Source organism: Gekko japonicus, unplaced genomic scaffold (assembly GCF_001447785.1).
Source record: "Gekko japonicus isolate JY-2015 unplaced genomic scaffold, Gekko_japonicus_V1.1 scaffold37, whole genome shotgun sequence".
Lineage (NCBI taxonomy): Eukaryota > Metazoa > Chordata > Lepidosauria > Squamata > Gekkonidae > Gekko > Gekko japonicus.
This window is the reverse complement of record NW_015171503.1, coordinates 385,410-457,498: the sequence shown is the minus strand read 5'-3', so window position 1 is coordinate 457,498 and position 72,089 is coordinate 385,410. Positions and strand designations below refer to the sequence as shown.

General features: G+C 44.2%; 2 protein-coding genes across 4 annotated transcripts in view; both read left to right on the top strand.

Annotated features, from left to right (window-relative positions):
• The window catches only part of ZC3H7B (zinc finger CCCH-type containing 7B), a 58,665-nt gene extending 53,709 nt beyond the window's left edge, over positions 1-4,956 (top strand). For both annotated transcript variants that reach the window (XM_015419228.1, XM_015419227.1), the window contains exon 23: positions 452-4,956. In XM_015419228.1, coding sequence (XP_015274714.1) covers positions 452-644 — 193 coding nt within the window. In that variant the 3' untranslated portion in view covers positions 645-4,956. The remainder of the gene's footprint in view (positions 1-451) is intronic.
• A 24,439-nt stretch (positions 4,957-29,395) lies between these two features.
• TEF (thyrotrophic embryonic factor) lies at positions 29,396-64,924 on the top strand. 2 transcript variants are annotated; one of them, XM_015419183.1, is made up of 5 exons: positions 29,396-29,507; positions 52,109-52,432; positions 60,731-60,951; positions 61,779-61,990; positions 64,006-64,924. In XM_015419183.1, the coding sequence occupies exons 1-5, from the start codon at positions 29,402-29,404 to the stop codon at positions 64,025-64,027; spliced, it is 885 nt and encodes a 294-aa protein (XP_015274669.1). In that variant the 5' UTR covers positions 29,396-29,401; the 3' UTR covers positions 64,028-64,924. The 2 variants fall into 2 exon arrangements, with proteins under 2 accessions (XP_015274669.1, XP_015274668.1); XM_015419182.1 differs by lacking the exon at positions 29,396-29,507 and adding an exon at positions 40,295-41,219.
• Positions 64,925-72,089: the final 7,165 nt, after the last annotated feature.

Genomic DNA, 72,089 nt, shown 5'->3' with positions numbered 1-72,089 from the left:
CTGGACTTAGAAAGGTATAATTCTCCTGCTTAGAATTGCACTGTTAGAGGCTTTTCCATTTTGCCCAACAACATCTCTTTCTCTCCCTTCCACCGCTTGCTTGTTTGAACATCAAGCATAAAGAAGAGTTCTGATAAATTGTATTTTGTGTCATTTTAAACTTTAATTAAAAATTGGGATTGGTTATTTTCAGGTTGTTAGTTTAGAATCAGTTGCATCATTGGCTGCATATTGCTGTTCCATGTCTGAAGCTATTATGTACTGATAAACGGCCTGGGTTGTTGTACTAAAAAGAAATCTGTTTTTCCCCTTGCCCTGGCATCTAGTGAAAAATCCCTAAGCATTCTGAGTTTATAGTTCTCTGTCTCCAAATGCAGCAGAATTGAACAGATAGCAGAAAGAGATTGTTTAATCTGTAGTCCTTTTAAGCCATGTGTTGTCCTCCTGGCAGATTCCAGAAGACAAAATCCTGCCCTGAAGGGGAGAAATGTCGCTTTGCTCATGGCCAGGATGAGTTGACAGAGTGGCTGGACCGGAGGGAAGTAATGAAGCAGAAGCTGGCCAAAGCCCGCAAGGATATGCTGCTGTGCCCCAGAGATGACGACTTTGGCAAATACAACTTTCTGTTGCGGGATAGCATATAACCACTGGGGGAGGAAGAACAGGCAGATTTACAGAGCTGAGGAGGGAGGGAGCAGGGCAGTGACAGAGAGGCTAACAACTGTTCCACAAGAACCTTACTTCTGTTGTAAAATAATCAAGACAATTTCGTGGGTTCCATGGAATTATAAATTGATTCATCTATAGCCAGTGAGCATCATGCTCTTAGAATGTTGTTGTTTTCTACATTTTTCCTTTTAATTCCCCCCCCCCATCTGCCACCACTAGTCTCTTTATTTTTCCCCTCCTTAAAAATATTGTTTGCAGTGATGTATATGAGAGGAAGAGGGTGGGGGAGAGATTTTTCATTCTGAATCTCTCCATCCTGAATCCTTACTATGGACTGCCTAGTTTTGTTGGGATATTGCAGTGTCATGGAAACAAGCATAGAAGAACCACTGGACAATTGAAGAGGAAGTGGGATTTTATTTGGGGGAGGGGTGTCCCTCATCTTCACAGGCACCCAATCGCTGTGTAAATAGTTTCTGAAAAGAAAAAAACAGTTAAAATACCAATGAGGTCTTATAAATCAGTGTGGTTTTCAAACTTTGAAAATGACTCTGGTAGTCCGTAGATTACAGTGAGAGAAATTCTCCTTCTCTTCCAGCATCAATGTTGTCCATTCCCTATCAAGTGAGGGAGGATACTGGATTCCTATCCTGGCCTTTGTGTAGCTAGTGTGTTGTATTTGGCAGAGGCAGTGGTTGAGTTTTTTTCCAAATTACATACTGTATATTATGCAAAAAGTAAATCAATAATGGTTTGTTGAATTAAAGCAGGTTATTGTTTGGTTTAAGCATAGCTTGGGAGATCTCTCCCTATGACACAAACACAAAGAAGAAGCCACTTAAAATCAAGATGCTCTTACCATTATGCTAGGGTGCACAAACTTGGCTTAAGAAAAGTGAATGATAGGGGCTTGGAGCCTTGGGGGGGGGGCTGTTCAGTCATTATGAAAGGTCTGTGCCTTCCACCTTCAATGATGCCCTCTGTGCGTAAAAGTATGCACTTGATTACTTGGACACAATTTGTGTGCCCAAGCCCAAACATGTTGATAGTGGAAATGGGCAGAAATCATTTAAAGGGATTTAAAATTACCATGCAGAAGTTTAGGCTAGAAGATTTGCCCCTGAGAAAACAGCATTTGATTAAATCCAGTGCTAAGGGTAACAAGGCCTGGAACTTTATTTTGTCACATAATAACCCAGCACCAGATTATGAGAAATGTAACCTCATTTGAAATCAAAAGTAGAACTGAACAAGGAGTAGAACCAAACCAACAAATAACAGAAAAACAATGTTTCCTGAAAAGAAAACTAACTTAAAAGTTAGTATAATTTAATAGAAATTTCAAGGAAGGGAAGAAAAATGACTTAACTGTGATGTTTGCAAAACTAACAATCTAATACCTAAAAATAGCCACTAACAAGAACATCAACTTTCTGTCCCCTTTCTCAGACTGGAAGATAATAAGACCTTTTATGTATCAGTGGTATTTAATATGACTCTGAAGTGAACATTCAGAAGCCATAATGAAAAGCATCCCTACAAAGAAGGAAGTCCCCATGAACTCAATGGGACTTCCAGTTGTTCAAGATTCGGCTGTAAAGTCTGAAAAAATCAAAGTGATAGGAACCTTTGGTGGAGTGATCATTCTGTGAGGGATGGTAGGAAGCAAAACTTTGTCGTTCTAGCATCATGGCACTTCTTTGAGTGGTGACAACGTGTAGTGTGGGTAAGGGAGTAGATGATCCAAAAGAAGCGCATTCTGAATGAAGATGCATTAGCAAGCTAAAAGGCTCAGTGTTTCTGTTAAGCATCATGACTAGCTGAGCTAGTGTGATCCTCCTCGAGTTCTAGGAAGGGATGCATTTATGTATAGTGTAAATGCTTCATCCACAGAACAGCTAAGATAAAATTTATGTTCTGCAAGCCGAAGTATGACACTGTAGGATTTAAGTGGTGAGATTTCATTCAAAGATCTTTCAGGGATCTGCAGTATTGGTTAGATACTATTCATTTTTCGTATCTCTCCAACTGAGATGTATTGATATTTTAGTTATTTGTATCCCCCTTCCACTGATGAGTTGATATGAAAGTATAAAATGGGCTACCACCACTCCTTCATATGGAGAGACCCAAATAATTGTGGAGAAGATAGGAAATAGAATGAGTAGGGGAGGGGGGAAGTCAGTGGGTCAGGACTTTCTGAAAGCTCCCTTTTGTATTTCATCCCGTCTGCTTTTCACTGATGATCAGATGCCCTGTCGCTGTCCTGCTTGTGTCGGGAAATGCCTGACCCTTGCACCGTAACTTTTGTAGATCATAAAATCAGTCTGAGGTTCCATGTATAAACATGGCTACCTTGGTTTATTTCTGTGATATTAAAAATTGTGTTCCTCTGCTTCTTCACAATCTTCTAAGGAGAGGAAAGGGGTGTTTTTTGTTTTTTTACTATGTCGCGGAATATACCCTGAATATTGCCATTCAGTGGAATCCACACATACACTTCATTTGGGAGCTGCGTTGATGTAAGCAGGCACCATATATCCATCCTGTTGAGTTGATTGTTTTGGAATTTGAAACGAGACCTTTTAGATCATGTTAGGTGCTTTCCATTGTCCTTGCTTTGATAAAAAGGGAGTGTGTACTTGTCTCCTGTCTTACTATTTTAATAATGTTAATTAATACGACATTAGAGTAAGCAAAGCCACAGGAATCCAACTGCAGTGAAATGAGCCAAATTATCCCCTTCCCTATACACCAGACGTTTCAAGTAGTTGCCTGTTGCCTGCTTTAACCATTATGCCTTCAACCTGTTGGTCTTACTTCGGAAAGTATCAACAAGAGTGACTGACATTAGCTTTTGGGGTTGAGCTGTTTGGAAAAACATATATAAGAAATGGATGTTTAAATTCTTAAACTATCTGTATCTAGATATGTAACTGTATATGCTCTGCCATTACTTTATGATATGTGAATTTATTTTAGATTATGGGGTGGGCAGTGTTTCCTTTCCTCTTTAATTCAAAACTGCTTTGTGACCCGTCTTACCCTGGTCAATACGATTTGATGCAGGGAGAAATGGATGTGGTTTAATGGAGGCAGGGCAGTGGGTGGGGAGCACGTATTCTGGGGCATTGCAATGAGAATCAACTTTTGGGGTTTTTTTCCTGGTATGATAACCTGATATGTGGTGTTGCAGTATCTTGTCACCAGACTTGTTTTAGTGTGTATATATGTAACTCTTCCATAAAGCATATATACACAGGTATTAAATATATCACTCTATATAATATTATATATGTATGTGGTATTGAAGGCATCTTTTGTTGAGGGTTAAGGAAAAGGACTCTAGCTGGGGAACACAGCATCTCTCATTGATATAAAGCTGATGTTGGGAAGGGAAGAATATTTCTACTAGGGTTTTTTTTGATCATTGAGGAGGTGATCATTATTCTGATCAGAATGAACTTACTCTTCATAAAGGCCTGTCAACCTGAATCCGTAGGTGAAGTCTAATTAATAAGGAGTTTGTTAGAAGAGAGTCTTTTATTTAATTTATTGCGGGGGAAAGAGGCATTGCTAAGGTCAGGAAGCTCCATTTTGTCTTCCTGATTTCTCTCCCCCCACCCAAGTCTGCATGGGATAGATAAGCTTATTTCATTTTGCCACTCCATCTTGCTGCATCCATGGTACTATCACTTCTGCAGTAATTGCTGAGAAAACCCCAGTACTGCGGAGCAACTGAATGAAACCAATAACAGAAAGGTTTTCAGGAAGCACACACATCTGAGAATAATAACAAAATTGGGTCACTGTTCTGTTTTTTAATACTGCAGCTATGTTCCAAAAAAAACACCAGTCTTGGCAATGTCCCTTTCTTTACCTGAAAGAAAGTTATTAATTCAATCATCATATAAGATGCTGGAAAGAAGCAAGCCAGACTCCTTTCCCAGGCCTTTAGAGTCCAGGAAAGGATATATGCAAATGAGATGCTGGTTAGCCAGGCCATCCTTAAGAAATTTGGCGACTGAAGCATACAGAAGAAAGCCAGCAACGAGGGATGCTTTATTTCTAAGCTGGACTTGTAATAAGTTGGAGAGTCCTTCAAAAATGTCTTTGTATTAATATATTTTAAGAATACCACGCTTTACTATTACAAAGAATTTAATAGTACCTTCACAAGGTCTAGAATCCAAGGTAATAATGTAGATGTTCTAACAACTTTCTTGTTCTTAATAAGACAGATTTGCTTCTTTTAGCCTTTGTAATAGAAAATAAAAGTGTGCACTTTAAACCCTCTCCATGTGGTTTGTGTGTCTGTATTCTCTACAGTAAGAACTCTAAGATGGCTCTTGTGTCTTTCATACAAACAATTTTGATAGATCCAGATGACTGCTATGAAGTGTAAGCAAAGGGGACTAAACTGGCTCAAGAGTGGATAGAACTTCCAATTAAACATTTTGCTACTCCAGGTCTCAGCCACACAATAGCTGTGGTGTTGCTGTTCTTGCAGCTTGTACATACATTCATTCATTGCTCCTGATCAAATGGCTTTTGATTGTTTCTACTTCCATGCACTAAAATTATTTTGGTTTTGTCATTGCTTTGAAAACCAGGTCTTGCCACTGTGCGGAAGCATTAAATGTACAGACGTATCTAGTAACTAATATGAGGATCATGCTTGGGGAAAATGAAGCTGGAAGTCCAAAGGTGTGATGGATTTACTTCAGATAGTGTCTGATGTGTGCATTGGGAGTGGGGAAGAAAGTGACAATGGAAAGCCTGCTGGAACTGCATCTGATTACATGGTATAAATTGTATGCAGTCATGTATACGGTGTGTAAGGGAGAGAAAGGAGATGCTGTTCATTCATATGTGCTGTGGACGTCACTTGCATGTAAATACCTCCTGTTGTAAGGGGTACTGGCCATGCAGTGTAAGTAGCCTGCAGTATGTTTTTGTTTTCTGTTCTTATTATAGAATGTAAGCATATGATCCATAAACCAACAGTGCCTGAGGCCACCATGTTCAGAGTTTATTCATATGACTCAGTTGTCAGGCCATCACTGTAGTGTAGGTACAGTTTATTATGCTTAACTAGCTCTTCAGCCTTGGAAACTTCTGCATAAGGACATCATCCAAAAGCACTCCTCTATAGGTATGTAAGTACCAATAAGAATATCCAGAAATATGGGTCATATCCAGTAGTTAAGGATAATAGTCTTGAATGCAGGGAGAACATGAGATAAACATGGTCCTGTTTCCCTGCTTTCTATAGAAGGAAGAATTTGTTCGAAGTGCCAAGCTGGCTATGCATTTTTATAGGAACTCTATTACTCAGGCATGCTGTTTTCAGACATTTATTTATTAAATTATATATATATATATATTTTACCACCCTTCCCTGCTGGTGTGGGGCTCAGAGTGTTCACAACAATTTGGTTCAATACATGCTAGTCAAATTACTTCCTCAGAGGCAGATTTTTTATTTAGAGTCTCTTGCTATCATTGTGCTCATGTGAAAGGCAGCACTGCAGTTTTAAATGTGCCCACATTAGCTTTTTAAAATAATGATCCTAGCAGAAGGTGAATTTACAATGGTGTTTCAATCTTCATGTGTGTTTTGTGTCTCCTGTGAGTGTGTTCATTTTCTCTAAAGTGTAGTTTTAGTTTTTCTACTGACCACTTTTTCTTCACATACTTGTTTAACAGTGGCTTTTATCTTTTCTCTGAATGGAAACCTCTCTTTAATCACTGTTAACAAGCAGGGCTCCCACACTTCATTCCTCCCCTATTTATTATTGTTATTTTCCTGTGTAGCCTAGCTTTCTTACTGAAACTCAATGCAGATTACAAAATATGAAAAACAAAATATGAAAAACAATCAGACAGCAAAGGCCTCCAATGTACAATGCAGTAAGACTAGGAGTCCCAAACTGGAAAACAATGCAACTGTCTGCAACAAAAACAATCTTAAGACCTAACATACATAATGAAGAAAAATGGGGAGAGGACATGGCAGCAAAGAAAAGGATGGGACAATGGGTATCTTTGGCTGCGTGGCCATTTCCTTCACCACCTCTAGTGAAACAAGCAGTCTCAAGGAAAGTTTGGTCAACTTCCTGTGAGAGGTTTTTTTAAACCTGCTATAATACCAGATTACTAGAGTCATCCATCAAGGTTTCATTCAAAGATGCCAGGTCTGTCTGCTCGTCCATTCATGCAGCATGGCACTCTGCAATCTTAATTTGTTACAGATTAGATTTAAAACCATGTCAAGGGTGAAGGGGGAATGAATCCTGTCTGGAGGCCTTGGGGTAAGGATCAGACAGCAGGTTAATCTGTCTCCTGACATACACATGCTCTCCTCCCACTGGTGTGCCCCCCAAGCTTTGAGTGACCAAACTGATCTTCGACGTGGTCTCTGTGCTTCACACCCATGGGATCTAGTGCGCACGCGCTGGATTGATTGGCATTGTAGCAAGCTCTTTAACGGATTTTTGCACCCAGACCTCGGGCATGCGCAAGAACCCCACCGCGCATGCCCAGAGGGGAGGGCACGGACATCCCGCCAGTTCCTTTCTTACCGCCGCGTTGGAAAGACCTCTTTCTCGTCGGTCTTATCAGTTCACTTTTTGGGCTTTTGCCTCACGGCTCTTCGGATTTTTCCTCACATTATCCTTTTTTCTTCAGTGTTTCTTTGTTTGTTCATTAAAAAACTTTTTAAAAAAACCAAAAACTTTATTTTCAACTGAGGGGGAAGTTGCCGGTTTACCTCAGTGTGGCCTTCGGGCTACCCCACCCCCCACCCTTTCTTTCTTCTTCACTGTTTATTTTTATGGAGAAGAAGTGGGGCTTTTTCAACCGGTGCAAGAGGTGCAGCAGTAAACTTGCTCCACCTGACCATCACACCCTGTGTATTTTTTGTCTGGGAGAGTCTCATCGACCTGTCCTGTCTCCACTGCGCTCGCTTTTCCAACCAGACATGAAAAAATAGAGCTGCGCGCCTTAAAGTGGTGCTTCTTGAGTCGGCGTTGCATCTTCCCACAATGATGGAGTCCGAGAGGCCTTCGACAGCTCCAGCATTGAGGCCCTCTTCCGCTATCGCTCAACCGAAGTCTTCTTCCGATATCGCTCAACCGAAGTCGAAACCACCAGCCTCGAAGGTGCAATCCTCCGCTTCCACGCCGGTGAAAAAGAAGGCCAAACCAAGTAAGGAGCACAAGTCCACAAAGAAGGGCTCCTCTAAGTCCCTTAAGGGGGCAAATAAGGGGAAGGTAGTGGTGTCTGCACTGGGTGATGCCCCTAAAGTGCCTCCCACTCCAATGGCAGTATTGATACCGGAGGCCCAAGCCTCTCCACCGATACCGACCATTCAACTATTTGACTCCCCTATACACCAATTGGAGTGTCCTTACTCTGATATCGAGACGTTCTCTGGTTCTATGGTTGTAACCTCCTCCTCCAAATCTAAAAGAACTCACTCTGCACCTTCTGACAGGGAAAGTAAGAAATTGGATGCCTTTGGCAGACGCTTCTACTCCACGGGAGCGTTGGGAGTGAAAACCACTAACTACCTAGCCCTCATGAGCAGATATCAATACACTCTGTGGGAAAGGTTTTCTGAAATCCTAACTCATCTTCCTGAAGATAAACTACAGGCAGCCAGAATTATTCAAAAGGAAGGCATGGTGTTGGCAAAACAGCAGATCAACACTTCAAAACATGCCCTAGATGGGTCCTCAAGAACGATGGCCTCTGCATTAGCTCTGAGGAGACATTCCTGGCTCCGTAATACCAGTCTATCTATAGATACTAGGTCTTACGTTGAAGAGCTTTTGTTTGATGGCCTCGGTCTCTTTAACAGCAGTACCGATTCCATACTCCAGGATATGGATCAGAGTATAAAGGCTTCTCAGGCTCTGGGAGTGTCATCCTCTGCGAGACAACAATACCGTCCTCACACCTGGTCAAGGCCCTGACAAAGGCATACCCCAAGTCGTCAGTCTCCTGACAGACAATGGAGACCGCGGACTTCTTCAGGAGACCAAAAACCCACCTTCCAAAAACCACACTTTGGATCTGGGAAAACTCTTCTCGCACCAAACAGGCAAAACCCTCCAAACAGGGTTTTTTACTTCCCTCTCACCGAGTCAGTGCAAACCCGTCTATCACCCTTCCTTCACACCTGGCGTCATATCACCTCAGACAAATTGGTGCTGTCCATCTTGACCCGAGGCTACCGTATCCAATTCTACCAGAACCCCATTACTCCTGTTGTCGTCTCCACACCCCCTTCTCCACCTCTCCTGGAAGAGGTTTCCATCCTTCTGCACAAGGGAACCATCAAGAGGAAGGGATTCTATTCCCGCTATTTTACAGTTCCAAAGCGGGATGGAGGCGTTCGACCCATATTAGATCTAAGGGCACTGAACTGTTTTGTGACCTACCACCGTTTTCGCATGGTGTCCCTGCAACAGATTATGCTGCTCCTCCGAAAACATGTCTGGATGGCCACCCTCGACCTCCAAGACGCGTACTTCCACCTCACCATCCACCCCTCCTACCGCCAATACCTACGCTTCGCAATTGGTCAACAGCATTACCAATATGCAGCCCTGCCATTCGGCCTGTCAAGAGCCCCAAGGGACTTTACAAAGACTATGATTGTCGTTGCAGCTTTTCTCCGTCTCAGGGGTATCTCCATCTACCCCTATATCGATGATTGGCTCCTGGTAGTACCTTCAAAGAACGCCCTGGTCTCAAATATCACCAAGACGTTGGCACTATTAGAAAATTTAGGACTCCAGGTCAATCACGAGAAGTCTCATTTGTGTCCAGTCCAAAGAATACAGTACATCGGTGCTATACTGGATTCCAAGACATGCATGGCTTACCTGCCACAAGACAGAGCGGCAGACATCATTTCCCTAACCAATGTCGTCCGTACCCAGCCTTCAGTCACTGCTTTCCAAATTCAGAGGCTTCTCAGCCTTATGGCCATAACTACATTGGTTCTTGTCTTTGCCAGACTAAAAATGTGTCGACTACAACTGTGGTTTATCCGCAAGTATGTCCCAACGAAAAACGCACATACCGTCATCCTAACCCCCCCTCCCAATATACGAGACTCGTTACTTTGGTGGACTGTCCCAATCTCTTCCATGGAGCACCTTTCCATCTTCCATCACCCCAAATCACCCTGACCACGGATGCTTCCCTGTCGGGCTGGGGTGCACACATGATGGGCATGTGTATCGGAGGCAAGTGGAACACCCACGAACAAGGTGGGCACATAAACCTCTTGGAACTGCTTGCAATACAGTTCGCTGTCAAGAGTTTCTTACCACTGATCAAGGGGAAATGTGACCACTGCACTCGCTTATGTCAACAAGCAAGGAGGCACGGTCTCCCTACGTCTCTGCAACCTTGCTATCCAGTTATGGGACTTTTGCATCACCCACGACATCTTCTTGATAGCCACGCACATCCCAGGACACATGAATGTGCAGGCAGACCATCTAAGTCGAGCAGGGCTCAGTCTCCACGAGTGGGAAATGAACCCGACCTACCTCCTCCCACTCTTCCGCAGGTGGGGAGCTCCCCAAGTCGATGTTTTTGCCACCAGAGCCAACAAAAAGTGTCCTCTGTTTTGCAGCCGAGGAGGCAGGGACTCACATTCTCTAGGAGACGGTCTCCTTTTTCCTTGGTCCAAGAACCTCCTTTACCTGTTCCCTCCCTTACCCAAGCTTCTGAGAGTGGTCTGCAAAATCGTCAGAGACGGCGCGGACTGCATATTGATAACCCCATGGTGGCCGAGACAACCATGGTTCTCGACCATCCTCGAATTGTCAACAGGGATATACCACCAATTCCCTCCAGCACAGGACCTCCTCTTCCTGTCTGACTGGTCTCGAGAAAGTTTTCCAATTCCTTCTGTCCCTCACTGACTTGGGACTTTCTCACTCCTCGTTAAGAGTTTATTTGGCCGCACTTTTGGCCTACCATGTTCAAGTTGACGGATGCACACTGTTTTCCCATCCGCTTTCAAAACATTTTTAAAAAGGTTTATTGCATCTCTACCCTCCTGTCAAAACTCCTGTCGTTCCCTGGGACCTTCCTCTAGTTCTTTGCCAGCTCACGAGGAAATCCATTGAGCCACTCGCAACTTGCAATATGAAATGTCTGTCATGGATTACGGCCTTTCTGGTTGCTGTCACCTCTGCAAGGCGAGTTGGAGAAATACTGGCTTTCAGGCATGACACGCCATACTTGTCCTTTTTGTCAGACGGCGTCCGCCTCATACCTGACATCTCGTTCCTGCCAAAGGTAGTGTCAGTATTCCACCTACAGGCAGAGGTCTTCCTCCCGGATTTCTTCCCAGCTCCAACATCCTCAGAGGACAGACTGTTACACACCTTGGATGTGAAGCGTGCGCTCCTACCTGAACAGAACCCGCCCAGCGAGACGTGACTCCCAACTATTCGTCTCGTATGCACCATCAAGGCTCAGCGCCTCTCAATGTGGATTGCGGGTCTCATCCACCTCTGTTACCTGATTGCCAAACAGCCATTGCCCAGCCCTATCAGGGCTCATTCAACTTGAGCTGTTGCGGCTTCCACTGCCTTCCTCCTGGGAGTGCCCCTGACAGACATTTGCAAAGCCACTACGTGGGCCATGCCTAACACCTTTATCAGGCACTATGCCCTAGACGTCCGCAAAAACTCCAATACCAACATGGGACGTCGCATTCTATCTTCGGCTATGCAGTAAGGGACCTGCCAGCACCCTCCTCCAGGTAGGCCACTGCTCGCTAATCTCCCATGGGTGTGAAGCACAGAGACCACGTCGAAGATAAACAGGTTGCTTACCTGTAACTGGTGATCTTCGAGTGGTCATCTGTGCATTCACACCACCTGCCCTCCTTCCCCGCTGCTGTCAGCTTCTACAATTTCAATAGGGGTTGATTTGCGGCAGTTTGAAGGAACTGGCGGGATGTCCGTGCCCACCCCTCTGGGCATGTGCGGTGCGGTTCCTTCGCATGCCCGAGGTCTGGGTGCGAAAATCATTAAAGAGCTTGCTACAATGCCGATCGATCCAGTGCGTGCGCACTAGATCCCATGGGTGTGAATGCACAGATGACCACTTGAAGATCACCAGTTACAGGTAAGCAACCTGCTTTTACATGCCTCTCTGTATGCCATCAATCTACTGCTGCAAAACAAAGCAGTGACAGCCGGTCAGAAGATGGATTGCATCTTGAGTCTTGCTGCACAGCAAAATGGGCCAGCATCTGGGATAGGCAGCTTTGGGGTGGGGGCTTCTCCTGCGTCTGCTGAAGGTAGTGTGGCACTGTTCTTTATACGCACTGCTTATATAGAACAGGAATGCATGTGAACTGGAGAGGGGGAAGTGAAAACTGAAGATGCAATAAATGATTTTCAGAGTAGGGGCTGGGCTATGGCCACTGGTTGCAGGAAGCCTGGCCCTTTGTAGATATTGCAGCCTGTCCCCCAAGTTTCATTATTTAATAATAAGTCCTCAGCTGTTTTTATTCACTGAGATATAAGAGAGAAAGGGGCAGGTGCTATTCTACACAATCGCTTTCCCCCCCTGACAATAGATATGCAAAGGAACTGACAAACAGCACTTGACTGTATTACATTTTCATTTGTAGATCACGCTCCTTGTTTTCATGTGCTTGTTGTTTCACAAAGCTTATGGCTAAGGACTTGGAGGCCTTTCCAGGTGATTAAAAGTGGGATTTTCCTTTTAGCACTCCACTCATGCTAGCTTCAATCAAGTGCCAGCCGTATGATCTCCTGTCCCCATGTAATGGAGGATGAGGAGCTTTGTTGCCAGGGAACTGGTAGCCTGGCTGCCAAAGCTGGCCTTGCGTTTATTTATTGTTGTTCAGGGCTTTCTATTCTAAACAGGGCTGGCTGAGTGCTCTAGCACCACACAGCAGATGAGCACACAGCCAGCAAGGAAGCTGAAAAGGTACACTTGTGTACAGGGTCAATGAAAGACCTTTTGGAAAACAAAGTGGTGGTTAACCGTAGGAGCCGCTTGTAAGCAAATGGGAAAGTACACAGCTTTTCATAACTTTGAAGAAAAAAGGCAACTGAAAAGTGGTGGGGCATAGGAAGCCTCCTGGCTCCTCACTTTTGAATGGGCAGGCGTGACATTCCTGCAGCTACATCCTACACAGCACTCACAACTGTGGCTTTGGATGCCAGGTGAAGTACCATCAGGCCTTGGCCAGAGGACCACTTGAGGATTTCACTCCCTCCCTTTTGGAGACAGTTCTGCTTGTCTGTCAATGGCCTGGTGGGTTGCTAAAGGGGAGGGGAAGGACAGTGTGGCTCCGGCCATTGGCCAGAGGACCAAGGACTATGAGAGGTTCTCTTCCCCTCTCAGCAGGAGCATGCATGACAGCTACCAGCTCCGATCTCTCAAGAATAGGCTGTAGGGACATTGGAGGTATTTAGAACTTTTAGGGCTAATCCATTTTTTCAACTTAAAAAAAATGTATGTAAGCCACGGGGGCCGTGGTGGCTTAGAGGTTAAGATGCTGAGTTGCAGATCAGTAGCTTGGCAGTTCGAGACCCGAGTGCCACATGACAGAGTGAGCTCCTGTCTCTGGCCCCAGCTCCTGTCAACCTAGCAGTACGAAAGCAAGAAATTGCAAGGAGATAAATAGGTACTGCTTTGGTGGGAAGGTAACAGCGTTCCATGTGCCTCAGCTTTAGTCATGCCGGCCACATGACCACGAAACATCTTTGGACAGCTCTGGCTCTTCAGCTTGGAAACGGAGATGAGCACCGCCCCCTAGAGTCGGATTCAACTGGCTTTCGAGCAAGGGAAACCTTTACCTTTTTTGTAAGCCATTTAGAGTGTAAAGGATGGAGTGGAATATAAATCAGTCAAACAAAAAGTGGATGGCAAGAGATATGGAGTCTTCTTTGTAATAACTTCTGCAGCCATACTGGATCCTTTTGGAAATGATCTCAGATTTTTATTTATTATTTCTCTGTGTTACTCACTCTGCAGTGAGTAGCTTGCCGGTTTTGACTGTGTGTTTTAAACCCTATCCAGGTGCATTAAACAGCTATGTGTTACTCAGCATGGTACAGTGCTACCTCCTAGTCTCTGCTCATTAACATCGTTATTGGAGTAACTGATATTGATTCCTCCATCTTATATCTACCCAGATTCAGCCACCTGGTTGACATCTGAATCTTCTTTCCCCTCATGTTTTCTCCTTTTTATACTTCAAAGCAACCATGTTTAGTGTCTCCTTGTTGTGCTGATCTGGTATTAATTTGGGGATGAGCAAAAATACCCTTTTGTTTTTTAGCTTTTATTCTCTTCTCTTCCGTCCCAAACAGCTGCATTTGAGTTATTGGTGTATAACGTGAAATGTGTCCAGTCCAAGACAGCCAAGGGATGTATTGGTTTTGGATGGACGACATGCTAGGAGTTCCAGGATGAAATCCCCTTTCAGCCACAAAATTTATGGTGCTTGCCTTCAGCACTGCCATTTTTTTCAGTTTATCCTATCTGGCAAAAGTTGTTAGATTAAAAAATAATTATGAAGAATTTTATACACATTAGAGGGCTGTGAATAAAAACTCTGCTTTTAAGTTAGCAGTCCTGGAACTCTAGTCTGCACCCTAACATGAAACATGTGGGAATTGTTGTGTATTTACTCAGTGGTGAGGAAATGTGCTCTGTACATGCTTAGAAACATACTGATATTCCTTTGAATGTTCCAGGATTGGAAAACCCCAAAACATAATCCATGTAATTCCTTTATTAGGACCATTCTAAGAACACATTACAGTGTACAAGCTTTTCAGTTCCCCAGAATTGTTCATCAGACCAGATGTTATAACAAAGAAGGGGGAAAACCGATCTTAAGCAGACTTGAGCCCTTCTTCAAAAACAAACTCCAGGCCCTGAACTTGAGCTCCAGTGTATTTATTTATTATATGGCAGAGTTGCACACAGGAAGCATATAATAATATAAAATACCTACCCAAGTTGACACAATGGGTATGCAGACCAATGGGCAATCCCTCTAAATATTAATATCTAAATTTTCAGTTCACTCAATCGCAGCTGGGGAGAGTTCAAGGAATTCTGCCACATCTCCCTGGAAAGCACGATGTTCACATTCCTGTGACAGATGGAAAATAGTTTGGCAGGCTACATCACAATCACATTCGGGTCCTAGTATTTTGCCCCATTTAAAACATCTGGACAACTGCCAAAGTCTGTTTGTAGTCTATGAGCCGTCTTCCATTCTTTACGTGGCAAGTCAAATCCTCTGGACCTCTCAGTGTTTATCAGGTTATGGATATTGGGTGGAATTGATTGCATCTATGTTCACAACCATTCATTCCCTAGATCAAAATTTTGTGATTGCAGGATTTGTGCAGATCTTATTGCTGGGTGTCGGGATCTTAGTCTGGATAGCCCGGTGTCAGCCATGTCTTTGTGGATGGGCAACTCTCTGTTTTCAATGATCTTGTCTTTGGAGATGCAGGGGAGTGATGTGGCACAACATGGGTGGCCAATAGGTCAGAATGGGTTTAATACAATCCATTGTTGCATTGAGTTGGACATCAAGTTTGCAAACATGGGGGCTGTTGAGCCACACTGTAGCACCATATTCCGCAGTACCATACACCGATCCGAAAGCTGAGCATCTAAGTGTTATAACTGATGCACCCCAAGTTGTACCACATAAGTTTTTGGATAATGTTGTTTCACATGCATATTTTCACTGCTACATTGGTAAGATGGTGTTTATAGCTCAAGGTCCTATCCAGGGTATTGCCTGGATGGTATATGGTAGGTATATGGTTGTGTGTAAGTCGGGTTCCATTAAGGTAGACATTCAGTTCATGGTTGGCTCCAGTGTAAATTATTTGTATACGTTTGTTGTGTTCTTTGTGAATTTACAATGTCTCTGTGTTGTGGTTAATTAACAGGGTTTCTAATCCCAGAGCTTTGTGTGGCCAGCAGGGAGTTCCAAGCTTGCGTGTCCTAAGACCACCCTGGTTTGTGTAAATATTTTGTCACAGATGGACAGTTCCAGAGTGGGAAAATGGGCTTCTCAGGGGGGGAAAGGGGCTTTCCTGAAAACTGTCAGTGTCTCAAAGGAGAACTTATTTAGATTTATAGCTTCTCACAAGGGATGGACATGTGCCAGCTGAACTGTAGGAAATCTAGCTGCCACGTGAGCCCTTGGAAGGTTCAGCCTGTTCTCCTGCGTAGATGCCTGTCTTCAGCTTTGACACCAGGTTTGGCACGTCCCCACAAGCTTGAAAGGAGTTTTTCTTTCCTTTTACCTTTGCAGGGTGGACCTAACAGGTGAGGCATCTTAGCAGCATACTCCTTGTGGAATAGGGCTTGTGTCAAGAGTGCCAAGGGAAGTGCCGAGGCTTGTTAGCATTGCTTCTGGGTGACTTGGTTACAAATGCAGTGTGACTGGGGGAAAGGACTGCTGCTTGAAAGATGCCTTGGTTTGAAACAGGCCTGGAGCCTTGCAGCCCCACTGCCACAAACCCATCATGGGCCACACAAGTCTGATTAAACACTGAAGAAAACATAGCCTGTATCTCTAGGTGTGATGTAAGATCTTCGACGTGATCTCTGTGCTTTACACCCATGGGATCTAGTGTGCACACGCTGGATCAATCGGTGCTGTAGCAAGCTCTTTTAATGGATTTTCATGCCCAGACCTCGGGCATGCGCAGGAACCCCACTGCGCATACCCAGTGGGGTGGGCACGGACATCCCACCAGTTCCTTTCTTACCACCGCGTTGGAAAGACCTTTTTCTTCATCGGTCTGATCGGTTTCCGTGTTTTGGCTTCTTGCCTCATGGCTCTTTGTATTTTTTCCTCAGTTTATTCTTTATCTTCTACGTGGTCTCTGTGCTTCACACCCATGGGATCTAGTGCGCACACGCTGGATGGATCGGTGCTGTAGCAAGCTCTTTTAACGGATTTTCGTGCCCAGACCTCGGGCATGCGCAGGAACCCCACCGCGCATCCCCAGAAGGGTGGGCGCGGACATCCCACCAGTTTCTTTCTTACTGCCGCGTTGGAAATACCTTTTTCTTCGTCGGTCTGATCAGTTTGCATGTTTTGGCTTTTTGCCTCACGGCTCTTTGGATTTTTTCCTCAGTTTATTCTTTTTCTTCGTTGTTCTTTCAAAAAACTTTAAAAAAACTTATTTTCTGCTGAGGGGGAGGTTGCTGCTTTACCTCAGTCAGGCCTTTGGGCTACCCCCTCCTCACCCCTTCGTTCTTCTTCACTTTGGTTTTTATGGAGAAGAACTGGGGCTTTTTTAATAGGTGCAAGGGTTGCGGTCGTAAGCTTGCTCCTCCTGACCATCATACCCTTTGCATACTTTGTCTCGGAGAGTCTCATCGACCCAAATCTTGTCGCCACTGTGCTTGCTTTTCAAACCAGACCCAGAAAACCCAAGCTGCGCACCTTAAAGAGGCCCTGCTAGAATCGGCTCTACAGCCTTCCTCAGCGATGGACGCCGAGAAACCATCGACTTCAACGGCTCCGGCATCGAGCCCTGCCTCCGATATCGGCCAACCGACACCGAAGCCTCCGGCATCGAAGGCGCAATCCTCAGAGATGCATTTTAGGGGCATCACCCAGTGCAGCCACCGCTACTTTCCCCTTCTTTGCCGCCTTAAGGGGTTTGGAAGAGCCCTTCTTTGCGGACTTGTCAACAGTACACTCCTGTCCAAATGCCACACCAGGAGTCCTCTGATTCAATGGAAGATAATTCCGATACTGACGGATCTCAGGCTCACAGCTCTCCGAACCATAAGTCTCCTAATCAGGCTGTTGCCGATGATTTGCCCATCTCCACATCTGACAATCTCACATCATACACAGATCTTGTAAAGAGAATGGCCCATTCCCTAGGCCTCTCTGTCGTTCAGCAGCATCCGCAAGTGACGAATGCGGTTTTTGACATCGTCCAGCTTGATACATCTTCCACTCTGGCATTACCCATGTCCACTGTCCTTTGCAAGCTACAAAGGCACCATGGGAGAAACCTTCGTCAGCCCCGGTGTCGACAAGACGACTCGACCATATGTACAGAGTCCAAGAGACGGGCCGAATTCCTATTCTCCCATCCTCAACCAAACTCTGTGGTTGTAACATCCTCCTCAAAATCTAAACAAACACACTCTGCACCTTCAGACAGAGAAAGTAAAAAATTGGACGCCTTTGGCAGACGCTTCTATTCCACCAGAGCGTTGAGTGTCAAAACCACTAACTATCTGGCCTGCATGAGCAGGTATCAATATACTCTCTGGGAAAGGTTCTCCGAACTATTGACCCACCTTCCAGAAGACAAGCTTCAGGCAGCCAGAGTCATTCAAAAGGAGGGCATGGTGTTGGCAAAACAACAAATAAACACTTCAAAGCATGCCCTAGATGCATCTTCCAGGGCGATGGCCTCTGCTATAGCACTGCGGAGGCATACCTGGCTCCGCAATACCACTCTCCCTCTGGATACTAGGTCTGGTATCCCTCTGGATACTAGATTCCGTTTGACGGCCTTGGCCTCTTCAACACCACTACTGATTCCACACTCCAGGAATTAGACAAGAGCATAAAGGCTTCTCGAGCTCTAGGAGTGTCACCCTCTGCGACACAACAATACCATCCCCGTACCTGGTCAAGGTCTTGGCAGAGGCGTGCGCCAAGTCGTTAGTCTCCAGACAGACAATGGAGACCACGTACGTCTTCGGGAGGTCAAAAACCTCCATACCAAAAACCGAGGTTTGGATCCGGGCAACAATCTTCCCGTACCAAACAGATCAAACCCTCCAAGCAGAGTTTTTGACTTCCCTGTCACCGAGTCAGTTCAAACCCGTCTATCACCCTTCCTTCATACTTGGCGTCACATCACCTCGGATGAATGGGTGCTGTCAATCTTGACCCGGGGGTACCGTATCCAATTCCACCAGAACCCCAATACTCCGGTCATCATCTCCACACCCCCTTCCCCACCTCTCCTGGAAGAGGTGTCCATCCTTCTGCAGAAGGGAGCCATCGAACAGGTACCACCACACCTCCATGGGACGGGATTTTATTCCCGATTCTTCATAGTCCCGAAGAGAGATGGAGCCGTTTGACCCATTTTAGATCTAAGGGCACTGAACTGTTTTGTAACCTACCTGCAGGCAGAGGTCTTCCTCCCGGATTTCTTCCCAACTCCAACATCCGTGGAGGACAGACTCTTACACACTTTGGATGTGAAGCAGGCTCTCCTGTTCTACCTCAATAGAACATGCCCGACGAGACGAGACTCCCTACTGTTTGTCACTTACGCACCAGCAAGGCTGGGGACTCGCATCACGGCTCAGCGCCTGTCAAAGTGGATTGCGGGGCTCATCCATCTCTGCTACCTAATCGCCAAACAGCCATTGCCTGGCCCTATCAGGGCTCATTCTACCAGAGCTGTTGCGACTTCCACTGCCTTCCTCCAGGGAATTCCCTTGACGGACATTTGCAAAGCCGCTACATGGGCCACGCCTAACACCTTCATCAGGCAGTACGCCCTCGACGTCTGTAAGAACACCAATACCAACATGGGATGTCACATTCTGTCTTCGGCTATGCAGTAAGGACCTGCCAGCACCCTCCTCCAGGTAGGCCACTGCTCGCTAATCTCCCATGGGTGTGAAGCACAGAGACCACGTCGAAGATAAACAGGTTGCTTACCTGTAACTGGTGATCTTTGAGTGGTCATCTGTGCATTCACACCACCCGCCCTCCTTCCCCGCTGCTGTCAGCTTCTACATTTTCAATAGGAGTTGATTTGCGGCGGTTTGAAGGAACTGGCGGGATGTCCGCGCCCTCCCCTCTGGGCATGCGCGGTGGGGTTCCTGCACGTGCCCGAGGTCTGGGCGTGAAAATCCGTTAAAAGAGCTTGCTACAGCACTGATCGATCCAGCGCGTGCGCACTAGATCCCATGGGTGTGAATGCACAGAAGACCACTCGAAGATCACGAGTTACAGGCAAGCAACCTGTTTTTTCCAGGATACAGAACAACTACATCTTCATACAGGGAAATGGTGCCATATCTTACACTGAGGCTGTTGTTAAAAAGTGGTTTGCAAAAAGGCCAGAAGTAATCAGTTGGCAATCTTTTGTGAACACGGATTATTATATTAATATGATGTGATGAATTATTTATTTGCTCCGTTTATATCCTGCCTTTCTCCCCAAGGGGGACCCAAAGTGGCTTCCATTGTTCTCCTCTCCTCCATTTTATTCTCACAACAACCCTGTGAGGTAGGTTAGGCTCCGAGCTTGTGACTGGCCCAGCATAACCAAGCATGGATTAGAACCCTGCTGAAGGAAAGACTGACCCAAACCGTGATCTGGCATATGTGGTAATGCAGAGTTGCAGCTAGTGGACCACAGGCTACTTTTATAATAGAAAGGAATGAAAGTGCCTGCACAAGTCACTCTGGTATCTAAAAATGCCACGGGAATGTTTCATAGCTGTGATACCGAAGTTTGTAAGTTCTTTAGAACAGAAATGTTTTTTGGTTTTTTTCATCCCCCTGGGGGGAGGTTTTTATTTGGGGTTTTTTCAGACTACAGAACTACAACAGAAAATATAGGAAAGGGAACTACATCTAGGGAATAAAGAAAAAAGACCCAAAACTAACTCAAAACCCAAGAGTAGGAGATCATACATCAGCTTAACACCATGCTATTTTCAAAAAGCTACTAATAATACAATGAACTTAGTCAGTTATGCTACATTAATTATCGTTTAACCATCCCTTTAACTGTTTAAAGAAATTCCCAGAGCATTCCCAAGTTATTTCAACATTTTTTCAGGCACAAATCAGAGTCCTTCAGCCCTTATTTATTCTTATCTTTTCTAATCCTCAGTTTATAAGGGCTTTTGGGGCAGCCGCCCCCTTTTCAGAGGGGGAGTCCTCGTCCGAAGATCCCGAGCCCAACTCGCCATCAGATTTGCTTTCTTTTTCCTCCTCTTTGTCCTCTTCTGGTTCCCCAAGCTGTGTCCGCAGAAATTCACGTGCTTTAAAAACAGAGTCAATCTTTTCTTTTTTATTGTTAATCTTGAAAATGACGCCTTCTGGGGTTAACCACCTGTAACTGATGTCATTTGTTTGTAAGAAAAGAATTAATTCTTTATAGTTCTTTCTCTTCTGTCTTATATCAAATGGAATATCTTTTAAAATCCTGGTATTATTGCCCCCAATGTTCAAGGGTGTTCCCGAATTTGCTTTCAAAATAGCATCTCTAATGTGTCTCTTCAAGAATCTGACCACTATTTCCCCAGGCAGATTATTTTTCTTGATGTACGATGAATAGGACCTGTAGGTCAGTTGCATCTGCTGCGCTGCCACACTCTGCCCAATTACTGACAGTTGTTGTTTAATGCCAGTGATCTCGTCCAGCAGGGGGCGCAGGGAGTCAGCCAAGAGTTTTGAGAGCTCAGTGACCTCATCCATTCGAGGACTGGCCTCTAGCTTCTCTTTCTCCGGTTTCTTCCCCTCCATCTTTTTGGATTTGTTTACTTTTCAAAAAAGTTGCTAAAGTCTCTGATATTCGCCCAAACACTTTTCTGCGCTCTGGTAAGTCTCTTAAAACAGTTTTAGTCGCTTATTTTTCCACTCCCCCCTCTTTCTTTTCGTTCATGCACTTGGGAGGGGCCCCTCCCCTGCTCGCTTTTCATCCCTCTGTGGGGAGGGGGTAGCTTTTTTAAAAAGTCTCATATTTGCTTAAGCCCGACTCACAGTTCATTGTTGGCCATTCAGCCTCACTCGGGATCCATTTAATACGCTTGATCTCTGACGCTTGTCCTGGTCAGCAACTCTATATCCATTCGGACACTCAGCGGCAGGACCTTCAGGGCGGAGGAGCGCCTCAATTCTCCGGCATCGCGCCGGAGAATAGGTCGCCCCTCAAAAGCCCCATTGCTAGGAGCCTTTTGCCAAGGCTCCGGGGGGGGGGTCGCGACCCGTCGGACCCCCTCCCACACGTTGGTGTGCAGTTTACATCCCCGGGACATCCGGGAGATGTGTCTGCCTGCGTGTCGCCATAAACCGGAAGCTCCTAGAACAGAAATGTTGTTGGCGTACCTTCACATATGGCTTGCAAGGAGGTAGAATCTAACCTTTTCCATGTGGCAGTTTTGTGATGCTCCACAATACAGCCATACAACCGAACAACTTGGCATCATTATTTGCTTCTAATGTGTGAGGTTCTGTACATTGTTCAAATTTGTCCTTGCCCATAAAAGTTAAATTTAAGAAGGATACAAAAGAGAAGAAAGGGGGAAAGGGCACCAGGAAAGGGAAACAGGTACTCCTGGAATGCTTTGATGCCTTGGACAGTTACATTGACTAGCAGGAGGAATTGCACCTGAAAAACACAATTTGTCCAATTATATGGGCTTTACTGCTTTGCTAGAAGAGGAGGAAGAGGAGGAGGAGATTGGATTTATATCCTGCCGTTCACTACCCGAAGGAGTTGCAGAGTGACTTACAACCTCCTTTCCCTTTCCCTCCCCACAACAGACACCCTGTGAGGTAGGTGGGGCTGAGAGAGCTCTTTGGGAACTGCTTTTGAGAGAACAGCTCTGAAATAACTTGTAACTGACCTAAGGTCACACCAGCAGCTGTATGTGGAGGAGTGGGGAATCAAACCCAGTTCCCCTAGATTACCCACTACACCAAACTGGCTCTTGGTTTGCTATGATTTAACATCTCATAGAGCCATCTCTTCCACTACTTATTTGCCTGTTAAGAAAACCCTACCTCTACATGATCAGTGGATGCTGTGCATTCCATGCTGCTAATTCAAAGGGATTGGTAGTAATCCACTAGCCCAGAATTTGGCTGAAACTACTGATGCGTGCTATGATATAAATACAATTCTGCAGTAATCAGGACTCCCTTGATCTGCATCACTGACACCATTCAAAGGAATGTGCTGAAATATGCAGAAAAACATACAGGGAGTTTATTAGACAAAGTGTACCTTTTAGTGGAAGCTTCACTGCAGCTGCTGCAAGACTGGTGTTACCATTGGCATGGACTCAATCGTTAAGCAGCATATGCTGAAGTTCTCTGTGCTTTCCAAGGCACTGCATTTTATCACTGGTCAAAATATACTAACCCTTCCTAAAATTCTAGAATTATTGAACACCTCCTCTTAGATCCAGTTTCCCTTGTTTAATCTCTTTCTATACTTGCCAAATGTCTGTAAGATTTAACATCACTATTAAATGGTCAGTACTATACCTCCAAGCTTTTCCCTCTCCATTCCTTGGTTGTTTCAAGGTTTCGGTCTTGATTGGGCTTTAATCACAAGCTTATAACAATGTTAAATAATTTGCACATATACAGACATAAGCAGAAAAGGAGTACATAAAGAACAGCATGCATTGGAGAGGACTTTTGTAACACAGGTTTTTCTTCTGCAGGTCTGTTTCAGCCTATTCTGGATCAGTGTGGATCCTTTAGACTAGAGCATCGTATTTGAGTTTTTTTCTTTAGCCATTTGATATCCAAGCTGTTATCTATGATCCTGAAAATTTATTCAATGGACTTCCTACATCTATTCCTCATAATGAGACTAGCGTAACTAACATTTTTGACAATTGAGTTTCTCTTGATCTGCTTATTAATTTCTTTTTGGATTTGTTAGCCATTATATTGCACAAAAATATTTCCATTTAGGTAACAATTTTGTTACTGGATTAATAGGTGTAGCTATGAATAATCTGGTGGTACCAAATACAGCTAATTTATATATGAAGGAGTTAGAATGTAAGGTTATCCTGAACTCCTCTATCAATCAATTTCATTCGTTTTTCATGTATTAAGGATGATGCCATTTTTATTGTATTTTCAGACAATACTTGGGTTCCAGAACTTTTTAGTGGATCAATTAAATTAGTGAACACACACTTACAAAATGTATGCCATCCTAACTGAGTCACAGTTCACTTCATCTGAAGATGAACAATGTGACCCTACTTTCTATGTTAAAGCATATTCTTTATCTGTGCATAAAGATTCTGTTCTTCATGATGGCAGCTGTCATGCAAAGCACTTTCCTTGACACCTTTTCATCCAGCCAGTACTTAACAACTGAAGAGAAACTGCTGCTGATAAATTTTCTAGCATGAACGGGGTGATTAACTGTGCAATCCTAAGCAGAGTTACCCCCTGCTAAATCCATGGATTTAGAAGGCCGTCATTCTGTTTAGGATGGCACTTTTATTGATCTAGAGCAAGAGCCATTCTAATTAACAAAATTAATCTTCTTTCAGGTAGCTCTTTGACAACAAGGGCACATCAATTTGGTCCATAGAATTTAATCAGCTTTCTTTGTGATACAAAATTAAATAGGGTTACTTATAAACACTGGCCCCTAGTATAAGTTATACCAGGATGCCTGATTAATTTTTAACAATATAGATTCTGCAGCAACTTTTATTATGCCACATTGAAATACATGTATTTATATTTTCTTGCTTGGTCCTTGTTTTTCTTGTCTTTCACATAAATGGATATAACGTGTTTTGCCACAAACAAGAAAAAGTGAATATGTGTAAGTAAGGTCTACCATAAAAATGAAAGAAACATATATCAAGAAGCTGTAATTCTATATAAATTACATACCGTTGTGAAATATATATTTTTTCCAGATAAGTGTAAGGATGCAAAATCCATTCAATGTGTATTATTTGTGATAACAATATTCTAAATTAACCAGAAGTCAACCTAATTGTCTTAACTTCTGGATAAATTAGAACACAGTATCTAATTTGCTACCAATGGTGGTAAAATATATCTATACAATACATTTTATTCTGCCCTGCTCAGGGGTTGTGTAGGTAATCCCTCCCCCTTCCCTTCTATATTACAAGTTTTATTAACATAACTGTTTTTGAGAGAAGAGTTTGTACAGAGCAGAAGCTTTGCTAAAGTGGCAGCAATTATTTTGAGCAAATTGCACTTTGATTTCAAGAGGTATAGTAATTCTGTTTGCCACATCTTTGAGCAGGGACCTATTTTAAAATGTTGCCCAAGTCCTCCTGCCTCTGACTTCTTTTGTACACTCACTTTGAAGAACGGCCAAAAGTAGTAAAGTCCACAAGTAAATGATAAGCAGGGATAAAAGATTCTTAAAAGGTTTCAATAATCCTTTCCCCAGGCATATGAAACATACAGCATTTAGCAAAAACTAAGAACGCAAGCAAGCCAAAGTTGCCATGGTGGGATTTCCCTTTGGTTTCATGGAGTTGGAACCGAGTCCTACGCAGATTACTTAGAAATCTTACCAAGTTCAGTAGCATCTACTCCTTTAAGAGTAAGTGTTGATAAGGTTGCAGCCGAACAATGCTATCCTAACAAGAGCTGTACTCTTCTAAGCCCAGTGGGTTTAGAAGGGGTAATTGTGGCTTAGAGGTTAAGACACTGAAGCTGCAGACTGGAAGGCATGTGGCAGTTCGAGACCCGAGTGCCACATGATGGAGTGAGCTCCCGTCTCCGGCCCCAGCTCCTGCCAACCTAGCAGTTCAAAAGCAAGAAATTGCAAGTAGATAAATAGGTACTGCTTCGGTGGGAAGGTAACAGCGTTCCGTGCGCCTTGGTATTTGGTCATGCCGGCCACATGACCACGGAAACGTCTTCAGACAGTACTGGCTCTTCAGCTTGGAAAGGAGATGAGCACCGCTCCCTAGAGTCAGATTCAACTAGCTTTTGAGCAAGGGAAACCTTTACCTTTACCTTTAATTGTCTTTAGGATTGCATTGCAGAGCTTCAGTTTGATGCTTATCTATATAGGAGTTGAACTCAGTGAGATTTACTTCCAAGTATATATTGCCCTGACTTGGATGGCCCAGACTAGCCTAGTCTCGTTAGACCTTGGAAGCTATGCAGAGTCTGGAAGACCTCCAAGGAATACCAGGGTTGTGATGTGAAGGCAGACAATGGCAAACCACCTCTGAACATCTCTTGGTTTTGAGCACCCCATGGGGCTGCCATAAGTTGGCTGCAACTTGGTGGCACTTTCCTCCACCACCACCATATATTGAGGATCAGGCACACCTCTGGTGCTCAGCATGACCGAACAAAGGCATACCAGCCTCACGCTTGTCCTACCTTGAAAGCTTGGGTGTTACCATCTGAACCTTTCACATGGAAGGAAGTAGAGCAAATGCCAGCAGCTGAAGCCAGTAGGTGGGAGAAGGCAGAGCAAGAGAAGATCAATACTCTACACAAAAATAAAACATAGACCTTGGTGAAGCTACTACCAGGAAAGACTCTTATTGGATGCAAATGGGTGTTTAAGGTCAAACAAAATGCAGGCAAAAATGCGGAAGACTTCAAAGCAAGATTAATTGCTAAAAGCTTCTCACGAGTATGGTCAGGACTTTGATGAAACTTTTGCACTGGTGTTGAAACACAGTACAATCAGATTACATCTGAGCATATTAATGTCCAAGAAGATACAGGTCAAACATCTAGATGTAAAGGCAGCATTTCTTCACGGGGAGATCCAGGAAGATCTGTACAAGGAGCAGCCATTACAACCAAATTTAGACTGCAAAGTGCAGAAAGGGCTGTACGGACAAACAGGCAATATGTGCCAGGAATGAAAAATTACACACAATACTCATAGCACAAGGCTTCAAGCAAGGAGAAGCAAATTAATATCTGTAGACTAAACACAAAGATGGATATTGTACTTTTGTTCTTGCATATTGTTATGTATTGTGAATACTTGTATAAGGCCTGAGCTTGAATCTCACTCTTATCTAAGACTGGTATCATGAACTGCGCACATTGGTGTGAAGTTTCACTTGCTGCATGACCTGAGAACAGCCTAATAGAGATGGTGACCGACATCCTAACCAAGCCTCTATCAAGAGACAGATTTGAAAAACTATGAGATAACCTGAATCTTGAGAACTCTTGCATGCAACCTTACGAAGAGGTGTTGGATATTGTAACTCTGCATGTAAGAGAATCTGGGAGGGAAAGGGAAGAGAATTCTCTCACTTGGGTACACTTGGCAGTTGGACCTACCCCCTCATCAGTTAGATGTTGAGCCTCTTTGGCCTTTGATTGCCTTCTGTTTCATCTTATATGGGGCCTCTCTTCTCTCTCTTACCTGGGCTTGAAGCTGTAGCAAGGTAACCTTTTTGTGCGGTGGCACAGTGGGTATATCCCACTGTCTTAACATCTGAACTGTGTTAGTTCAAGCCCCGCGCTGGTGTGAGCAGCCAGCCTGTTGTCCCCAGCTCATCGTCCACCCAGCGATTCAAAAGCTTCGGCGAGTAGATAAAGTGGGAACCACTCCTTAGAGAGGGTGGGCACGCCAACCTCCCTTGTGGGAGGGCGTTAGCTGACGGTCGGACATCCTGGTCAAGGCTTGTAAAGGCGAAACAGCTTCCCGGCTACGAAAAGAATGCCTGCAATGGATGTTCCGGCCAGGCGGTGGCAGTGTGGCGATTGACATATGGGTCCTGAGGCCTGGCCAGCAAGCAGCCGTGCGGGAAAATGACGGAGCCAGCCAGAAAACGTCTACACCGGGCAGTGAAGGCGCGTGCAATTAAAGTGAATATATGTTGTCTTCCCTATCCCCTACGAACATTGTTAGTCCCTTGTCTATATATGGAGTAACTGTACATCGCTTTGAGCCCACTGGGGAAAGCGATTAATAAATGGAAAGTATTATTATTATTATTATTATTATTATTATCTATGGATAAAGAAAAGATACCCACACTAACTAAAAACCCGAGTGGGAGACCCCCTTTATGTTAAATGTAATACAAGTATTAAAAGAGTTAGTAAAATACTTGTAGAGTTCTTGTTTTCCACGTTGTTCTGTATTAGTAAATTAGTTATTATGAGAGAGCTTTCTAAGCATCTTCTTTGTTTCAAAGGGCCATTTATCAGAGTCCTTCTACCCTTACTTTGGCTTTCTGTCTCTAAAATCATATACAGTTTTCATTGCTCCTGCACCCGCTTCTGCAGCAGAGTCCTCATCCGTTCCGAGGCAGCTGAGTCACTTGACTTAGTTTCTTCCTCTTTAGAGTCTTCCCCGATCCCAGCTGAAGTCTCAAGAATTCTTTGACTTTGAAGATGTAGTCTATCTTCTCCCTTCTATCATTGATTTTAAAGATGACACCTTCAGGAATCGCCCACCTATACTTTATACCGTTTGTTTGAAGAAAAGTAATTAACTCCTTGTAGCTCTTTCTCTTCTGACGAATCTCAAATGGAATGTCTTTTAAAGTCTTGATAATTGTATTCCCAAATTTCTGTGGAGTTGCTGAAGTTGCTGAAGTTGCCTTTAATATAGCATCTCTGGTCTGCCTTCTTGCAAATCTCACCACAATCTCTCCAGGCAGGCTATTTTTTAAATATAATTGGAGTAAGCCCTATAAGCTGTCTCCATGTCTTTTATTATTTCCTCCGCTGGCAGCAAGGTAACCTTTTTGAAGTTAATCTGTTCACAGTAAGTTAAATTTACCTACATGAAGATGTCATGTAAGATGTGCTTCTGTTTTTGTAAGTAATTTTTTTCTCCTGTTACCATTGCAGTCAGATCATCTTTGTAATTTATTTTAAGATTTCCCCCTTAACTGTGAAACGTGGAGAATCGTGGATACTGCTTGAAGATTCTGCGTTTCCAAGGCAATTGATTTTTTTTGCATTTCACCAGGACCAAATGTCCAACTCCTTTCCGTAAAATTGCCAGTAATTTGCAAAGCCATTCTGTACTCCCCCCATGCAGCAGAAAATAGGCCGGGGGTAATGACTCCGGCTGTAGAATCCTCTCCGATCGGATCTCTTAAGAATGTGTGCTGGTGCTATTGATCAGGGCCTGTAAGACGGAGCTCTTCCGCCAGGCCTTTGGGTAGGAGCCACCACTATTGTACCATCATTATTAACTGGCCCTGGGAAGAGAGAGCGGCAGTGCCATGTGGAACTGATGGCACTGATTAGATATACCATTTTAGATAGAGATTAGATATACCATTTTAGATACGCCATCTTGATGAAAGATTTTGTTTAGTACATCCAGAGCACTTAATATGTTTTCTGTAATTTTGTAACAATGGTTTTATGGTTTTAACTGTTTTATGTGTGGCATATGCCTAATTGTGAGCCGTCCTGAGCCTGCATTGTGGGGAGGGAGGGCTATAAATTGAAATTATAAATAAATAAATAAATCATAATCTGCCGACCCTCAGGATCCGTATTTGTTGCTGGCCTGCCCTCTTGCCTGGATACAAGGTCCTTCTTACGGTCACTTCATTTGTAAAGTTAGGTAACAGGCCCCATTATCCGCAGCCTCCTTGGCTAAAACAGACCCTTACAAACTTCTCCGGACAGCTCGGTCTGGCTTTGGCTGATTGGACGCCTGGAGGGAACGGGCGTGGCCACGAGGGCTGGGCTGTCTCTGATTGGACTTGCTTCCTCTCAGCCTCTTCTCCACTTTTCCCAGCCCAAGCGCGCTTGTTTAACAGCACAGCTCCGGGCATCTCTCGCTCAGTGGCTCTTGTGATTTCTAGGAAAAGGCAGCTTTTGGCGCTCAGACGCACATCCGCCCATTCACGTGGGCCCTCCTCGGGGGGAAACAAAGAGGATTTCTCCCCCCCCCCCTAGCCCGGGATGTCCAGCTGCAACGCGCTTGGGGGCTCTGCTGCGGCCATGGACTTCCCTGAGGTCCTGAAGTCTCTGCTGGAGTATTCGTTACCTTGGACGGGCCATCGGAAAGGTATTTCCCTAAGCCTTAGGAGGGAAAGGGGGACGGCGAGGAAGATCGTGGCTTCGTCAGTACTTCTGTTCTATCTGAAGCTCAGGCCGCTCGGGTACCTGCGGCTGTCCCCATTGCCGGAGTAGAGCTAGGAGAAATGGCGCGTCTGCACTGCTGGCTGCTCGGCTGGCTCTGCGGTGTGTGCGCGTGTCTTCCGCGGCTGGAAGGTGGTCCTATCAAATCCGTGACAGCTGTTGTGATGAAACTCCCTTCCTCATCTCCCTACCTGGGGTGGTGGGGGGGAGGAATTCTGGAGCGTTTCTTCTTGGGGATGACTTCTCGGTGAGATTCCCGCGCGTCGTCGGTCTGCTCTGATAAATAGGCAGGGCAACAGTCCCGGCCGGGATGTCTTAGCAAGAGCCGCTCACCAACTTCTCCATCGCAGCGCTGAAAGTCGTTCAGGGAGAAGGTTTTGTGTGAAATGTATGCCGCTGAAGCAACGATTGCGACCTGCAGGTGGGGTGGTGAAGCCGGGTTGGGGGCGGCGGGATCTTTTTCTGTCCTGCTATTATTAGAGAGAAGAAGGTACTTTTTGGCAGCAAAGGAGGAAGGAAGGGACAATCATGTAGTCACAATGTGGGATTTCCCAGGCTAGGATGGCATAAGTGTTCACTGGTTGGAACTATGATGAAATTTGGAAAACTCATCTTCCCTATGCTTGAGTTTGGTTAGTTGAATTCCTGAGCACTGGCCTGGAGCGCCTGCAGATATCTGCTAGAATTGTACCAGGGGAAAGAGGCCATCAGAGTATATCATCTGCTTTAAAAAAGTCAGGGATTCAGGCACTGGTGCCTATTTTCTGGGGAAACTGCTGACAGTCAGATGGGATGGCACGGAGCTGGGTGGGGCCCAATGCCCTAAAGTGGTAGAAAGAAAATTTTGTGTGCTTGTGGTTACATCAGAGAGAGAAGTTGTTGAGTCGCTCTCCTAAGGGCTCCCTAGATGGAGTATAATTCTAGACATGTACTCCTGGTTATTTTACACAGGCTGATCACTTTTGCAACACAATGGGGTAAAGTAACAGAAAAAGCCAGATCAAGATGGGTAGCCATGTAGCAGTAGAAAAGAGCAAGAGTCCACCAGGACCTTAAAGACTAGCAAAGTGTGTGGCAGGGTATGAGCTTTCATGAGTCACTGCTCACTTCTGGACTCTTGCTCTTTTATGTTGCAGAAAAAGCCAGTGCAGGGAAGTTGTCTAGGTGGGAAGGCAATGTCCATAAAGCTCAGCTAAGTATGCAGTTCAGTAATTTACATATTTTACATTGTTGGGACACTCCCCCCACCCCTGCATTTTTTGTTAGTCTTTTGTGGCCTGTTAACCATGTTTCCTTCCTGGCTTCAACTTGGGGCAATAATCTGCCTACATAAAATGAAGATAGCTGTCTTGCCCCCTGAGCTCCCTGGTACCACTGTGAAAATCTCACTGGAAACATGAATCGGTAGTTCTGGAATCCATAAACTGGGAGTGAATAGACTACTGGGGTCACAGAGCAAATAATAATATTCTGATAACTGGATCGATAGAATGTCAGCATTTGGATCCGAATGACAGAACCAATGAGAAGGAGTTTGTGTGTGTGTGTATAATCATATAGAAAGGAAAATCAAGAGGATCTTTTAGAGAAATAATTTTGTCTAAGTTGGATGTGGTTTATTTTGGCTGCTCTGAAACTAGCTCCTTGGATTATGATGCCATGGCAACACCCTTGAAGAGAGCCCTTCCTATCTCTTAGCCAAACAGCCTTATTCCCTTACCAAACATTGATGCTACTCAGCTTTGTGAGCCTAGACCACTGGAATGCTTACCTATCCAAATATTTATTTATTTATTTTATTGATTTCTATCCTGCCCATTCCGGCCTAGGCTGGCTCAGGGCGGCTCACAACAAAATAACAATTTTGTAGGACATAAAACACAATTCATGACATTAAATAGTGCAGTAATATAAAGCACAATTCATGACATTAAATAGTACAGTAATATAAAACAATTATTAAAACCAACAATTTTAAAGTGCTAGCATTTCCAATGTTTACATTAGATTCTATTGGTCCATTTCAGTTGTGGGGCGGGCCAGGCAGTAGTCACAGGGACCTGTGGCTCAGGGCTTCCACCATAGGAGTCAGTTGTTACTAATAGCACCACCGATAGTTGCGGTTGTAAAGGCAGTGGTGGTGGTGGCGGCTCCAAAAGCCTGGCGGAAGAGCTCCATTTTATAGGCCCTGCGGAACTGTAAAAGGTCCCGCAGGGCCCTGATCTCCTCTGGGAGCTCGTTCCACCAGAGTGGAGCCGCCACCGAAAAAGCCCTGGCCCTAGTTGTTGCTAATCTGGCCTCCTTAATACTTGGGAGGACCAGTCGATTCTGGCTCCCTGAACGCAGTGCTCTCCGGGGCATACATGGGAAAGGCGGTCCCTCAGGTATGTCAGACCCGGGCCATAAAGGGCTTTATAGGTAAGAACCAGCACCTTGAAGCAAATCTGGTATGCTATAGGCAGCCAGTGCAACGCCCTTAGCACAGGCTGGATGTGCTCCCAAATTGAGAGTCCCATCATCAGCCTGACTTTGGCGTTTTGCACCAACTGCAGCTTCCAGATTTGCGCCAAGGGCAGCCCCATGTAGAGGGCATTACAGTAGTCCAGTCTCAAGGTGACCATCAGATGGATCACTGTTGCCAAGTTGCCACGTTCAAGGAAGGGAGCCAACTGCCTTCTCAGCCGGAGATGGTAAAAGGCTGACTTGACAGTGGCTGCAACCTGGGCCTCCATTGTTAAGGAGGCATCCAGGAGCACCCACAGACTCCTAACCTCCGACGCTGGCACCAATGGCACCCGATTGAAGGTCGGGAGCAGAATCCCTACCCCTGGACCACGGCAACTCAGGCACAGGCCCTCCATCTTCAACGGATTCAATTTCATCTGACTCAGCCTAAGCCAACCAGCCACAGCTTGTAACATATATGTTTCTGGAGGAATTGGGAGGAAAGTAGGAAAAGCACATTACAAATTAGTTATAGCAAATTCTATGTTTCTATTAATTCCTTTCTAGCCCTATTGACATACATAGTCCCATCCCATAGTCCCATCCTCTCCCTAGACCCACGCATCTTCACTGGCTGCATCAGAGCTGAACTTCCTGTCCAGCACAAAGCAGAATACCCCATCACAAGTTTCACTGTGAAGCAATTACTGCCCTCATCTTCCTCTGTTTTCTCTCACATCCCACCGATGACTAGTACGAAAACTAAAAAGGAACTGAAGCTGACAGGCTGCCAAATCTAAGCAAACCATAAGGGTGCACTGAGACTTAACACACTGCCCTATTTAATCTGCTTGGCAGTTGAAACATCTGATTCCAGAGGAAGCTTAATTAAAAGATCCTACAGTAACCTCACTCATCCCTGGTCCAGCAAATCTGCAGAATCAATCCCTGCACATTTTGTTGTGTGGGAGGCTTCATAGAAAGCACCTGCTGTGCCTAATTACTCTACTGCTACTTTGTACATCAAACCCTGCTATGAGCAACACCATATGCCTGGAGTTATGCACAATGGATGTCCTCACAGACTAGAAGTTAACCAAATGAGCCAACTTCTGTGCCAAAAAGAAAAATCACTTGGTGAACTGGGCCTCGTATGATGCTGCGTGAACAAGATCTTCCTTCTGTGGAGCTCCACACATCTCAGTTAAAGGAAGTCAAATTGCCTTGCCATTATTACCATGCCAGATATCTTTGGTGCAAACAGGCACCCTGCTGACATTGTATGCATAGTAGCTGAGGGGCTGGCTTAAATGAAATCTGGCGAATTGGAAAGCCACACACGTCCGATCTGGTTTGTCCAGCATCTCTTTTAATTGGGGTATGAGGGAGGATCGTTTTCCGATCTGGTTTGTCCAGCATCTCTTTTAATTGGGGTATGAGGGAGGATTGTTTTCTGTTTGGACACATGACTGCCCTCTGCTGGATAAAATATTGGATATTATTCATTCTACACGCACACAAAAAGGAAACTTGCCTAAGGTAGAATGCTGTAAGAGAAACCACAGGCCATAAAATCTGAAAAAGTTACACAGTTCAATTTAATTTACACTTTACAGAAGTCTTCTTAAGTGTTTGTTTCTTGACCTCCATTATTAGTTTATGATCTTAAAGCGTATTATACCAAATGATTCTTGCTTGTCCCAGTAGTCATGTATGGCTGCGAGAGTTGGACTATAAGGAAGGCTGAGCGCCAAAGAATAGATTCTTTTGAACTGTGGTCCTGGAGAAGACTCTTGAGAGTCCCTTGGACTGCAAGAAGATCAAACCAGTCAATCCTAAAAGAAATCAACCCTGACTGTTCCTTGGAAGGCCAGATAATGAAACTGAAGCTCAAATACTTTGGCCACCAAATGAGAAGGGATCACTCACTGGAGAAGACCCTGATGCTGGGAAAGATTGAAGGTCAAAAAAGACGGGGACGGCAAAGGATGAGATGGTTGGACAGTGTCATAGAAGCAACGAACATGAAATTGAGCAAACTTCAGAGGACGGCGGAAGACAGGAAGGCCTGGCATGATCTGGTCCATGGGGTCGCGAAGAGTCGGACTCGACTGTGCGACTGAACAACAACAACAACCTCTTTACACTTTTATTTTATTTATTTATTTACTTCCAATTTATACCCCGCCTTGCCAGTGCAAACTGGCTGAAGGCAGCTTACATCTGTTTCATCTGTTTAGGCCAGGCCTCTGCAATGTAAGAACCAGGAGTCAATCATGACACTCTCCTTAACTATCTGTGGCCACAGGCCTGTCGAGGATAATGAAGGGAGAACATTGCTCATCTTCTCTCAGGGTTAAGAGGCCTATCCAATGGAGCTGGTATCAGTTTTTCCAGCCAGTCAGCTATGTGGCTTCCCCTACCTGTGCCTGAGACTCCTTCAGTGTACTGGTTGTTGTGAGAAGAAACCCTTGCATGCTGTTACCAAAAGCAAGGACCCAGAGGTAAAAGAGCTGGCAAGTGATGCTCTGTCATCTTGGTGCTTGGGGGGGGGGGTCAACAGTGGGAGGGCTTCTAATGTCCTGGCCCCACTGGTGGACCTCCTGATGGCACTGGTATTTCTGGCCACTGTGTGATACAGAGTGTTGGACTGGATGGGCCTTTGGCCTGATCCAACATTGGCATCTCTTATGTTCTTATGTTCTTAATCTGAACAGATCTAAAAGGAAAAGAGGGAGGGAGAAAGAGAGAGATCAGGATACAGAGAGCCCTGTGGGGCATTAAAAGAGAGGAGGAGACGGGCTACTGAAAAATGTCCCAGAGCTTTGTGAGTAGAAAAGAAAGAAATGGGGAGGGTACATAAGGTGCACAGAGAAAGAAGGGACAGCACAGAGTGATGGAGAGAGGAAAAGGGGATCCCCCCTCGGCCTTGGAATAAAGCCTCTCCCTTGTAGGGAGGGGGCGTTTTACACCACCAGTTGCCTACCATAATTGGTACATCTGTGATTTAAAAACAAAAAGAGTTCAGATGAAGTCATGGTTGGTTAGGTCCAAATTAAGACTCAATGGACATAAGACATCAATTGTCCACACATACACAGAGCTGCCACTCAATCTTCAACTGGGGAACAGAGCACATGTGGGAAGGAGGGAGAGGGGGAGCATTTAAACCCTTTATTTTTTGCTAGTTGTTCCACTTTTTGCCAGTTGTCCAAATCAACTCTCCCCATCTGCTTTTGACTGGGGGGGGATTGGAGGGGAAACAAGTACCCATTTATCTTCCTCCATGGGCCAAAAGCAGTTTGGAGAGGGGATGATCTGGAGGTGGAAAATTGGTGACAAAGAGAAGGTTAAGCTTCTCCTCTTTAATTGATTATCCAGAGGCATGCCCATCACAGCAAGCACTGTCTTAAAGGAGGTTTTCCCTGCTGTGTCAGTCAGACTTCAGTAGCAGAGAGGGCCAGAATACAGTTAAGGTCCAAAGGCCCAGTATTGGATCATATAAAGCTTTAAGGGACAAAGCCAACACCCTGAAATGGGCTCAGGAGCAGATTGGTAGCCAGTGTAATTGCTGTAGTACTGGGACCATATGCTCTTGGTATTTGGCTCTGAGTAGCAGTCCAGCCACAGCATTCTGCAGTAGCTGCACATTCTGACCAGTTTTCAAGGATAGCTCCAAGTAAAGCACTTTGAAATAGTCCAGTCTTGATGTAACTAAGGTATGGATCACTGTGGATAGACCTGACTGGCTCAGGAACAGATGCAGTTGATGCACCAGCTGCAATTGAGCAAATGCACTCTGAGCCACAGCAGTCATCTGGTTTGTAAGGTTACTGCCGTGTCAAGCAGCACTCCCAAACTGTGAACCTAGATTTTCAAGGGGAGTATAACCCCATCCAAGACAGGGCAGATCTAAAGTCCCTGATCTGCCTTTCTACTAACCCAGAGAACCTCTGTCTTGTCAGGATTAAATTTCAACTTGCTCACCCTCCTCCAGCCCATTATTGACTCTAAGCACAAGTTCAGAACATAAAAAGCATCCTCAGAATTAGGTGGAAAAGAAAGGTAGAGCTGGGTATCATTGCAGCCCATACCTCCTGATGACCTCTCCCAGTGGCTTCATATAGATATTAAATGGCATGGCAGATAAGATGGAACTCTGCAGCACCCCACATGGGGCAGAGCCAGAGCAGGAATTCCCCAACACCACCTTCTGAGAGCGACTCCTCAGATAGGACTTCAACCACCGTAGTATGGTGCCCCTTAGTCCAAGTGCTGAGAGGCCTCTCAGTAGGATACTATGGTTGATAATATCAAAGGCTGCTGAGAGATCCAGCAGAGCTGTCTAGTTATTGATAGAGGTCATGAACTGAGGCAACCAAAGCAGTCTCTGTTCCAAATCCTGGCCTGAAGCCACGTTGAAATGGTTCCAGAAAATTATTCTTTTCCAAGAGATGAGAGGCGACAACCCACTATTGCACCTTGTCCCAGAGCGGAAAATTGAAGACTGGCCAGAACCTTTCTGATGTAGTGGGGTTCAAGGACATTCAAAACAGGTCTAATCACTGCCTCCTTGAGCATGGGCAGGACAACTGCTCTCAAGGAAGCATTTACCACTTCCCTCAACCCACTCAGCCAGTCCCTCTCTGGCAGCTTTCATCAGCCAGAAAAGGCAAAGGTTTGAGAACACAGGTGGTAGAGGTCTCACTTGCCCAGGGATCTTGTCCACATCCTCAGAATCCACAAGCTGAAAAGTATCCGTATAAATTGGACAAGCAGATGCTAAAGAATGGTAAGACGGAGAATTAGGTATTGAAAAACGCTCTGAAAATACAATAGCTGATGTTTTGGATATAATCTCAATGCACTGTTCTGATCCTCTGAATGTAAAATATGTTATTAGAATCATCTGCTAGTTCAGGGACCAAGAGTGAAGAAGACATCCCAAAAATGGTTGTCCTAGTTGTTTTTTTTTAATGCCATGTATTAATTGCAGGGGTGTATGGAATCTTGGAAGCTAAGCAGGGTCAGTAATTGGTTGGGAGACCACCAAGGAAGACTTTGCAGAGGAAGGCAATGGACAAACCACCTCTGCTTAATCACTTGCCTTGAAAACGCTGTGAGGTAGCCATAAGTTGGCTGCAACTTGACGGCACTTTACACACACACACACACACACACACACACACACACACACACACGCTGATAGCAGGGCAAAATGACATTAGCAGTGCATTCATCTTATTGCCCTGAGCTCCAGATTTTATGCTAGGACAGTTTCTCTACTAGCCTCTCTGTTTACAGTTGAGGAGCCTATAGCTAGGACGTGGCTATGCAGAGATTTGCATGAGTTACAATTGAGTGATCCAAGGAAACCCTTCTGCACACTGGAATGACAACAGCAAGAGTTGGGAGGAGCAATATCCCTTTCACAGGACTCCTAGGGCTCCAAGTTGCCTTGTGATAGATCTTCTGGAGACTGTGGAGGAGGAGGATGGTGGAACAAATTGTTGAAGGCGATCTGTGCAGGACATGAAAGCAATCTAAGTTTAGGGACTGTGGCTTTTTTTGCAGTTTCCCTGTTCAGTTGCTCATGTCTCAAGCTGATTTTTAAATTTTACTATAAGCTCTTGCTCCCTTCTTATTGCAGAAAAGGTGGCCGAGACATGGGTAATATTATGCCTCCTGCCAACCCAGATATATGCTGTAATGAAATCTAACAAGTACCCAATCCCACTGTAAGAGTGATTTATTATGTAGTAATTAGTATTCATAAGAACATGACTGCTTTCAAATTTCAGTGAATGCTATTATTGATACAGTGTTATCAATGTATAGGGCATTGTACAGGCAAAACAGACTTGTCTCTGCTATCAAGAACTATGCAGTGTAAAGGAGAGAATGGGGTAATGGGGGAGGGAGGGAGAAATAAGAACCACAAGTAATGAATATAGGAACATACAGTTACATGTGTTTAAAATTTGGTTAGAGGTGACAGGATTAAGAGACTAAATTAGAAGTCTTACAGAAAAGCTTTTGAAGCAGGCTTTGATAGAAAGAGGTAGCAACCTGCACTTGTTCAGGGTGGGAAAAGCAAAGGAGAAATGGCAGATTCATGACACAGAGCAAGAGGTATTGAGAAATTGTGGTCCACTCGATGGAAAACTTAAATCTGAGGTTGTACTAGCTATACTAAGCCAATAAGGCATATGTGCTACATGCTGTCAAGTCACTTCTGATTTATGGCAACCCTATGAATTAATAACCTCTGAAACTTCCTATCATCAGCTGCCTTGCTCAGATCTTGCAAAATGGGGGCCATGGCTTCCTTTATTGGGACAGTTTTTGCATCTTTGTCTCTTCCTATTGAGTTCAACTTTTCCTAACATTGTTTTTTCCAGTGAATCTTGTCTCTCCATGATGTGACAAAAGTACAATAGTCTCAGTTTAGTCATTTTAGCTTCTAGGGAGAATTCAAGCTTGATTTGATCTGGAATCCACTAATTTGTCTTTTAAGTGGTTCAGGGTATCCATAAAACTCTCCTCTAACACCACATTTGAAATGAGTCAATTTTCTTCCTGTCAGCTTTTTTCACTGTCCAAGTTTTACATCCATACATAATCATGAATAATACAATAATATTAATTATCTTGATCTTTGTCTCCAGTGAACCCTTCCTTATACTAAAGGATTTTTTCTAGTTCCTTCATGGCTTCCCTTCCAGTCTCAATCTCCTTCTGATTTCTTGGTTGCAGTCTCCCTTTTGGTTGATGATTGAGCCAAGGAATAGAAAATCTTTAACAGCTTTTTCACTGTCACCCTTAAACTGTGTAATTCGTCCAGAGCCATAACTTACAAAGAAATGTATGTTCAGTGAAATATGTTCTCTACTAGAGGTAAATTGTGTTGCATTGTATATCACAGACTCTGTGTTGTGTATTTAGATGTATAACCAGTTCTGTCCTTCAAGGCAAAAAGTAGGGAACAATATTTACATAAATCAAAACATAACACAGTTGAATGAGAAAATATTGTTAATATAAGTGAAAGGAGTGAAGCCTGCAGTTGGAAAGCCTGCAGTTGTGTCAGTTCCCATAAATAAAACTAGGGATTAATAGGGTATCAAATTCTATCTTTTTATGGATGCAGCACTTGATTTTGAACCATTTTCCATATTGTTTCTACGGGGCCTCTGGGAAGAGAATTGGAATATTATTCTTTTTTATGATTTAAGCCAGGGGTCGTTTCGTAGAAAAAGAGCTAGGGAAACTCATTAGCATAACTCATTAGCATATGCCACACCCCCTGACATCACCGGAAGTGTGTCATAAGGCCACACGCCCCGCCCCTAATGGTCCCGGCCGCCGCCGCCAGCCTTCCAGCTCCACTGCCAAGCCCCATGAGGGGCCTGGCGGTGGACCTGCAAGGCCGGCGGGAGTGCAAGGAAGCCCCGCAAAGGCCCTCCATGGCCCCAGGCAGGCAGGGGTGGGGAGAGGCAGGGAGGAAGCAACTTACCCTCCCTCTTCTCCTGCCTCCTCCTGGCTGAATGAGGGCCGGAAGCGGGGCGGCCGGAAGCATGTGCCCCGCCCCCGTACCTCACCCGGGGGAACTGCGATCCCCCGCGTCCCCCCCCCCCGAAATGACCTCTGATTTAAGCTCATATCCTGTTTTTCAATCAAAAGATTCCTACAGCAGCTTACAATAACAGAAAGAATACAAGGAGACACACAATACATTAAAATACAGAACTATACATTAAAAATCAACAAGCCTTCAGAGCCATAAAAAACTGCAGTTTCTTGGAAATATTAAGTGAACAGGCCTGCTTAATATCAAAGGGGCTATAGCTGAAAAGCACTCCCCCATTATATGACTGTCTTACATTTGATAGTTGTGTGGCACCGGTTGCACATGTGGCAGTTTTTCTCTATTACTGGGTGGGGGGAGTATGTTGGTTGTCGCAAACGATCTTTTTGGCATCTTCAAAAATCTTTTTAAAATTCGAGCACAAGCTTTTCTCTTTATATGTGGCAATGATCTTTTAGGCAACTGTGTCAGAAGGGAGCATTTCTTGTATTTTGAATTCTTTTCTACCTGCTTATCCGAATTGATTATGATCAAATATACATTTCAATCTTCAAGTAGGGATGTTAACTTCTTTTTAATAAATGAGGGGAGCTTGTTCATGTACGTGTGCGTACATACATACATGTACACACACGTTATACGTTAAGGTGCGTCTCTCTGTTCCGTCGTGCGCTTGAGAGGCGTACAAGCCCCGTCAGGCGTACAAGCCCCGTCCACTTGCTTCCCACGTGCATTCTCCTCTCCCGGTCCCCGCTGACAGCTTGTGTTCATCGTCCCACTGGTCGAGTTTTCCCATTTTGGACGGAGGGGCTTGTCGAATCTCTCCCGTGCTCAGCCACCACTGCCCCCCCTGACGTCACCTTTCCGGCCTCCCCATCGCTTTCACGCGCAGGTAGAGAAGGGCACGGACTCCGCCCCCTCCACCTATTGGCTGCTGCGACGAATTCACGCGCGCCTCTAAACGGGCAGGCCTCCGCGGGCTCCTTTTGGGGTGTCGAAGAGCGCGCGCGCAGGCGCAGAGCGTAAAAATGCTGTAGAACCCTCGTCGGAGCCACCAACGCCTGGGGCGTCAAGTGGGTGGGCCACCATGCTAATAAGTCGCTCACCCTTCACCGCACGTGCCGAATCTGCGTTAAGGGGACCGTCTCGGGTAGTTTCTGACGGTCACGGTATTAAACTGGATCGACCGGACCCGCCTTTGGGAAGATTTAGCCAATCACAGGGCGTAGAATGAGTGGGTGGCCAAGCTGGGCTTATGAATAGTAATTAGTTTGGGGCCCTGGAAGGAGCCACGATCTGAAGGGAGGCGCATGCGCAATTGATAGTATCGAGTGGCGGTGACTTTTCTCTCTCTTTTTTTTTTGGTGGGAGCCCTTTAGGTGGCCTCGCCTGTCGCCTCGGCTTACCCTCCTCTCGCCTCAGGGGGAGTCTCGGTGTCTGCTGGGCCCCCACCGGCCGGGTACAGCATGTCCAGCCGCGCCGCGCACCCCCAGGAGGCAGCGGCCGGGACTGCGGGAGCTGCTCCGCGCGAGCGGGGCCTGGCGGGCGCTTTCCCGTTGGTGCTGAAGAAGCTGATGGAGAATCCGCCGAGGGACGCGCGCCTCGGTGAGGGCGGCGGGAGCACTGCTGTCTTGGGCCGTCGCCGCGGGGTGAACGCGCGTGCTGGGTGGGTGGGTGGGCGCACAAGCCAGCGAGAGGGGACGGGCTGGGCTGGGCTGGCGCTCCCCAGCGGGGTAGGTCGCTGCCCCAGATGGCCCCGCGTCCCTGCCCCTTGGGAGAGAGGAAGGAGAAGCGGTGTGGGGCTAGGCGCCTCCTCTGTGCCTGAGACGCTAGTAGGGGCTTTGTTTGTCTCCTTCGGTTCGTAATTCGCTCTGCCTCAGGGGCAGGAAAACAGGGCGTCCTCTAACGCCAGGGACCGATTCGATCTAAGTTTCCAGATGGTGCAGCTGTCAAATCACACACGGGGAAGCCACGCGCGCGCGCACACACTCACTCGGATTCGGAGAAAAAGCCCCCTTCCCCCCCCCCCGCACCTCCCTTGCGGTTGGGGATGCATTGGGGGCGCCATTTCAGTATTTGATGGCGGGGAGGGGAGCGAGCTTCCAAGTAGGAGAGGCCGGGTTCAAAGGCCTGCTTTTGCATATAGTGCAAATTAACCTGCAAAAAAAGAAAAGAGGTTCGGCTACCTCATAATAAACCAGAGGTAGAGCTCCCCTAAGGAATGTGGTCTGAAACGGCTATTCCTGAAAACACATGTATTTCCCCATCCACCTTACCACCTTACAAGACATGTGAAGACACATTCCCACTGACAATTTCCAGTGGAAATGGTGATTTCACTCAGTAATTTACCAACCTGTGTGCACTGCCCTGCAGTTTACCTGATTCTTCGACTACTCTTGCTGAATCAGGATGAATGCTTTGTCTTGTATTCAGTTCTTCCTGGTCTCTGTGCACTACAAAATACGGAGCTAAAATGTGCATAGAACTATAGATTTGACACTCAAAGTTACTGTTGGCTTAGAAAGAAAATATGGGGGTGTTAATTGGTGGAAGAATTTAGAGCTGTTGTCTACTAGGTTCTTACAGGAGTTTTACACATTTTTGCTTGATATGATTTGAATAATTGATATTTATTTATTTATTTATACATACTTTGGATTTATGAATCGCTCAATCCGTTAATACATCAATAAAAGAATGCATAAATACATCATAATTATTACTTAAAATACAATAAATATAACATTACAGACTTAAAATTAATGGTTGAAGAAAGAACGGGATCTTTAATTTATGGATCTTTTCTCCCCTCTTAATCTGTATGGCTAGTTGCGCATTTTATGTGCTTGAAATGTAAAGGAATGATTTTTGATGCTGAAATCATTTAATCATCTACATTGCAAGAATGTATGTGTGTAGTTTCAACTGATGCACCACTTATAGATCGGTTTAAAAGGGTATATACCTGTTGATTTAGAGAAATAAATTGTGCATATTAATTTACTAAATTTCTATATGACATAAAGCAGTTTACAATAAAGCAAACAAATTATCTCTTCCTTCTTCTTGCCTCTAATCCCAACATTAGTTCCTGTGTCTGAGTGAATGTTTTAGCCCTTCCTCCCAGGATGAGAGGTCCGTAATGTCCTAAGAGTCCAAAGAAGGAGGAGCCAGGTGCTGGTAGAATGCCAGTTATCATTGATCATTTTGTAGAAAAAGAGCTGCAGGAGCTCATTAGCATATGCAACGCCCCCTGACATCACCGGAAGTGATGTCAGAAGGGGAAGCAAAAGGGGGGGAGCATCTTCAAAAGCCTCCCCTTTCCTTCCCCAGCCGGGGGGGGGGGGAGCGAAGAGAGAAGGGGTTTAAAGTTTAAACCCCTTCTCACTAGAGTTGGGCTGCAGAAGGAGGAAAGAGGGAAGGAAAGAGAGAGTAGAGAGAAGGAACGAAGGAAGAGGAAGGAAGGAAGGAAGGAAGGAAGGAAGGAGGGCAAAGAGATGGGTGGAAGGCTCTCCCAATCCCGCCTCCGCCACCCCCCGCTGATCCCTCACTTACCCCGGGAGGCAGCGGGGGGCCTCTTCTGGCCTCCCCCGGGCCGCAGCGCTCTGGCGCTGGCTCGGGAGGTGGTAGGGAGTATCTTCTGGCCTTCCCCCGGGCCGCAGCGCTCCAGCACAGGCCCCAGGAAGGCGGCGACGGGCCTCCTCCGGTCTCCCCGGGGCCGCAGCACTCCAGCGCGGGCCCCGGCAAACCAGCAACGGGCCTCCTCCGGCCTCCCCGGGGCCGCAGCACTCCGGTGCTGGCCCAGGGAGGCAGCGACGGGCCTCCTCCAGCTTCCCTGGGGCCGCAGTGCTCTGGTGCGGGCCTGGGGAAGGCGGCGACGGGCCTCCTCCGGCCTCCCTGGGGCTGCAGCGCTCTAGCACTGGCCCGGGGAGGTGGCAGGGAGCATCTTCTGGCCTCCCCCGGGCTGCAGCACCCCGGCGCTGGCCCTGGGAGGTGGTGATGGGCCTCCTCCGGGCTCCCTGGGGCTGAAGTGTTCCTGTGCAGGCCCCGGGAAACCGGCAACAGGCCATAGCGCGGGGAGCTGGGGGCAGGGCTCGCTGCCACCGCCATTTTGCCAGCTCCTGTGCTCCCAGAGTGGTGCTCCGGCACACTCCGGCCCCAAAAGACCCCTGGCAGTTATATATGTTGATATCCCTGTTTTTGTGGCAAAGTTGTCTTTACTAATATTACAGCTACTATAATGTTTAAATGTTTTACTGCCAAGTCTCATTAACACTAAACAGAACTAGTACTGTTTCTTTGTTAGGTTTATTTATATGGCAGTTTCATTCCTCATGCTCTTGGCCATCTGTAAGCATGGCAAATGAAAAAAGGAAATATACATCTCCAAACGTGCATTGGGCACGGTGCTCAGAGAGTTTTGTACTATCAGGGCTTCTCAGTGGATACCCACTATGCATGCCCTCTCCTGGGTTGCCACCAATGTTCCCTCTAAGCTGTGGAGTCTTGAGAGCAAAAATTCTACTTTGTGAGCTACTGGCATTAAAGTTGTGAGGGAGGAATTTGGCTGCTGCATCAATTAGTTTGCTCTGTAGCCATCCTCCCTGAGCTACGACAAAAATGTGTGAGCTGGAAGCTGAAAAACTGTGAGCTAGCTCACACTAACTCAGCTTAGAGGGAACACTGGTTGCCACCCACCTAATCTTAGCAGGGGCACCTGAAGCAAGGCCTCTGATGATGACTGTGGTGGTCAGGCAGGTTCATAATGGTCTACTGAAGATGCATATTTTCCTTTAACAGCAGAAACATGTTGATATTTGTGTAATAGTACCCAAACAGTTTAAAGCATCTCTCAGTGACTTTCGTTCTGAATCTATATTTTGGCGATGTTTTCCCTAATAATTTTTAAATTTCCTAATTTATTTTTTACAAATATATTTAGTGACGGTGAGGTTGAATTTAAGTGATAGCTTCTGCCACAGCTGATATAGTGCTATATCATGCAGTTCTCATTTTTAAAAAAAACTGTACCAGCTGTGCTTATCTGATAAATCCCACTCACTGTTTGAAGTAGCAGCAAGTCATCACAGTCTTCATGTGGGTTATGGGACTTGGGAGTCCTGGAAACACTCTTATGTACAGGGCTGCCTCAGCTTACAATTTCTCATTTCTGAGTCCATCTGTTGTAACAGTAGTAAAGAAAGACAAGGCAAATAATCAGCTTAATGCACATAAACTAGACAAGCAAAACTCATTGTTTCTGAGGTGCTTGTGAGGAGTACATGTATAATTTTTGAATGTAAAGTGTATAATTCAGTCCTGATGTGGCACACCCAACTTTAATGTCAATATCTTGATCTTGGATTGTGGTATCCTGGAACCCTTGTAAACACACATGGGGTCAAGGCAGGCTTTTGATTTTTAACTGAACACTTACATACAGATTTCTTTATCTTCAAGACAGCCACTTGTTACACTGTCTTCTATATATTTCACATGAAGCTGTCTTATAGTTACTATTGGCATATCAAGTCAGTTACTCCCTCTAAGCTGTGGAGTCTTGTGCACTACTGGCATTAAAGTTGTGAGCAAGCAATTTGGCTGCTGCATAAATTAGTTTGCTCTGGAGCCATCCTTCCTGAACTATGATGAAAACGTGTGCGCTAGAGGCTAAAAAACTGTGAGCTAGCTCACACTAACTGTGCTTAGAGGTTCTCCAGCGTTTCAAATAGACATTTTTCATATCACCTACTTGCTTGATCCTTTTTTTCCTTAACGTGATGAAGGCAGGGATTGAACCCTGGTCCTTCTCCATGCAAAACATGTGCTCAACCAATGAGGCAGTCTTTTCCCAGGGCCTCTCATCTTGCATCTTTCCTGGCTGTCTTGCAAGGGCTAAACTAAGTTTCATTCTTGAAATGCAAAATAATAACTCTGATTTTCATGTATTGCATTATCTGTCTTCATTTCTCTCTTGCCACCTTGTCTAAAAATGGGTACTGGGGTCAAACTATTTTATTTTTTTGTTTGTTTATTTGATTTTACTTTTAAGCCACCCTCCCCTGAAAAATAGGGCTCAGGGCAGCGTACAACAGTAATAAAAATCTACAAATATTTCAAAGTTAAAATGGTACATAAAATACATTTAACAGTAACCTAAGCCAGTTTGATGGTGATGATTCCAAGAAAGTGCTGTTGCTTCGTAGAGGAGGGAGGTGGAGGAAGAGGAGTGCCACACTACATGGGAAGCTGTCTCTGTCCTCAGCCAAAAACCTGACGGAACATCTCTGCCTTACATGCCCTGTGGAACAGCAACAAGTCCTACAGGGCAGAGATGTTGTTTGGCAGAGAGTTCCTCCAGGTAGGGTCCAGGGCAGAAAAACACTTGACCTTGGTTGAGGACAGCTGGATGTCTCTGGGGCTGGGGACCACCAGTAAGTTCTTATCTCCTGAGTGTAAGGCTCTTCTGGGGGTATACCAGGAGAGGTGGTCCTGAAGGTACATGGCACGGGTCCCAGGCTGTTAAGGGCCTTAAAGGTTAATACCATAACCTTGAATCTGATCCAGTGCTCTACTGGAAGCCAGTGTAGCTCGTGCAGCCCAGGCTGAATGTGTGCCGTACGGGGGTCCCAGTAAGGACCCACGCAGCCACATTCTGGATCAGTTGGAGCTTCCAGGTCAGTCTCAAGGGCAGCCCTATGTAAAGCGGTTTACAGTAGTCTAGCCTGGAGGTGACTGTTGTGTGGATTACCGTAGCTAGGTACCGCAGCTAGAACTTGAAATGTATAATTGTGCCTGAGCACACCACATTTCAGTTTGATAACTCCATGCTTAACTAGTTATTGTATTACAGTCAAACAATATCACTAGCAGAATGACTGAGTTAAAGCCCTCCCCTTACTTGTTCAGTGAGATAAGGTTGAAATTTATGAATCATTGGCATAAAAAGTATAGTGATGGATTTTTTTTGGCTGGAAAACAAGTCGTGGGGGGCAGCTGTGGGCTGTTTGTTTACAATACATAACAGACTTGTTCCCTGCTCAGCTGTAAATAGTACTGTGTGACCTTGAGCGTCTCTATAAGTTTTGGTATAACCTACATCACAGAGTTGTTATGGTGATAAAGTAAAAAGTCTGAATGTATGAATCGTATATTTTATTTTTCTAATAATTTCTATGTTTTATTGTGGCTATTTGAATATGGGATTTTAAAAGTTTGAATTTATAAATTGATAGTTAACATATAAGCAATTTAAAAATACAATCATAAAATTACCACATATTTGCATTCGGATGTCAGAACAAACTGCAGTGTAGCGTATGAATGGAGCTTATTACTGTGCTCATGTACACATCTACCCCATCTCCTTATGTGGAGCATGAAGTATCCTGGCTTGTGGGAAGTAAACAAAGGGCTCTTCTGCATTGTCATTTTTGTCACTCTTTTGTTGCTATTGCTTTGGGTCCCCCCCCCCCTTTCCACATGTGTTTTGCTCCCTCTGGGACTACCAGAGAGAGCAAAGCACATTGTGGGGGGAAACCCTGAAGCCATAGGGACAAACGAGTGACAAAAATGACAATGCAGAAGAGCCCAAACTCTGATTCATTTGGGCACCTGCCTTCATATGTCATTGGAAATCAGAGTTTGTTTCAAATCAGGAATCCTTGATTGCCCTCTGTGCAAGAAGGGAGGAAGAAAACTCATGAGCTTGGCAATAAGTTGTATTTGTGCGCAGATTCCGCTTGATTGGAGCTTAAATTTCTTAGCAGCCTCAGAACAATGGAGCAATAAAATAAAATAATACCTAAGATATCAATAATATTTGAAATTAACCAGCATGTGTTTTGCTATGAATTCCCTGGAGGAAGGGTAGGATAACATGTAATAAACAGGTTGGATCTTAGGGGCTTGTATTTTCTTGCCCTTCATCATTTATCTCAGTACTCCATTTTGTTGGCATCTTTCTATTCTTCTTTCTCCCATATCCCTGCCTTCTTCAGGCTCTTCCTTCTCTTCACATGGAACATTTCCCCTTCAGATATACAAATTTCCATTTATATTCTTGATAATCGTCTCCATTCTTCTACTCTTTGCTGTAAAATTTTATTACCTACCTTTTGTCTGTGAGTCTATGGACATGATATGTGTTTTATTGTTATCTCATGTAAAAATTTATTTTTGAAACGATAAATAAAAAAAAATCACCCATCTTATTGTTAAAATATTTTTATTCTGTCTGTCCAAATATGTCCAAGGTGGGTCACAATAACATTATAATGAAATAATTCATTAAAAACAAAATCAGTTAAAAACAGCTACAGCAAAATCCAAGTCAGGAGATCACATCTGCAGTAAAACCAACATAAAAAAGGTAAATTAAAATTAGATAATAAAATAGATAAAATTCAACATTGGGACAGAGATAAAACTCTTGTGTGTGTGTGTGCGTGTGTGTGCATGTAAGTAAGTAGAGTGCTGTCAAGTCACAGCTAACTTATGGTGACCCCAGCAAGGGGCTTTCAAGACAAGTGAGAAGCAGAGGTGGTTTGCTGTTGCTTTCCTCTATAAAATCTTCCTTGGAGGTCTCCATTCCTGGTGCCGACCCTACTTAGCTTCTGACATCTGATGAGTTCGGGCTATAGCATGCCGCCTTCCCTCCTGACGAAACAATACCAAAAGCACACTGAAATAAAAATGAAGCAAAATAGTCCAATGATATCTGAGCATAGTCACTGCACTGAATTTAAATTCAGGATTTTCAGAAATTTTTCTTAGAAGGGACAGCCATACTTTTTATATTATATTGTAAACTACCTAATTTAATGAATGTTGTTTCCTACAGTATAATCACAGCATAACCAACCTCATCATTTAAAACTGACGGCATGTCCTTTGATTTATCTTGGAAATTAGCTAGTATTCTACCCTTTGATCTAGAACTGGAGATATGTTATTATATAAAGAGGAACTTGAAAACAGTTCTTTCTCATGTTAATTTCTTCCAAGCTGAGCTGGGAGTTTGCATACTGTGCTTTAGTGGTTCTGATATTACTTGGCTGACCTGTTGTAGAAGGTGGTGCTTAAGGACTCCTGCTTGGCCCCATGGCATTTAAGCTGTGGGGTCATGCAGGGATCTAAACATCCCCCAAACTATCTAACATCTATATGAAACCACTGGGAGGGACTGACTGGGGATTTGGAGTGAAGTGCCAGTCAATACACAGTTGACACCCAGTTGGATTTCTCCTTAACAGCTGAGCCAGGTGAATTTGTGTAAGTCCCAAGAAGATGCTTGGAGAAGGCAATGGGTTCAATGAGGGCCAATAAACAAGTTCAGTTCAGACAAGACTGAGGTGCTGTTGGTCAGTGGAGAAGCTGCTCAAAGACTGTGGACTCTGCCTGTTCTTGAAGAGGGTACACTCCACCTAAAGGAGCAGATTAGTAGCACGAGGGTGCTGAATCATGGCCTACAGTTACAGATTCATATCTCCTCTGGTGCACACACCCATGGTGTTTTGATTATGGCAATGCACTCTGTGTGGGGCTGCCCTTGAAATGTGTTTGAAAGCTTTAGTTGGTACAGAATATTGCAGCCAGGATGTTGACTGGAGTGATTTGTAGTGACCAGTCTTGGTTCATCTTCACTAGCACCTAATTTGTTTCTGAGCTGAACTGCCCAATTCAGGGTGCTGGTGTTAACTAAAGCCTTGTACAGTCTGGGACCAGCATATTTTAAGGACTGCCTGCTCCCTTATGAACCTACCCAACCACTCTGGCCATCTTCTGAGGCCTTGTATTGGGTGCCTCCACCTTCTGGAGTTTGGTTGGTGGCAACTCAAGGAGGGCCTTTTCAGTCATGGCTCCAAGGTTATGGAACTCCCTCCCTAGGGATATTCATCTGTCCCTTTCTATCTTCCTCTGGTGGGTGAAGACTTATTTGTTTTCTTTGGCATTTCCTCAATAATCAAGCCTCTCTGCCCTATGTTTTTAACTGATGTTTATCTGCTTTATATAGAACTATGGGGATTTCAAGGCAAAGATATGTACAGAGTTGGCTTTCCTCTGCATAGCAACCCCTGCATTCCTTGGTGGTCTCCCATCTAAGTACTAACTATGGCCAACTCTGCTTAGCTTCCAAGCTCTGTTGAGATTGGGCTAGTTTGGGCTATTCAGGCTACTGTGTATTTTAGTTTAGGCTTCTAACTTGTTTTTATGATGTATTTGATGTATATGACTTGATGTATTTTTATAGTGTTCTGTCTCTAGTTCTTAGCTGCCTTGGTTGCCCTGATTGGGTTGAAAGGCGGGCTATAAATCTTTTAAATGAATTAGAAAACTGTTCAGAAACTTCAATTAGTCCAGGGTGTGGCAGCCAGGTTATTGTCAGGGGCTGGATGCAGGGATTGTATTACCCCTGTTCCTCTGGACAGCCAACAACAGGGCATAGAGGCCGAGGCCTTTCCCTGATGTTGCCTTCTTAAAGGACCACCTTCTCCCATACTTTCCCAGTCCACTAGTTGAGATACTCCTTTCAAGCCCTGCTCTCTGTGTCCCTGCCTTCAGAGATGAAGAGAGTGTCAAACAGATACAAGATTCAGGTGGGTAGCCTTGTTGGCCTGAATCAACAGAATGAAGTTTGGTCTTAAAGGTGCCACTGGACTCAAACTTTGTACCAGAGACAAGGTTTTCAATGGTGGCACATTGCCTTTGGAACTCCCCCCCCCCCCCTTTGAGGCTTACCTGGCACCTACTTTTCTTTCTTTAAGGCTCCAAGCCAAAACATTTCTTTTTACCCAGGCTTTTAACTAAGGCATACTATCTTTTTTTCCTGTTTTATAGTCTGCTCTTAGCCTGAGGTCTGGTTTATTAATATAATTTTAGATCATTATCCTATTTTATGTGCTTTTTATGACTTGGTTTGCTTTTAGTGGTGGGTTTTATTGGTATGTTTTTAATATTGTTGACTTTGTTTTATTTGGTTTTTGTTTTGTGTTTGGTTTGCTTTATTGTTGCAAGCCACCTCAAGCAGGTCTGGAGAGGTGGCATGAAAATTTCAAAATAAATAAATAAATCCAAGTGTAAAGGATTGTATGTATTTTTGATAATTCACATATGGTGTTTCATTGGCCATCATGGCTAATAGTCGTTGATGGACCTATTTTACAGGAATGTGTATTTATCCTGAAAATTTCATTGGGTACTCCCCCCCACCCCCGGGGAGGGGAGAGTTCTCTATCCACTTTCTCCATACCATGTATTAATTGATTGAACACTTGATTGAGCAAGGGTTTGTTATTCTTTTATACTGCTTTTTCTTCTAGGAAGCTGAAAGCAACATACATAGGATTCCCAAGCAGTCTCATCTAAACGTTGACAAGACTCTAGACTTCAGTGTTTTCCACATGGGGCCCAGTTTGTGGGGTTTCCTCATTACTGCTGCCAGTACAGCACAGCAGCACTGGGGTTTCCACATGGCAGGTTTCTCCTCAGTCTCCCTGAGCAGCCCCTGGATCAGCCGTTTCTCATACCACCAGAAGGCTTTGTTGTTTTTCGGTATGTTGTTATAGCATTATGGCAGTATGTCTATCATGTTCTCTGAATTCCTAGCTCTCGTTTAAAAAGGGGGGGGGGAGTAAGCCTCTATCCCCTCCCATTACAGAAATATAAAGACAGATGTTTATATCTCTACAATGAAAGGGTTTAGGTATTTACTTTTTCAAAAAATGAAAGCTTGGAGTTCAGAGAACATGATAGACAGATTGTCATAATGTTATGATAATATGCCGATTGCCAGGGAATTTTTTTAGGCAAAACTCTCTGGTGGTGGGTGGGGAAATGACTGCTGCAGAGTGGGTGGGTCATGGAAAATGACACTGACGTCGGAGGAACTAAGAAGGTTCAGATGTTCTCATTGACAGGGTGCAAGCCTGGTTTTGCTACAGTCTTTTGCAAAGCAGTGCAATAAATCATGTTTGGGAAAGATCACAGAAAAGATGGGGAAAGCCATGGAGGTGTCCAGAAGCTACACAGTGCTGTGGGGGAGGGGGGATTCCTCTTCCCAATAGCATCCAAAACTGGGGCAAAACCTGAACACACGAAGCTGCTGTATACTGAACCTGACCACTGGTCCATCAAGATCAGCATTGTCTACTCAGGCTGGCAGCAGCTCTTCAGGGTCTCAGGGAGAGGTCTCCCCCATCACCTTCTGCCAGATAACTGGAGATGTCGGGGATTGAACTTGGGACCTTCTACGTGCCAAGCAGGTGCTCTGCCACTGAGCCGCAGACCCTCCCTGTGTGTAAGAGTCCTTAGACTTGCTTAGGTTTTGCAGGGCTGCTGCTGCATTGGTCAGATCATATTTGAGCCATGGTGTTGCTGAGTAAAGAAGTGATGTGTGAACCAGTACTAATAAAATTCGTTGTTATAGAATATAGATACTTCTTTAATCTTCTAAACTACACTGGTTTTTTTTGTTTTGTTTTGTTTTTTAGATAAAGAGAAAAAGGAAAAATTTGAGGAAGATGAAGCAGCAGCTGCTAGTACAATGGCCGTCTCAGCCTCCCTCATGCCTCCGATCTGGGACAAAACCATTCCTTATGATGGGGAGTCTTTCCATCTGGAGTATATGGATTTGGATGAATTCCTTTTAGAGAATGGGATCCCTTCCAGTCCTAATCACTTGGACCTGAATCAAAACCCACTCCTGCCTGTGGCTGAACTGGAAGGAAAAGAACCTGCCAGTGCTTCTACTGCATCCCCAGCATCCCCATCTTCCACAGTGGTTTTCCACCCATCAGAAACTACCGCAAGTGAAGGTAGGCGTAACTCAGAAGGAGCAAGCAATGTCTTCTGAATGTTCTTTTGAATGTTCTTCTGAATGTTCTTCTGAAACTGCGTGAGACCTGTTCTACTCCTGGGCTAGTTGTTACAGATTTAGACATCAGCATTAATTTTTTATGTACCTTTTTGCCACTTTAAATTTTCTTTACTAAAAATCAATTTGATATGTTTGCCTGTTGCTTCCTAATCAGTAATAATTTACTGTAAAGATATATGTATAATCAAGATAAGTGAGTAAAAGTCAAATCATTTTAGATCTTATCTGAGTGCTTTTGGAATTGTGGATTTTAAACACAAATGTTATAGACAAGATAATCGAATCCTTAAAATTCTGTGTATGGGGGCGTCTGTTATATTACTGTGGTTTTGATATAGATATTTGTGTTGGTTATAAACCAAATAAAACTACTACAGTTGAAAGTTGAAAGGAGTAAAAGCCAGTCTAACTTGTCCGTGTAACTTGTCCTAATGAGTCCCCTAGTAATGACATATGTTCCACCCTGTACTTTTGAAGTGCCATGTCGAATCAAGTTATCCTCATGTTACTGTTGCTTCTATCCATCCATTCTCCTCTGTACCCTCCCTGGTTCTGTGACATAGCCCTAAAATTCTGGAGCTCTACTTGAAAATTCTTATCTAACACACAAGGGCTTTGATCCACGTCCTGTAGTTTCTACTTCAGAATATATAGATTAGCTAGGGTTGCCAGATCCCTTTACCTTGCCAACAGGGGCCTTTGGGGGTCATTCCAGGGGGTGGGTGGAGACGTCCCGCTGCAATGACATTTTGGGCCACTGGAAGTGGCCAGAACCAGAAGTTCCGCCCCCAACAGAGCCATTTCACAGCCAGTTTCACTCCCCCCCCCCCGCCGTTTCTAATGGTGGGGGGGTGAAACTGATCACTGAAAAGGCTTGCAGCTGGCTGCAAGCCTTTTTAGCAGTCAATTTTGCTCCCCCTCCCTCATTAGAAGAAGGGAGGACTGAAACTGGCCTTGAAATGGAAGCCAAAGGGACCACTCAAATGGCTGCTTTGGGGGCGGCACTTTCAGTTTTTTGGGCCTTAAAAAACATCATTTTGGGGTGGAATTCCCCCCCGGCCGGCCAGCCGGCCATGATAAAGCCAGCTCTAAATCAGGCGATTCCCCCACCTAGACCGGCTGTGGGGAGGGGGCTGGGATCCCTAACATCAGCCTATATTCAGGCCCAAAGTGAAAAATTGCTTCTTAATGGTTATGTTTTTGAGGTACATCACAGTCAAGTGATCAAAGAGCCCACTAGCAATAGATACTTTCTCCAAAAGATTAGGTAACCAGCCCCCACTATTGTGATCAAGAAATCCTGGTATTCAGAGGATGTGTTTTCTGACAATGGCTGAACTCCAAATAACACTTACTCTGCATCATTTATAAGATGCTTGTAGTTGATAATTCCCCTGTGGCACACAAATGTGCCTCCCAAGACAGTGGTGGTAAACCCTAGCTACTGTTAGACTGATTGCTTGAATATCCTTTGTACCTTCTCTGGAGCCCCTTAGCATGACAGTGGTATCAAACCATGATGTGGTTTTCACAGTTTTCCTCACAGAGTTACTTCTAAGACTACCATGAAGTGGCCTCTGTATGATTTAAAACATATAGGTACAAGTCCATTCAGTGGTTTGATCTTATGATGGGAGTGTCTCCTGGTACCCCATGAGGGAAAATGTTGGAAATCACCCTGAATGCAGTAATTGTGCTTCAGGAGTCTGCACAGAATGGCCAGCATTCTGATGGAAAGTTGTAACTCTGTTTAGGATTGCACTTTGAAGGCTGCACTTCTCAGTCCACTGAAATCAGTGGGCTTAGGAGGATATAACTGCTTACGTTTGAACTGTTAAGTTTCCTGCTGCAACAGGCTATACTTTTGGGCGTAATGTGCGGTGGTACAAAGCCTACATCTTGATGTGCACTTCATGTGCTCTAAATGGTTGGTAGGAGGTGTTATATGGAGAAGGGAAGTATGCTTCTTGTATGAGGTAGTATTAATTCAAGCCAGCTTCCCAGAAGAAGAGTGAATCTTGATTTTTCTTTTGAGGGAGCAGACTCTTTTGATGTGCCAGGGTTCTGTGTGTTTCTGACAATGTGAATCTTGCAAGACTTTGTTTGGGTTTCTTGAACCAATGCAGTGAGGTGAAATTCTATGACTGGATTCTTTAGAAAGTGTTGTTGAGTCTTATTTGAGATTAACGAGTTTTATGGGCATGTCATCTATAGAGGGTATGAAATGTTGAATGCTTTCATAATTTTAAAGTGCTCAGTGCTCCAACATGAGCCTGTCTACACACTAAAGATCTACCTCTGCTACTTTCAGTGGAAGTTTTGAATGGTGACACCAAAATTATGGAATGCCCTCTCCAGGGAAACTTACAATGAGCCTTTTGTTATGATATTTTGTTATAAGATAAAAACTGTTTGGTCTCCTGACATAAATGACATTTGCTGTACTTTTTTTCTTTTTGTCAACCCTTCTGCTGTTACATTAATGGGTCTGTTAAATTGTTTGCTACCTTTAAAAGAACCTCTGTTCATTTTCAAGGCTTCTGTGCGGTCCCACATGGGACTGCAGTAGGCAGGCCGACCACCGGGAGGAGCTAGCGAGCTTCTTTTTAGAATTTTCAACCCGAGAGGGCTAGGCTCCAACGAGGAGGCGGTTTCCCGCCCAAAACACCACCTGACCTGGGCGGAGCCAGCCCTCTCCCCTCAGTTCTCTTTCTGCCGCCACCGAAAGAGGACGTGTTCTTCGAGCGAGCGAACAACTAAGCTTGAGGGAAGACATTTTCCTCAGAAGAAAAATGGCTTCAAAGAAAGAAGAGAAAAAGGAGAAAGTGGCCCTCTTCAAAAATTGTAAGACTTGTGGGGCTAAGATGTCTAAGTCTGACGAGCACTCAGCCTGTGTGCTGTGTTTGGGAGAGACCCATAATATGGCAGCCTGTAAGGCCTGTAAGGCCCTCACCCCGAGGGCTCGTGAAGGGAGATCTGCCAAATTGAAAGCGGCGCTGTGGGAGAGGGCCCTGTCCGTATCTACTGCTGGCCAGCAAGAGAAAGTGAAGACCCCTTCGGTGTGCTCAGCCCCGATACGGCCAAAAGCTGCTAAGGCGGTTGCCCAGTCTCGCGCTGGCTCAGTACCGCCGGCCAAAAAGGCCAAAAAGCATAAGAAGACGCAGGAGCGTTCTTCGCCGCCGATGCGCCTCGGTACCGAGGACGTCGGAACCGAGGGATCGACGCCGACTCGGCGCAGACGGTCACCGTCGCCTCGGCGCGGGGATGGTTCGGCGCCACGCTCGACGTCGAGAGGTCGCTCTCCTCGACGCCGAGACATCCGCTCGGCACCGAGCGAACAGGCAGAGCGTGCATCGGTACCGGTGCTCGGTACCGATATGTCTCCAGTGTTGGAACTGCGCCAAGGAGACAGATCGCCTTCACCGGATCTCCTGATGGTCGGGTCCGTCAGTCCGCTTCCGGATGAGGATATACAGATGCCCCCACCGTGGCTTCCTTGCCACTGCACTCAGGAGGCTTCCGCTAGCTTGCAGCACCGATCGATGTCGCCTATGATACTTCAAGGCGAGCCTATTGAGGATCTCTACTACAATCCGGACGCTGGAGGCTTCTCTATGGGGTCGCATTCGGATGCTGAATCGGATGTAAGATCACTCCCTTCGCCTGACGAGGCGATTGCAGATCCGGCAGCAGTGTCACCATCTGAAGACCTGTCATCGTTGGCTGACCAGATTATTCGGATGGCCAAGGCCTTGAATTTGAGGCACGCTGCATCTGAACAACGGACACAAGATCCGCTTATGCAGGCGTTGTTTACCCCTGATACTGGTCCAGTGGCTCTGCCATGCCTACAAGGGTTGCAGGAGGTGATGATGGCGGCTTGGACGCACCCATCCTCCACGGCTCCTTCTGGAAGACGGATGGAAGGCCTTTACAAAGTCATTGACTCTGACGTGCAGTTTTTGACGAGACATCCCCCACCTAATTCCTTTATTGCTGAGGTCATCCCAGCTCGTACTAGAGTGGGGACGCGGACCACCCCTAATGATAGGGAAGGCCGCAAGCTTGATACGTTAGGCAGGAAGATTTACTCTTCCGAAGCTATGGGGTTGCGTATATCAAACTTCCAGGCTGTCATGGGGCTCTATAACCACCTTTTGTGGGATAAACTGACCCCTTACCTGGACCAACTTGACCCTGATCAGAGATGTTTGGCTAAGGTGATAGCAGACGAGGGCAAGCGTTTAGGTAAATTACAGGTCAACGCGGCCCGCCATACCACGGATTGCCAGAGTAGAGCAATGGGATCCGCTATAGTGCTGAGGAGACATGCTTGGCTTCGATCCTCGGCGTTACCCCTTGATACACGAGCTAAACTTGAAGATTTACCCTTTGAAGGGAAGGAATTGTTCAGTCAGGAAACTGATGAGTTCCTGGAACGCATTCGTAAATATAAGTTGCAGGCCAGATCCTTTGGCATCACTGCTCCCAACAACCCTACTCACAGATCCAGGTATTGGCCTAAGCCGTCCCACCGCTATTCCCGCCCATACCGCTTCCATGAACCGTTTCAGAGGCAAAATTATCAGCCTCCGAGACAAGGGTACCAGACGTCCTATCAAAATAGGCGTCAGAGGTCCAAATTTCCGTCAGGGAATAGGGCTCACCGTGACCAACCTGCTAGAGGGGCAGAGGCCCCGTGACTAGGCCCAGACTTTAAGTTTGGGGTTCGTTTATCTTTCTTTTATGACAAATGGTTGGCTATTACTGATGATAACTGGGTGTTATCTGTAATAAAGTTTGGTTATCTGTTAGAATGGTTATCCTATCCACCATTGCCCTGTTTGTCTTTATGTCGCGACAACGTGATCCAGCCGTTGTCGGGACCAGTGTCAGATCTTCTGAACAAAGGGGCCATCGCAGAGGTGTCCTCGGATGATGACCCAGGGTTTTGCTCCCCTTTCTTCCTTATAGATAAAAAGGATGGTGGGGAGAGACCTATTTTGGATTTACGGAACCTGAATACTTTCCTACGAAAGCCAAGGTTCCGTATGCTGTCGTTGCAAGATGTGATCTTACTGTTACGTCCTGGGGCGTATTTTGTCACTATTGATCTGACTGACGCATACTTCCACATAGCGATACATAAAACTTGCCAAAAGTTCCTTCGCTTTCACCATTGCGGGCGCTCTTTCCAATATAAGGTACTCCCTTTTGGATTGGCGTCCGCACCACGGGTATTCACAAAGTGTTTATCCGTTGTTGTGGCTCACCTGAGACTGCGGGGCTGCATTCTTTATCCTTATTTGGATGATTGGTTGCTAGTTGCAGACACGCCTGCTCTACTCCACGCCCAGTTGGAGTTGGTACTTACTACGTTGCAGTCGTTGGGACTGCTAGTGAACTTCCAAAAGTCTAAGCTCTCCCCTACTCAACGAATTGAGTTCATAGGAGCGATTTTGGATTCCGTATCGGCAAGAGCCTACCTGCCCTCGATCAGAGCCGAGCGGATTGCACGGTTCATCAGAGCCCTACGCCACCTTAGACGCAGGCATGCCTCATTTTTCCAATGCCTGTTGGGACATTTGTCTGCTACCACCTCGGTAGTTCCCTTTGCCAGGCTACATCTCAGGGTGTTTCAGACTTGGTTTCTGCGCAATTTCCGCGCTCATATACACTCACCCCGAGTTAGCTTAACTATGCCTCGGGTAGTTCTCAAATCTTTAGACTGGTGGCTATCGCCATCAAACATAGCTGCGGGGATCCCCTTTGGGTTCCAGAAACATGACACCCATTTGTACACTGATGCATCACTCCTGGGTTGGGGTGCGCACTGTGGGTGTTTGGCTGCGCAAGGTCTGTGGACCGTAGGGGAATCAAGGTTACACATCAACATCTTAGAGATGAAAGCAGTGAGATGTGCCTTTTCCTCTTTTGCAGCGCAACTTCAAGGACGCAGGGTGATGCTTCACACAGACAACACCACTGTGCAATATTATATAAACAAGCAGGGAGGTACCACGTCAGTGGCCCTCACCAAAGAGACCCTAAAATTGTGGCACCAGGTCATACAAATAAAGGCACACGTTACGGCCATCCACATAGCAGGCCGGTTGAATGTTCGTGCCGACCATCTGAGCAGAGTGTTTCAGAACACTTACGAATGGTCCATCAACATGCGGTACCTCTATCCTCTGTTCCGTTCTTGGGGCACACCCATGGTGGATCTTTTCGCCACTCCAGCCAATGCAAAATGCGCAATGTTCTGCTCCAGGGCGGCCTATGCGCACCATTCCCTAGGGGACGCTTTCGACATTCCTTGGGCAGGTCTGTTCTGTTACGCATTCCCACCTCTACCACTCCTAAACAGAGTGGTAGCCAGAGCTCATGCAGAAGATGCGGACCTGATATTGGTGGCTCCTTTTTGGCCCCGCCAAGCGTGGTTCCCGAACCTATTGTCACTGGCACAAGGACAATTCCAAGTGTTCCCGGAGGAGACGGACCTAGTGTCAGGTCTTCTTCCGTCCGAACCGGGGATCTCGTCCCTCAAACTAACTGCCTGGCGAATTCGGCCCGATCGGCCTACTGCCCGGCAGTGCAACACATACTATTAGCTGCACGTAAGTTGTCCACGCGGAGATCTTACGAGGCTAAATTCAGACTGTTTTCTACATGGGTATCACGCAAACACGTCGATCCTACTAACTGTGGGTTGCCTTTGGTACTAGAGTTTTTGTCCCACCTCAAACAGGAAGGTTTGTCCAATTCCTCTCTTAAGGTGTACTTAGCTGCAATTTCGGCTAATCATGTACCTGTGAAGGGGGTGTCCCTTTTTGCTTCTAAAGATGCAAAGAGATTTCTCCGGGGTCTCAATAATTTGTATCCCCCTTCCCAGTTGCCTCTACCCTCATGGAGTCTCTCTCTGGTTTTATCTCGTTTGATATATAAACCCTTTGAACCACTGGCTACGTGTGACTTATCATTTTTATCCTACAAAGTAGCGTTTTTGGTCGCAATCACGTCCGCAAGACGAGTTGGGGAATTAGCGGCTCTGTCCACAGAGTCACCCTTTCTCAGGTTCCATAAGGATAGAGTGGTTCTCCGTCCACGTTTGGATTTTCTACCCAAAGTAGTATCCAAGTTTCATATGTCACAAGACATCATATTACCTGTGTTCTTTCCGAACCACTCTTCAGAAGCGGAGCGTTCCTTACATTCACTGGATGTCAGGCGCGCTTTGCTCTTTTATTTGCAGAGGACTCAGCCATTCCGTACTGTGTCCTCTTTATTTGTATGCTTTGGTGGGTCAAAGAAGGGTAAGGCTGCGTCGTCGCAGACTATTTCCCGTTGGATTTGTAAAGCTATACAATTGGCATATGAAGGGGCTGGTAAGCAATGCCCCCTGGTGTTGTCTGCACACTCGACACGCTCTCAAGCAACATCTGTGGCGTTTCAGGCAGGGTTGCCCCTGCTGGAGGTGTGCAGAGCGGCCACGTGGTCGACGCCTTCGACGTTCGTCAAACACTATGCGATGGACGTTGATGCGAGGAGGGATGCAGCGATGGGCACGGCTGTGCTGCAGTCGATATTCCGCTGAAGTCTCCCACTCCCTCCTTCCAAGTGAGTAAACTTGCTAATCTCCCATGTGGGACCGCACAGAAGCCTTGAAAATGAAAACGGTGGTTGCTTACCTGTAACCGTTGTTCATTGAAAGTGGCTTCTGTGCGGGCACACATCCCTCCCTCCTTCCCCACTGTGGGAGTCTTCCGCGACAATAAGCGGCAGAGGAGAACTGAGGGGAGAGGGCTGGCTCCGCCCAGGTCAGGTGGTGTTTTGGGCGGGAAACCGCCTCCTCGTTGGAGCCTAGCCCTCTCGGGTTGAAAATTCTAAAAAGAAGCTCGCTAGCTCCTCCCGGTGGTCGGCCTGCCTACTGCAGTCCCATGTGTGCCCGCACAGAAGCCACTTTCAATGAACAACGGTTACAGGTAAGCAACCACCGTTTTTTGATTGTTCATCTGTTTTGATCATTGTATTGTTAATTGTTACGGTTTTAAAGTCCCCCCCCCTTTTATTAGGTACCTTAGGGACTTAAATTAGCCAAAAGGCAGAGTATAATTTGTAAAAAGTCAATAATAAAATAATCTTTCCCACAATGGGCTCCTTTGTGACCTATTGTTTCTCTGTTGCTTTTTTACTCATACTGACCAGCTATTGCATTGTTTCCTGCCTTTGCCAGAATCCTCGCCTGATAGTGAGAGACTGACTCCCAGCCCCATTGATCCAGACTGTGTTGAGGTTGATGTGAATTTCAACCCTGATCCAGCTGATTTAGTACTCTCTAGTGTACCTGGAGGAGAGCTCTTCAACCCTAGAAAGCACAAATTTGCTGAAGAGGACCTGAAACCACAGCCCATGATTAAAAAAGCCAAAAAGGTCTTTGTCCCAGAAGAACAAAAGGTAATAGGCTTACTTTATCACAGCATGTTGGCTTAAATTCTTCTCCCATATGTCTTTAAAATGTTATTATTTAATGGAAAGTAATATTCAAAATATTTTTCAAAACTGGTTGAAAATATTTTTTCAAGGCTGGTTTCCTCCCTGCAGGGGTAGCAGTTAACATGGAGGAGCCATGGCTCAGTGGTCGAGTGTCTGTTTTACATGCAGTAGGTCCCAAGTTCAATCCCCATCATACCCACTTAAAAGGTTCATGTAATTAGGTGATGGTAAAGAATCTCTGCCTAAGACCCTGAGAGCTGCTGCCAGTCAGAGTAGACAATACTGACCCTGACAGGCCAAGGCAGCTTCACATGTTCAACTTATATTGCTTTTGTTTACAGTACTAGTTGTTTCCGTGGTTAGCTCCTTTTTGACTTTTTGGGTTTATTTTTGCTGGGACACAGGTATTAGAAATGTGAGCATGTTTTATCACATTTAGTTCACCCATGGTTCAGTCTCCCAGCACTGACATTTTACAGACTTAACACATCAGTTACCAGCCTTTGGGGTTCATCATAGTTTGAAATAGTTGGGGGAAAACCTCTCTGTTATACCTGTAAATTCAGCTGGTAAGGATGTATTTCTAAGGGGAGGTGGGTTTTGTTTTGATTTGTTTTGGGTTGTTGTTGAAAATAGCCTGATAAGCTTCTCAGGATTATAAAATTATGCATTGCCTAGTTTTTTAATATTAACCTTGTGTCTTTACCAAGTTTGTACAAGAATGCTTTAGGAGAAAGATGATAATTATTTTTTGGATTTTAAATAACTAAGTGACATCTTCTCTCTAGGATGAAAAATATTGGTCAAGGCGGAAGAAGAATAATGTGGCAGCCAAGCGATCCCGTGATGCTCGGCGGCTGAAAGAGAACCAGATCACAATCCGAGCTGCCTTTCTGGAGAAAGAGAATACAGCGCTGAGGACAGAGGTGGCAGAGTTGCGGAAGGAAATGGGGAAATGCAAGAACATTGTCTCTAAATATGAGAGCAAATATGGATCCTTGTAAGCAAACCACCTTCCCTTATTTTGTCCCTTTGGATCTCTCTGCTTTCTGTAGTGGCTTCCAGAAATAATGTTAGTGGAGCATTTGGTATCATGTTTCCCTAACAAAGATCACCTGTGCTGATGCTACTTGGTCAGAATATTTTCTGTTATCTGTCGTAATATATGTCAGAATTTTGTCCAATTTAACACAATTTAACAATTAGCATTGCTAATACAAGAACACTGCTTTGATTACTGGAGAAATGCAGTTTAATTTTTCTAGAATGTTGGACTAGCGTGGCTTTTGCTGTTCTGACCTTTGTTTGGAACAGAAGGAGAATGATGTCAAAAACGTCCCTTTTGGATTAAAACCAATGATATAGTGTGGAAGAAATGGCACTGGGAGTAAACATGGAATAACTGTTTGTGTGAAATCGTTTAAAAAGCAAGAATTATTGCAAATTCCCCGTTGTTATCTTAAGAGTAGGTAGGCATCCTTTTTCGGTCCTGGGAATTCTGATTCCATGGGGACAGCAAGATGAAGGCACTAGTGTGCATTCATGTAAACCATACTACTGGGTCTATGTCTCTTCAGAAAATTAAGTATCTTTACCTATTGTAAACACAAAGACTCCCCTTTTAACTGATTAATCTACGGATTATGACATCTGCCTCTAAACCACTTACATTAGACAGAAGAACTTGTATAAGTGGATGAATATGTGATTCACTTAAATGACTAGGTCCATTTGATAGACATTCCTGTACTTTGTTCTGCAGAGGTGTGTATAGATTTATGAACAGCAACATGCTGTAATGTCAGAGTCGTATGCATGTTGGGACTGCTTGCTTTAGGGCCTATCCTGGTGATGTTTTGCCACACACAGAGGGCTCCAGACACACATAAGAATGACCACCTTTATGTGAAACTGCTTGATTTCATTATTTCCTGAATTACCTAGCATCAGGTTTTTCCATGATAGCTGCCTTTCCCTCCTTCTCAGGCACATTTCGGATCTCATAATAAACAAAACTTGAGTTTTCCAATCGTTTATAATAGTTGATTATGCCCTCCGTCAGTCGTGCTTGATGCTAAAGTGATGTACATTCAAGTATAATACCAGGTATCTTCTAGGCCATCAAGTGCAAAGACAAGACCTTTTTTGTTGTTGTTGTTGTTAAGTCACAGCTGACTTATGGCGACCCTGCAGGGTTTTCAAGGCAAGAGACATCCAGAGGTGGTTTGCCATTGCCTGCCTCCACGTCACAGTCCTGGTATTCCTGGGAGGTCTCCCTTCGAAATCTAGGGCTATCCAGGTCAGGGCTGAATAAGAACTTTACTAAGATGGAGATAGATGGGTACCTTAACTTTATCTTGGAACCAATTAATATGTTTGGGTCCACATATCAGAATGCATGTGATAATCAGAATTGCAGATTCTGAAGCAGTGCTATGTCAGAATCTCCTTGTATGTGATAAAAACCTTAACCCATCAAGGAGAGGGAAAAATCTAGAAGATGGAAAATAAAACAGCAGTTCAGTACTTAAGATCAACAAAATTTATTCCAGCATCAGATTTCATCACATGCATGAAATGTACATCTTGAAGATGATGTTTCTGTCCCTAAATAAGAGACAGTGGGGGCACTACTATTATTCTAGGACAGGATCACTTAACAATACCAAACCCCTTTCTTTATAGCCTTTATTCTTTTCAATAGGGAGGTCAAATCAGTTTCATAAAAGTCACTGGGATTTAGGATGGATTATCAGTTAAAACAGTAGCTTTTTATGGAAACAGGAAGCAGTCTCTAATCCTGTGTAATTAGTGTACATTTACTAGGATTATTGTTCCCTTCATGATTACATTTGTCTCATTTAAACTGGCTTTATTGTCAGTGGTAGCCTAATGTTCCCCATATAGCTTCCTTTTATAATGGGGAATTGGTGACATCCCAGAGAGTGCAATGTAATAAGTTACTGTTATTAAATATATATATATAGTCACTGTCTTGCTTTGCTTTGTTTAAAGTGACTTATCCGATTCCGAGTGATGCAACTTTAAAGACTTTTAAAATCACAAAGCAACTAAAACTACACATGAAACCACCTGTCGTCAGAGTGAACAGTGACAGATGTGAGGTATTCTACACAAACAACTGATGATGACCCTGCTTCCCTGCAAGTACCTCATCTGAACTACCTAAGGGCTGAGCATGATGAAAAGGCTAAGGTCTCTAATCCTACACGTCTTTTTGTACTGTTTTTCCTTGTAACCACAGCCTGCAGTACAGTCAAACTCTTTTCATTTACACTTGGTGCTCATGTCCTTGAGTTCAGTTTGATAACAAATGAGTGGTGTTTGGGGAGGTGATGGGAAAAAATGGCAAGTCTTAATTGAAAAAAGGCTTAAACTATAATTCTTCAAGAATTTTATGTGTTCTCATCTCTATAATGAATATTAATATTGCAGCTAGATCCTGCTAAGCTGTTATATCCTGTTCTCTTGGAGCAGAAACAGCATATGTAGAAAACAGACTAAGAAGAAATATGTTTTAGTATGATAAAGTAGAGCCCATATAGTGATTGAAATTGAAATAATGGGAAATAACAAGCACCCCAAGATATTTTGTATCTTAACATTAATGAGTAAAATGCATCTTAGTTTCTCAGATAATAAAAACTGACATGTTTTCTGAAGCTAGTATTCTGTCATGCTCACTACCCTCTGACGATACTGTACTAAGAAAATTGTGATAGTAAGATGTGTTTTCACAATTTACTCTTCACCATAACCTAAAGAATTTTTTCGTTCCTTTTTTCATACATTGCAAAAGAAAAAAAAAACCCTCCATCGTTCAGTTCTACCCCTTCTGCTGTCACTTACCTTTTGGAGGAGGGGAGACAAGAGTTATCTACTCTTTTGGTGGACCTCCTGATGACCACCTAGGTTTTGGCCACTGTGTGACACAGAGTGTTGGACTGGATGGGCCCTTGGCCTGATCCAACATTGGCTTCTCTTATGTTTTTATGTTTGGGTTTTTTTATTTTATTGAAACAAATTGTATCCTGTCAAAATGGGGGAGGCTTCTTCTGGTTGTGTCAACTGAACAACATTTGTAGTGCTGATTTTCACCTCTACCTGGCGATGTACAGTATTAGTGGAGCAATGTTAGCAACTTTTATTCTTCCATTGCTTCCCTTTGAAGCATATTTTGAATTTCACTGAGTGCCTCACTAAGCATGCTAAACATTGGCGTGACGGACCATCACACAGGGCACAGTGAAACCCCATTCAATATACCTGCCTATAAGGGCAAAAAAACTAGAATGACCCAAAGAGAGCAAAGTAGGCTGTGCAAAAGGATTTCCTGTGTAGTGTGTTTTACCAGTCCTGTATAAGTTAAATCCTGAGCATGATCTTCTACATGACATTTTATAGTGTGTCAAATATATGAAATATTTCTAGTAAAATATTGATGGACATACTTTTAATCACTGTAGTAAAACTAGCAGAAAATGAGGTAAAGAATAAGTGGATATATTTATTAATACAAGTAACTTGTAGCAGTGGGGAGAAATAGTCTCTTGAGTGGTCATATATTTTTTCCAGATACTTAGTCAGATGCTTCCCAAGATTATAGGAGCTGTGCAGCTGTATCAGCAAACTTCCATCACTGGATGCTGAGAACATTGGAGCACAAGGGCCTTAAAGGGATGTTGAATTCTGGAGTTGGAACTGGCAGGCAAGTTCCAACAAAGCTATGCTAGTAGATCATATTTTGTATACTCCTAATTTTGCCTGCTGTATTCAGAGTTGAATTCCAACAAAATCTGGAGAAATCACAAATTGCCTCTTCTGCTCAAATGTAGATGTTATTTCTAATTTTTATGACAATATGCATATTGTATAACATGTTTTTGACTCTGGACTGTTAGTAGGAGGATTAGATGTACCAGGAGAAAAAAAAGATTTGACAGATCAGAATCTTATTGTTAATCCAGGTGATACAACTTCTCTATACTTTGTGTTCAGATCTAAATTTTCAGTACCTGATTGTTCCTACATTGTATGTGTGGTTTTCAGAGATGCTTAATCACTTAACGTTCTTCTGCCATACTTTTGGGAAGATGGTACAAATGAATAGTAATGTAATAAAACTGCCTTTCATCAGTTTTCATATTATCCCATGTTAGCAAAAATAACAGATTTTTAAAAATTACTCTATACCTTCCTCTCCCTGAAAAAGTTGTTATAGCGGAAGTGTTCCTAATGACCTCCATTGGTAAAATCTTAAGCAGTACAATCTTAAAACAAATTCCCCCACTTCATCTGCAAAAATTAGATGCTGGGAGGATTTGCATTCAAAGCTCATGTTAGACTTGGCTGCAGAGGGAGTGCACCTGCATCTTTGTGCAGAAAAGCAGTTTCACTCTTTTCTGATAAAATAGTTTGAACTCTTAATAATCTTTGTACGCTTTATTTCCCTTCTCTTAAAATATATTCTCTCTTTGCTGTAGAATATACATAATGTAATATGATTAGGCTTGCTGTTTTCCTTTTGCAACATTTTGGTAACTAATTTACACTGATAACAGTAGGAGATTAACCTCCTCCTCCTCCTCCTTTTTTGCTGTCAAGTCATTGCTGACTTATAGTGACCCTGTGAGGTTTTCGAGCCAAGAGACATTCAGAGGTGGTTTGCCATTTCCTGTCTCCTGGTCAAGACTTCCTTGGTGGTCTCTCTTCCAAATACTCTCCAGGGCTGACCATGCTTAGCTTCTGAGATCCGACAAGATTGGGCTAGCCTGGGCTATCCAGGCAGGGCATTTTTACTAGTGTCTAAACTTATTTGTCCAACACAGTAGTGTAAATTCAGGATTTAATTGTGTAGACTTTGTTTCCTACTTCATTGCATAGTTATATGACTTCTAGTGGAAAACTGCTGTGCAGTCTGCATGACTACTGTTTTTAGGAAGAGCTTGTGAGCAACAGTAAGTTCTGAGCAGCCAAGAGATAGATGGTAAAAACTTTAAAATAATTTATTTTAAATATTAGGGAGATAAAAATTCACATTAAGCCAATAGTCTTCTTATAATAGAGAATTTGTTTGGGTTAACCTTTGTAGGTCATCTCATGATAGGACGGATATTTTATTCTTCATTTTAACAGAGTTTGTCCTGTAAATTAAACAAGGCATTCGTTAGTATTTTTTTAAATTTAGGAGCTAATCCTCCTCCTGTTTAAACCTGTGAGGGGAAATCTCCCCTAACCTTGAATAGGCTTAGCATAGGCATTTAGTCTCTGGTATTGAGTCTGAATTATTTAGGTTTTTATTCCCATGTAAAGCAGTGAGCTATGATGAAAGAACACTTTTTTGTTCTTTTCTGGGGTTTCTTCATGGGATTCATGTACAATTTTTAACAGATTTTTCTCGTTCACATTACTTAGTATTATTCATTCATGAGACAATGAATTTTACTAATTTTACTTGGTGCTGTGAATACTAAAGCATTTATAAGATTTGATGTTAAACCTGCAATATTAATCTTAGTTATAACTGTTAAATTCCCAGGATCTTTGAGGTGTGGTGTTTTTTTTATATATATAATTTAAATTAGATTTCTCCATTTCAGTTCTGAGCTGTGTTGTGCTATCTGGAATAACTAAATAGTCTAGCTGTAGAAGTTGCTCATGGTATTGCCTGCTAGACACTCTCAAGATATCAAGATAGCGAGTGTGTCATGGGCTGTGCTCTGGCCCCCACCTGCTTGCCCCTCTGAATCCTGCCCACGGAGCCTCAGACAAAGAGAAGAGGGAGTTCTGAATCACTGTCACTGCTGCCTCCACCACCCTCTCTTCCTCATTTGTAGCCGGGTGCCACACCTGGCATGTCATTCACAGCCTTCCCCCCTTCTTAAGAATGGCCCAGAAACTAGTGTCTGCTTTTTAGGTGTCACCTAACTCTTCTCCTTCTTCTCCCAGTAGGTTGCTGTTGTGTTGTGCTGATCAGCAAGGGGGGGGGGGGGTTCCTTCAAGGGCTCAGCATTGCTGATCAGCTGAGTCAGGCAGCACCTTGAGGGTGCTCAGCACTGACAATCAACTGTGGGTTTTAAAGGGCCCACCCCCTGTAGCAGCCTCCCAGATGGGCAGCATTACAAGAATCCTGCTGGATCAGACCAGTGAGGGTCCATCTAGTCCAGCATCCTCCTGTCTCACACCACAGCCAGCCATTTCCTCTGGAGAGCCAGCAACAGGGCATAGAGGCTGAAACCTTCCCCTGTTGCCTCCTGGCCCTGGGATTCAAAGGTTAACTGCCTCTGAATGTGGAGGTTTCCCTCAGTCTACATGGCTAGTATCTGCTAATAGATCTGTCCTCCATGAATCTTCCCTGAGGGCTGCAACCACTGTTGGGACCTGCACTGCCTCCTGACACAGTGGCAGTAAACCAATGGTCAAAGCTGACAGGGACACTGTAAAACCTTTAAAGCAAATATATTACTCAAAAAACTATAGGCCTTCATTCTCATGCTGTGACTGATTCAGTCAAGCAAAGAGGTAGATGTAAAAAGTAAGCTGCTAAATCATTTTTTATTATATCAGAAATCTTACAGTAAACTCAGTGTTTACTAGAGAAGGAATTGCATTCGTGTGCTTGTTCTGTTGGTATTTCTCATTTCCCAGAGAAACTAGAACCTAATTTGTTAAATTTCAGCAATTCTTCAATTAGAGGTGATCTCACACATTTTAGGTGTATACCCAAATACGTAGCGTGAATGTGACAAACGAATGTTTACCGTGTATGTTCCTGTGCAATGCACTTTTAAACAAATGTTAATTGTACCCATGTCCTTCTCTTAGATAGGGTTTCCAGTCTAAGGGAATGATCAGATCCACATCAGCTTAGCTTCACTAATAGGTGCTCTCAGATCCTATATACAGTTGGCTACAGTGATGAGTATGCACTCTCTGCTACAAACCCAGATTTATTTCTGTTTATAGAATCTTCCTTTTATACACTTGCAGTTATAATGCTGATAACTCAAGAAATGTAACTAATTTTCAATAGGAGAAGACTGGTAACCACTTTCACAGAGAAGTCATAGTGGAATATACCTGTTCCCCTCCAGGGTTGAGCTATCAAAAAACAAACAAACCCTAGTTCTTCTGGTTTGCAGCCAAAGTCAGCTGTGTGCGGCTGTTATGTCCCCAAGATAACCCATCTGAAGCAAAACATAAGATATTATTTTTTAAAATAAGGTGATGACGCTTTCATTTTAAGTGCAGACAGATCCCCTGAAGTGCATAGAAGAAGGAATAAGATTGGCTGATGTGCCAGCATTAAATTATTTGCCAGGCGTGTCCATCCTTTAGGTTGCAAAGCAAGGAGATGAGGCTCCCTCTGTGGCTGAGACAGGTGCTCTAAGCTCTTACCATGTTACATCTTTCTTGACCTACAGTGTTTGATTGTCAGAAAATGCTTATGTGAATGTGACTGTATGCCTGTAATACAGGTACATCAGGCATGTTTTCTAGCTTAATTTTACAATAGCACTTTCTTCTGCAAGTTATAGATATTAGTAATGTCACAGCTGAATGGAGCACTGCAAAGCAGAGGCCAAAAAAAGGTAAAATGAAAGGAATGGAAATACGGAGACAAAAGTCTAAACTCTTGCATTGTGAATGCTTCTTCACAGATCCCAATTTTATTAGCAGGGCTCACATATAGTGCATATTATTCTTGATGTGAAACCTTAATATCTTGGGCATGTTTTTGATGATCCCGTGATATAAAATGGCCGCAAGAAGAATCTAAGTCTCAGGAGGAAAGTTTGTTATATATTTTTGAACTCTTAATAATATGATACAAAATTAACAATGTAGGTGAAAGATACTAATTTCATCTATAATTATGAATATGTGCTTTTACTGAATTGTCTTGGATAACAAATTATCGTGCTTTGAAGCATCGATGCGGTGTTTAGTAGAGTCCTGGACTGCAGAAATAGCTTGTTTTACATTTACATGTCTAAAATATGGTGATTAAAGTTATTATTGGAATACTGTATTTTGTATAACAAAGAATATGTAAATACACTTTAATATTAATCTTAGTCCACATGGAGTAATAAGTGCTTCCATTGTAACCTCTGCCAACTTGTGCATGGCTTGAGAATTTTTCTTAGAAAACTGTAGACATCAAATAATTTAAGTTGGTGTTGTAGAGTTCTGGTTTGTGATGCTTTATATTTACAGAATGTTTATTAAACCGCAGAAGCAGAGAAAATTAGAGCCAGCATGGAAGGTATTTCCATGATCACTGAGTTTGTTCACAATAGTACTCAACTGGTCTTATTTGGAGATAGCCAGTCTGACAGTTGTCGGGATCCCCACGCAGGACTTCCACATGAAAGAAAGTGTATGGCTGTTTCGGAGCTACCAAAGGCTCTGTATTTTGTCTTAAGTATAGTGCTTGTGCAACCTGTATCAGTCTACAGTGAACCACTATTGGCCAATCAGATGTTTTAATACAGGAATTACGATGGATTAATTAAGAAATAATTTTCATCCTCCAATCAGTCTAGCTGTTGCATGCAATAAGCGTTCCTTGATATAGTTCTGGTTTACTAACATTATCTGCTGCTGATACAACTTGTCGTCATTGGCATGGTGTTGAAATTAAAAGCAAATCAGTTTTCCATTTTTAAGTAGATGGATATGGAAGTACTCCTTAAAATACATGTTACTAAATAACCACATACCAGCAGCATTGCTATATGAAAGACATTCAGTGGAGCTGTGCGCTTTTTAGACCTTTCAGCTTATGAGTCCTGTAAGGCTTTTATCTTTGGTCCATTCAGTTGAAACTAATGTGTCTGCCCTTTTTATTCTGAGTAACGCAGTTGAGTTTTAAGTTCCATTTGTCAATACAGAGAAAATTTGACTGTGCACTACAAAACATTCATTTTTATAAAAATGAAACTTTGTGTTTGCTGTATGGTATTAAGATTTGCTGCATTTCACCTCTTAGATGTGCTGAATCCATGGTGGGCAAAGTTATTCCTGTATATAAGTTTTGTAGATCAGTTTGTAAATGCTTTTGTGTCCTGCAATAAAAGCACTATAGTAAGGTAAGGTAAATAATGATGTAATTATGTTAATAAGAATATCCGGGCAAAATTATCCCTTGCCACACATCTGTTTATTTCTTCAAATACACTACCCTGGTTCTTTTTTATATGTACAAATGCCTGGCAGACGACTGGTGAAAGGGCTTACATGGTGGTCCTGGTAAGGAAAGGGTGTTTCTATGCTCAAAAGTCTGCCTGGTGTTCACTTGTGTTTTCATTTCTTACACTTTTTTCAAATGACAAAATAGTAGATATGAACTCTGTGGTTGTGGAAACCAGGCTGGATTTTCTGAATATATTAAAGCCTCTCTGCTCTTAAGCGTCCTTTTTTTACATGCTCTTGTTTTTAAAAATGTAAAGTTTTGATTGTATTGAATTCTGTTAGTACTTTTCCTTTAAAAAATAAAGTGTATATTCTACTAAAGATGTAGTGATTGCCTAGAAACTGTGCACACATACCTTACACACAGCATTATGGCGTAGAGACTTTAGCTCTTATAGATAGATGTCTGTCAGTAGGAGTTTTCTGGGGCCAAGTAAATTTAGAAAGGGGCTCTGACTCTACGCTGCCAGCTACACATTGGTTCTCTGGCCCATGAATGCACACACACATATTCCTTTTCCTTCTGGGTATACTGGAATGGTCGGCTGAAACAAATTCTCAAAAATGTCACTCAAGGATGTTATGTTCTTAGGGTGTGCTCTTCCACCCCCTCTAGGGGGTACCTGTTCTCTCACAGCCATCTTGAAACTCTTGTGGGGATCTGATATAGTAAGTCAGGCTCTCTCTGTGTGTGTGGGGGGGTACCAACCAATGTTCCCTCTAAGCAGCAGAGTCTCATGAGCCAAAATTCTACTCTGTGAGCCAAAAGACCTACTAGGATTAAAGTTGTGAGCGAGCATTTTTTAAAAAGAAGGAAGGAGAGATGGCAAGAAAGAAGATAGGGAGAGAGGAAAGGAAGGAAGGAGAGGTGGAAAGAAAGC

Bases quoted from the DNA above. Each gene is read 5' to 3' on its own strand.
- TEF (XM_015419182.1), top strand. From the start codon at position 41,081: ATGTCCAGCCGCGCCGCGCACCCCCAGGAGGCAGCGGCCGGGACTGCG. The intron at 52,433-60,730 runs GTAGGCGTAACT...TGCCTTTGCCAG, and splicing joins AGAAACTACCGCAAGTGAAG to AATCCTCGCCTGATAGTGAG. The intron at 60,952-61,778 runs GTAATAGGCTTA...TCTTCTCTCTAG, and splicing joins TTGTCCCAGAAGAACAAAAG to GATGAAAAATATTGGTCAAG.